The sequence below is a fragment of the Sander vitreus genome, chromosome 23, assembly GCF_031162955.1.
Source record: "Sander vitreus isolate 19-12246 chromosome 23, sanVit1, whole genome shotgun sequence".
NCBI lineage: Eukaryota > Metazoa > Chordata > Actinopteri > Perciformes > Percidae > Sander > Sander vitreus.
In genome coordinates, this window is record NC_135877.1 from 15,311,150 (window position 1) to 15,382,995 (window position 71,846).

General features: G+C 40.6%; 4 protein-coding genes and 1 long non-coding RNA gene across 10 annotated transcripts in view; 3 read left to right on the top strand and 2 right to left on the bottom strand.

Moving 5' to 3' along the window:
- The window catches only part of LOC144512281 (transmembrane protein 53-A-like), a 4,115-nt gene extending 3,763 nt beyond the window's left edge, over positions 1-352 (bottom strand). The window contains exon 1 of the mRNA XM_078242934.1: positions 136-352. Coding sequence (XP_078099060.1) covers positions 136-161 — 26 coding nt within the window. The 5' untranslated portion in view covers positions 162-352. The remainder of the gene's footprint in view (positions 1-135) is intronic.
- Positions 353-9,559: 9,207 nt separating this feature from the next.
- prrt4b (proline rich transmembrane protein 4b) lies at positions 9,560-32,824 on the top strand. Of its 2 annotated transcripts, none has more exons than XM_078243062.1 (4): positions 9,560-9,765; positions 15,375-16,521; positions 22,630-22,764; positions 29,289-32,824. In XM_078243062.1, exons 2-4 carry the CDS (start codon positions 15,468-15,470, stop codon positions 31,346-31,348), a joined length of 3,249 nt encoding a protein of 1,082 aa, XP_078099188.1. In that variant the 5' UTR covers positions 9,560-9,765; positions 15,375-15,467; the 3' UTR covers positions 31,349-32,824. The 2 variants fall into 2 exon arrangements, with proteins under 2 accessions (XP_078099188.1, XP_078099190.1); XM_078243064.1 differs by having other exon boundaries at positions 9,560-9,761.
- Positions 32,825-32,838: 14 nt separating this feature from the next.
- Positions 32,839-46,639, bottom strand: impdh1b (IMP (inosine 5'-monophosphate) dehydrogenase 1b). Of its 5 annotated transcripts, none has more exons than XM_078243067.1 (16): positions 46,493-46,639; positions 44,690-44,788; positions 44,442-44,519; positions 41,061-41,109; positions 38,482-38,583; positions 38,289-38,363; positions 37,713-37,919; positions 37,501-37,588; positions 37,223-37,422; positions 36,598-36,688; positions 36,296-36,391; positions 35,574-35,717; positions 35,234-35,378; positions 34,992-35,135; positions 34,818-34,901; positions 32,839-34,293 (listed from the first exon to the last, which is right to left on the bottom strand). In XM_078243067.1, exons 2-16 carry the CDS (start codon positions 44,785-44,787, stop codon positions 34,272-34,274), a joined length of 1,623 nt encoding a protein of 540 aa, XP_078099193.1. In that variant the 5' UTR covers position 44,788; positions 46,493-46,639; the 3' UTR covers positions 32,839-34,271. The 5 variants fall into 5 exon arrangements, with proteins under 5 accessions (XP_078099193.1, XP_078099194.1, XP_078099191.1 ...); XM_078243068.1 differs by having other exon boundaries at positions 32,839-33,491; positions 44,442-44,522; XM_078243065.1 differs by having other exon boundaries at positions 44,442-44,522.
- Positions 46,640-54,848: 8,209 nt separating this feature from the next.
- Positions 54,849-56,777, top strand: LOC144512330 (uncharacterized). The gene is made up of 2 exons (XR_013500990.1): positions 54,849-55,276; positions 56,094-56,777. It is a non-coding gene; the product is annotated as an uncharacterized LOC144512330 (long non-coding RNA).
- A 6,387-nt stretch (positions 56,778-63,164) lies between these two features.
- LOC144537746 (sortilin) overlaps positions 63,165-71,846 on the top strand; it is a 12,978-nt gene continuing 4,296 nt past the window's right edge. The window contains exons 1-16 of the mRNA XM_078281600.1: positions 63,165-63,536; positions 63,959-64,021; positions 64,387-64,463; positions 64,562-64,658; positions 65,414-65,581; positions 65,772-65,845; positions 66,106-66,152; positions 66,391-66,527; positions 66,653-66,736; positions 67,981-68,041; positions 68,973-69,125; positions 69,241-69,338; positions 69,450-69,549; positions 69,692-69,866; positions 69,984-70,177; positions 71,590-71,782. Of these exons, the coding sequence (XP_078137726.1) occupies positions 63,279-63,536; positions 63,959-64,021; positions 64,387-64,463; positions 64,562-64,658; positions 65,414-65,581; positions 65,772-65,845; positions 66,106-66,152; positions 66,391-66,527; positions 66,653-66,736; positions 67,981-68,041; positions 68,973-69,125; positions 69,241-69,338; positions 69,450-69,549; positions 69,692-69,866; positions 69,984-70,177; positions 71,590-71,782 (1,979 nt within the window). The 5' untranslated portion in view covers positions 63,165-63,278. The remainder of the gene's footprint in view (positions 63,537-63,958; positions 64,022-64,386; positions 64,464-64,561; positions 64,659-65,413; positions 65,582-65,771; positions 65,846-66,105; positions 66,153-66,390; positions 66,528-66,652; positions 66,737-67,980; positions 68,042-68,972; positions 69,126-69,240; positions 69,339-69,449; positions 69,550-69,691; positions 69,867-69,983; positions 70,178-71,589; positions 71,783-71,846) is intronic.

Consider the following 71,846-nt stretch of genomic DNA (forward strand, 5'->3'; position numbering starts at 1 on the left):
GTATGCTAGTCCCGCAAGACAGGTCACACACACACACACACACACACACACACACACACACACACACACACACACACACACACACACACACACACACACACAATATGTTATCACAGCAACATATCATTCTCTTACCCGATGGCGAGCAGCAGATTTCCCATTCTATGAGGCTAGAATGTGCGGGAGCGCCCTGGTCCTCCTGGTTCACTGTAAAATGACTTCGGGTAGCTCGTTCCGATCTGCCGCGGTGGCGGTGTCGGTGCCTGGTCACGGATGTATTAAGAGAAGGTGCTCGGTGCCTAGGATGGCGAAGGCATGACCCGCCTCTGATTGGTTAGTACTCGTTGCCTTCGTTGTTTGGATTGGTTAGGTTTAGGCATGAGGCGCCGGCTCAGCGACGTCAACGTAGCAACTTCTCCTTTTTGGGTTTTTGTCTTTTTGGGCGGTTGGCAAACAAGGAAGTGATGCATGACAGCCACCAATATCCCTCTATTAGCTATCACAAACAGCAAGTTTATCTAACATTTCTAGTGAAAGCCAAGCATTGTAAAGGGTTACTGTTATATTATAATATATTTATTATAAATTCTATGCGTCCTCTTTTCCAAAACATAGCAATAAAGAGTTATTGATGGTAGATATTGCAGTTTAAACAGAGCTTATCTCTAGATCTGTTAGGCTATTGATAGTTCAAAGGACCTCGTGGCCAGAACAAGCTGCCTGACCACGAGGCAATAAGGTCACATTGACCCGTAAATCTAAATAGGGAAACATTAGAAGGACATGAAGTAGGCTTATATTTGTTCTGACCTACTAATCAAATAACTGCAAAACTTGTTAATGCCACGAGATGGAGCCAGAGGCTAACACAGAAAGAATAGAATTCGACTACTTCAGTATGTGGAGCACTTTGACGAATGTGTATAATTAAACTTGTATTGATTCAGTTGTAAAAGTGGTAGATATGTCATTTCTATGAATTTCTGTGGATTTGATGTCTTGTAAAGTGACCTGGGCCTCATGGTGTTCATGATTCTAAGTTTAAATCCACGCCTGGAGAAATGTTTATAATTAGATAAAGTCGTTTAGCAAAATGTAATACATTTCAGCAAATTATTATAGTCATGATTGTCATTATAATTATCTTTTTTTCAGCTGCCCACTTTCTTCAAACCACTCAGATGCATCTAAGCAGCAACATTTCTAAGCAAACCATTTCCAGAAAATGTAATCCCTCCAAAACTGCCTCCATGACATTCATACGTGGATGTCTCAGAATTTCCTCCGAATCAATAGTGACAAGATACCTTATTCTCAAATTATAGGAACACTGTCTCATTCTGTAACCCCATTGTAGGAATCCTGCTATCACCTTTGACAGCAGTTAACATAAACACATCCTGTTTACTAACTGTATATTTCAAAGATTAGGCAATTTCTATCTACCAAGTATTGCTATTTAAATAAACTTGACTTGCTCTACCAGATACCTGGAAACTATTATTGCCACCTTCATCCAGTAGTGGAAGAAGTATTCACATCTTTTACTTAAGTAAATGTAGATATTCCACAATTAAAAATAAATAAATAAATAGATAAATGTAGTGGAGTAAAAAGTACCATATTTTCATATAAAGTAGCGTAAAATTACAATACTCGGTTAAAGTAGGCTACCTCAGAATTGTACGTAAGTACAGTGTTTAAGTAAATGTACCTTACACCTTGTCCAAATAGCTTTTTATTAGGTGTAATGTATTTAACTAACATATCTAAATCATGTATCTGTGTTTATTTTTCATTTCTCTTATGGTAAAGCACATAACTGTTTTTGTGCTATATAAATAAAGTTGATTACATCATTATATATTAAAATGCCTTGTCTTTTTCCATTTCAGTTATTTACATCAAACTTGCCATTTGAGCCTGAGATGCTGACCGCAAAATCTGATGTTTGCAGTTGTTTTAGATCATTTTAACCAGGAAAATCCATCTTAGCTGCTGGAACACTGTCTACGTCTAGATTTAGATGGTTCAGTGGGAAAAAGGAATATCTTCCACCAAACCATGCATACTGGCACAGAAACACAAGGTACATCATCTTTTATAAGAGTGTATTTTATCCCTGGTGTATCCTTTAACTCTTCTAACCTCTAGTTTTCCTCTTTGAAATCCCCTTAAGTAGCTTTAAAGTGCCCATATTATGAAAAAAACACATTTTCTGGGATTTGGGGTGTTCTTTTGTGTCTCTGGTGCTTCCACACGCATACCAACTTTGAAAAAAATCCATCCATGCTGTTCTGAGTGAGATACGGTTTCTGAATGTGTCCTGCCTTCAGTCTCTGGGTGAGCTGTTCAAAATCGGCACGGCTTGTGACATCACAAGCCGAAACGTGCTGCTAACCGCAACCGTTAGCTCGTAGCGTTAGCACGCTAACGCTAGCATGCTACCTCGTTCTCAATAGCAAAGCACTGCTACAACACACACAAGTTCACCATAATCTACAAAAGAACTACTTACATGTGCGCCCTCATTTAGAAGTCTCCCAGCTAATCCTGCCTTGTAACTGACTGAAGTTGTAGAAACAGCCTCTTTTACTGTCTATGGAGCTAGCTAGCTGACATGATCTACATCTGAGCTACTGCGCATGTGCGAGTGCAATCAAAGATAGTACAGAAGAAGAAAAGAGGTCTCACTCTGTAGCTAAAACAGAGACCAGCTGAAAAGAGGATCTGCAGCAGTGAGAGAGAGCTGTGCAGTACAACAAAAATATGGTGTTTTTTGAAAATTAAACCATGTAAACCTATTCTGGTACAACCTTAAAATACAATTATGAACCTGAAAATGAGCATAATATGGGCGCTTTAAGATTCTAAAAATCATCCTATTGCACTCTTAACAGCATCTGCTGCCAACAGCATCACACACTTATTATTTATTTGCTTGTTTTAACTCTTTATTCGAGTTACAGTGTTTACACTGAGTGAGATATTCAAACCTACATTTTTTTTATGGCTGCACCATTCCATTAAATAGAAAAATATTCTTGTGCATAATTGTATACACATCCCCGTAATTCAGCCTGATGCATTTGGTATTATTACAAACTTTGAGATTTCCACTCAAATTTAAAATAAAAGTATAAGGTTTTGAATGGAGCCTGGCTGCACAGCACAAGTTTACAGATTTATGTTTTTTGCATTAAGCTTAGAAGTGCGTTAGATTTTTCATTGTGGCTATAAAAAACACACACACACACACACACACACACACACACACACACACACACACACACACACACACACACACACACACACACACACACAAAAACCCATTGCTGACATCACCGTCAGGGTTGTCATGACAGTGTTTTGTGTGTAGGTGACTTTAAAATGGCTGTCACAGTTGTGATCAGGTCTTTCCATTCTTTCACATAGAGGCAGCAGAGGCAGTTTTAGGTCAACACATTCACTCACTTTCTCTTTTTTTTCTCTTTTCCTGGATCTATTTTACGCACGCACGCACGCATGCACATTACCTTATATTTTCCAGTACTCCAGTATAGTATTAGAATACATTTTTGGGTTTGTTTCTATTTACAAGCATATTAATATCCCAGTTGTGACTGGTTTTATGGTATCCTGGTTATGTGTTGCACATGTAAATATAATATCCTTGTTTCAGAATCCTGTATAAGCATCTAACCTGGTTTGGTTCTGGCTGTACTCTGTTAAACTAGGACACTGGCATGACAACACCTCATCCAGGTTTCTGATCTGGTCTCCTATCATCAATTAAACAAAATATTCAATAATAAGCAATGCAATGAGGAGCTTTTGCTTAACTGCTCTATGTTTACACATCGTCATTTAATCAACTGTAAATATACAAATCTTTATTAGTCCAGCTTTAATTTCAAAGGTGTGGCTACCAATTTTATTTTGTGTGCAAACCTGTGTGTGCGACAGAAAAAGCCAGAGCTTTTCTTTGCCTGGCTCAGCATGATCACTTTCAGGCTCAGTCAGGCAGAAAAATGTTTAAATCCCACAAAAACACAACCCTCAGCCTGGAGGCCATGCGACTGTGTTACCCTCAGCTCTAGTGACCCCTCTCTACCCTATATCCTCCCAACCTCTTAAACAACCCCCCTTATCCCTGCTGATTCTCTATACATTCCCCTCATCAAAACTCTCTCTCCCAGGAAAATAAAGCCTCAATCACTCTCTCGCTCTCTCTCTCTCTCCCCCCATAAAGCTCCAAGGCCCTCTCACTCGTCTTCCCCTCTCAGCACCTCAGACCACCCCCATATTGCTGCCTTAGAAACCCCCTGCCTTTCCTTTTTGCATTGTTTTACCATGGCCCCTATTGTCTGAGCAAAGAGAGAAAGTTGGGAGAGAAGAAAAAGAGGGGAGGAGGGGAGAATGTGCCCTCTCTGTTCTCTGGGCAGGAGGGGTCCACCCACATCAGGGTGTGGAAATTCTGTTGCCGCTTCCTGCTTTTTCTCCCAGTCTTTCCCTTTTAATCCACTCACTCATCTCCGTCAGATTTCCTCCTGGCATCATGTGCCTTCCTAACTCTTCACGCATAGGATGAAATTTCCCCAAGCATGTTTGAGGCATTAAGTTTGAGGTGGTTTTACACACAATGCCAATTGAGGCTAAATGACCACAGCAAAACCATCTAAAATACAGGTATTGATATGTTGTTTTTTTTAACTCAAACTACAGCGTAAGGAGTGGAGAATATACTGTAACTGTTACTCATGCTCGGAAGGCGTAGCAAATCATTATCCAGCAGTTTTTTTTTTCTTCTTGTTCTTCAATGGTTTTAACATCTGACGTTTATGGTAAAGAGCACAACTCCATCATGTTCAGCTCAAGTCTAAATAGTGGAATCAAATGTGTTTTGGGCTCATCCTGAACATGAAAACTGTAAACCGTAAAGCTAAATAGAAGTCTGTCTGACTTTTGGTTACAATACCTGACTTGCTAATAACTGTACATTGTAAAACTTGATGATGCATTCATTTAGAGCCATATGTGTCTGGCAACTTGGTGAATCTAAGCCCAATATCCACTCTGCTTCTAGCTCTAGTTTGGTCTCCACCATCTCCTTTAGCTCTCTAGTTGCTAATTTTGTTTGCTGTTTGATGCGGTGCAGGTAATGTACAGTGGTGTAGAGCTTTTTTACTAAAAACACATGGTTACTTAATCCATTGTTGATATAAAATATAAATAACAGCTGCTTTATATATATATATATATATATATATACATTTTCCTCAAAACCTCCCAAAGGAAGCAGCGTTAATTCTCACATAGCACTGGGCATGTTCATCCACCATTTCTTTATTTCTGTCGTCTTTTCCATCATTATCTACCTTCTAGTCATCTCCATCCATCTTTCACCCTTCTCCATGTGAGGGTTGTGATTTGCATTCATGACATGCTTTAGAAGCTGTTGTAGTTAATGTACGACACCTGTCGTCTGAGGGAGGAGCTTTTCTTTATCCCATCAATCTTCCTTGTTGGTATGGAAACCATGTTAAATCCCCAGTAGGTGCACTGAGCTGATGTATTAAACATACAGTCATTGATTACAGATGGCAAGCCCACATCTTACTAGACCCACATGCACCAATATCCCATTTGGAAGCTCTAGCTGTCACTTTGTGTTTTAAACAATCTGCTATATTGTTAATTTGGGTGCACCATGGGCACGGAGAGTACTTGTTTCTGATGGCAGGCATCAGGTAAAATTCCATAACAGGGCATGCAAGTCTTGCAAGATATATGAGACTGCAGGTATCAGTACTTCTGCTTCATGACACAGCTTTAAACTTAATCTCATGGTTCAGTCTTTTGGCTCTCATCAGTTTACTTTTTTCTTAAATGCATCTTTAAATTGAGCTCTCGCAGTAACAATTGCTTCATAAAAGGCATGTACTTTAGTATCGTGAGTAGTCTATGGTGATAGCAAATTGATGATGGCACATTATTTATCCCAGAGGATTGTCTCCGTATCGCTTAAGGAAATACAGATGATTTGTCCATCAAGGTCATCTCTGATCCTCATCTAACAGCCGTATCAAATCTGCAGGGAAAGCTGTCTGAGAACACATTCATAAAAACACATGAGAACTTACTCTCACACACGCACGCACACACGCACGGGCACACACACACACACACACACACACACACATACACATACACACACACACACACACACACACACACACACACACACACACACACACACACACACACACACACACACACACACACACACACACACATACTTTGTTGAGCTTAAAGCAACGGACCAGCAGGAGTGAGGCTTAAAACACACATGGACTTTGTGTGTTACCAAGTGTGTGTATTGGATTTCTCCCCCAGTCAGATTGTCTGCATGGATTTCTTTCAAAAGTCACATTTATATCGTTACTGCTGCCGTTCCATATATTACTAAGACCTAGATTAATGACACGCCTCAGTCTGTTTTTACTTCACTGAATTATCAGTTTATAAAACGTGAAACATCATTAACAAATATTCACAGATGGTGGCTCAAAGACATGCTTTTTTAATGAAAGCAGAAGTTAAAAAAACCTTTTTACTAAAGTTTTGGGGAGATTTGGCGTCATGACCTTGCTGTCACTATAAAAAGATAGCAGAAGGGCTCTAGGCAGGGTCCGTATAGATGGCAGAGCCAATAAACCATTGATAGAGTCCATTGTTTTGTTTTATCAAGACAAAGAAACTTTCTTTGACCTCACAATCAGCCATTGTCTGGCACTTTCCGTTTGCTGGAGCTAGTGGACTGTACAACGAGAGGATGTCAGTCACACACACACACACACACACACACACACACACACACACACACACACACACACACACACATGGAATTCTTAGTATTCTATGGGGGACGGCGATCTGCTTCACTGTGTCCTCAAGATGCCGGCCAGACCTGAGAAAGCATGACCCTTTAACACACTGAGTCCACTGCCATTAGTCACACTGATAACACAGGAATATGTGTAAAAGTGCATGATACGGTCCACAGAGGTTATCTTCTATTAGAAGTGGACGTTTTCTCAGTATTACAGTGGGATACTGGAGCTTCTTTGAGTAGAAGCTAAATAACCTCACAGCAGGGGAAAAGCAGTTGAAATAAATAATCTATTGTCAATTAGAGCTGCAACAATTATTTCCTTGATTATTTTCTCTACTAATTGGATAAAATGTCACAGAACGGTGAGAAATTCTCATCACAATTCCCAAAGATATTCAATTGCACTGATATGAAAAAAGAAAAAAAAAGTAGCAAATGCTCATATTTAGGAGGCTGGGACCAGGAAATGTTTGGCATTTTTAGTGGAAAAACTGGACTCAAACGATTAATCGATCATCTTACTTGATCAATACTTGATGAATAAGTTTCTGTGGATCAACTAATCTGATTTTATCAGCTCGTATTACCATATGACTGTTTTTCGGGCAGTATTCCTATTTGTTACAAGGACAAGTTACATTTGAGGAGTCATTTGACGCACTTGTGAAGAAATGCATATATACACACTAATATATCACGTATTTAAGATAATCTTTTAAATCATTTTATTATCTTCCAGTCAAGGTCTACCAAGTATTGTGATGTTTAATATTAAATATTTGTTAAGTTGTCTGCCCTCAGTCATTTCTTATATTTGTGTTACTGCAAAGGGAACATTTTAAATTTAAAGAATAAAAACAAGACAAGAACACTTTAAGGGTTGTAAATAAAGACTGAGCTGGCACTAGACTAAAGATCCTTAATTAGAACACACATACTTGTTTCATCTGTTGTTAGAGCTTGTCCTCGGGCACAGTTTAAAGATCAGCTTATCCTGTCCTAAATTCATAACTTCATAAGAAATACTTCAATCTGTCCTGAGATCAGAATGGGAGTTCATTTCACCTTTCATATCTCTCACTGCTTTTAAGCAAAACCTGCAGGCTGGAAAGAAGCGCTTGTCTACAGTTATTACAGAAATGATTTGATTTCTTCTAGGGCATGAAACCAGGCTTTAAACAAACCTTGTGCGATATCTACTGTCTCTAAAAAAGGTGTGCTCCTACCACAAAACAGTTTATTCTTTATAATGAAGTATCAAAAGCCTAAAAGACTGGCTTTGTCCCTCCTTTATATAGCATATATCGTAGCTTTTGAAGAATACGGTGTGTATTTCAGGTTTTGAGGATATATGTGTGTCCAATCTAACTCCAATTATTCAATTTAAAAACATGACAATACATTGACTTAAAAATAGAAGAAGCAGCAGCTGTGTAGCAAGGAAACTAGTCTTTTATCTCACCGGGGTAAAAGTAAAGGTGGTAATAATAGTAAGGAGAGTCAAGGTGAAATATGTTATTAAGGCGATGTTGCCTGCGCCGGCGGGACTGAGCTGAGCTGGAAAGGGGATCTCATCATAGGCAGGACCGCTCAGGAAATTATGTTTCCTTGGGCTGATAGTTCACTGATTGTTTCTATATTTAGGAAATTCCTAGGGATCATAGAAGCAAAGATCTGGGGAATGTTGTGCCAAAGTTGGTGCACAACAATGACTCCTTCAATTGATTGGACATCAGTCAGGTACTGTGTTAAACTGTGTCAAAGGTGAGTCTCTGCGACCTTGTGTAAACTTTGTAGCAGATTGGACATGACGTGAGTCGTTCTGTGCTTCAGAGAGCTGGGATGAAAACTAATAAAACTGATGCTTTAAAGGAGAACTTGGGGCTTATTTTGTAGTTTTGGCAGCCCAGTATCTGTACCTCACAGATTTATGTCCAATGCCAACATTTAGTGCCAACACAGGAAGTTATTGTGTAAGATATGTAGGATGGTGGAAAGTTAGGGTTTGAAGATCGGGACGGTAGATGGGTGTATAGCTACTTTCATGCAGTAACCAGAGTTCACCTCCAGTCAGACCTGCATTGAACTTTTGCATGTATATTAACAGTAAACTAACCTTAACCATACCTTAACTAAAGTGCATTTGCCATAACCACAATTTGTATTGTTATAAGATATAGCAGAAAAAGACAATTTTAAAACTATTGCCATTGAACATAATTCTGGGATTTACACAATATTCCAATATTGATGTTCTTGTCTGGTGATGGGGTTGGACTTTATCATAAGCAAACGGAATGATGCCAAAACTACCAAAACAAGACCCAAGTTGTAAAATATTGGAATTCACTGTTAAAGTTCGACTTAATAGGAAGATCATTTTTCTGTGGAGTAGTGGGTGATTTGTTTGCAAAGCCAGAATGCCAACATCAGCACACTAGTTATAGTAGGTCTAAATATAGTGCTTGAAAACAGCTGCATTCAGATTTGACCAGCTTACAGCTTGAGTGTGTGTGCACATGCAGCTATGTAAAAGCTGCACATGTGATATTCAGCATGTGTGTTTGCACAACTCCCATTCCTAGTGTCAGCGGCACTGGGTGATCTCCGCTAATGAACAATTTGCTCGGTGAGGTGTGACCACAGGCATTGTGATGGGAGCCACACAGTGGACTACTGATGCAGTGAGCGAGAGAGATCGAGACAAATAGAGAGAGAGAGAGAGAGAGAGAGAGAGAGAGAGAGAGAGAGAGAGACTGGAACTCAATTCCACACAGTCAAACCTACACTGGCTCAGAAAGACGGTCTCTCCTGCAGCAGAACACACACTGCTGGCTGTGGATTCTCCATCTTATTCCATACATCTGTAGGTAAGACATGTTTTCATCTCTCTGTTTACATAGCCGTACCTCTCTCCCTACATGTGTATGTATGTTAATCAGCTGCTCTGCATCAAGGAATAGGGATGTGTGGGTCTGACTCCAATATGCATGCTGTTACACGCTGAGAGACGCACTCAGTAAACACACAAACATATTTCCTTTAACATGTAAGAGGGCTTGTGTTAATTACAATCAGGATTAAGAAGGAGTCATTTAGTGATAAATCTATAGGCAAACATGGAATGTGTGTGTTGGTAGGTGTATTTAAGGAGAGTGTGTGTGTGTCTGTGAGTGTGTCATCTGGATAAACCTGATATGTAAAGATTAACATATGCAATTTTTATTAATATCTGGCTTAGATTATGCAATCATATGTGTGTGTGTGTGTGTGTGTGTGTGTGAGAGTGTGTGGGTTTTGATGTTAGAAAACCAGCAAAGCATGGATTGTTTGTGTGTGTGCCTGCGTGTGTGTGTGTGTGTGTGTGTGTGTGTGTGTGTGTGTGTGTGTGTGTGTGTGTGTGTGTGCATTTGCATGTGAGTGCAGCACACTCCAAAAAGCGGAACAGCAGAGTCCAAAAGGTGCTCAAATCCCGACGATTAGCAAGACGTCTTTGGCTTCAGCTGTCACCATGGCAAAGGCAGCCGGTGGAACGCCTGTGTTTGAGAGCTTCCTTTGTAATCGGCAGTTTCACGACATTCATAAGCTCTAGGGCTAACACAAGCATTAGCCCGGCACAATTAATGTCATTCTCAAGCATGGGGAATATGTGTCATGAGTGGTCAAAGTGGGGATTTAAAGAGGCGTAGTATAAGGAGGCATGGAAGATGTTCGGAGAGCCAAACTAAAGAAAAAAAGGAAAGATTGAGTGAATCAACAAGTTTTCACAGAGAAATTAAAGGTTGAAGATATTATTAACGGTACTGCTAACGTTCTGATAGGACTTCTGCATGTGGAAAATGGATTTGTAAGCTGGCATGTCAAATAATCATCGGAGGAAACCCCACAGATTAGAATAGCAAGGCATTCATCTTGTTTGTAAATAGCATGACTCAGGATGTTGTTTGGTTGTAAAGCCTCCAGGAGGACATTTGTAACCTGTTAGGACTCCTGCCAGTGATGCTGCTCATTTGACAAGCGGTTTGTCTATTGTCGGACATGAGAGTAGCTGTCACTATGGTCAATAATGTCCAGGGAATCAGAGAATCTACTTGGAAAAAGATGTCAAACAAGGAATTATACAGTTAACTTAGACAGGGACTGATAAAACACAAATAGCAGTAAAATCACAGGCAAAGAATCTGTGTATTTATTTATTTTTTTAATTGGCATGCGCTTAAGTGAAATTGCAATTGTCCACTTAAAAGTTTGACATTTTGGGATGCTTATTTCCTATCTGGCTTAGAGTTAGATGAGGAGATCAATACCACTCTCAGCTAGGAGAGTGGTACGGAGCTCCTCATCTATCTATCTATCTATCGGCAGGAACGCGAATAAATCTATTTACCAAAATGCTGAACTATTCCTTTAAAATTAGTATGCACTGAAAAGGACAACAGTCTGTCTTTGTTTATAGTCAACTAGTAGTGGCAATGTTACTGCATACAATATGCCGGCAATGAAAACACGATACTCTAGAGCTGATTTGGTATGTACTATCTAATCAATCTCTATTGATATAAATATTGTAGTGTTGTCCGTAACGATGAAATAAACCAATCGTAAAATGAATCTTAAACAGTGGACAGTTGTTATTTTTAGTGAAATGAGGACATTAGATGGATACAATAGATGGATAGTCAGACACTTGGGCACCAGTTAAGCTCTGTAACACTTTATAAAGCCCTTCAAATGTACTGCTTTATGCAGAATAAATCCCTGCTGGCTTAAAGCGGCCAGTCAGATTGAATCTGTGCAGTATTGACATCCCTGCATAGCACCAAAGTCAGGAGAGGACAACAGGAAAACACCATATGTTTACTCCTTAGATGGGAGATAGAGCCCTGTGATGTTAAAGTGCTGCAATCTGACCCAAAAGCATGTGGGAGGATGCACATGTTAATACAATCGCACCTACATATAACCATGGAAATAACACTAGAGTGAGAACTAGTGCTTGTAAATATGCACGCCCACACAGCAGATTCAGAAAACTGTCACCCATAACAGTAGCTATTTGCAGGGAGGTAACTTACTCCATTGTCCTGGACTGTGTCATTGATCCACAGACCTTACCGTGCTTATAGCAAGTTTGTTAAATAGTAATGACATGGGCCACAGTCAATCGGTCTCCATTTGTGACTCCCCTTAGCATAGAGCCTCTCCATTTCAATCACTCAGGAGTGACACACCTTTAATTCAGTCACTGTGTTGGACTCCTCTCTTCATCTTTCTCTCTGTCGTTAGCTTTACTACAGAGGCCTTAATATGTTCAAAGAGGGGCTTGTAATGATATAATACTCAGAATAGAGCATTTTCCATAGAGAAATATGTTACAGCAGGTTGAAGGCGGATTGAGATCAAGATGGCTGATGGTCCTGGGAGAAGTGAGAGAGTGGGGGGCTTCTCATGGATACACACACCGACTAAATTGAAAGACAGGAGTCTGTTTGCAGAGTTAATAAAGGAGTCACTGGCAATAAACTAAAATGAGCATTAGGGAGACTGCAGCAGAGTTTACTCTCCTGGACTACGACTGCCACAACTGAATGTCAATATGGTGTTTTTGTCTCTCTCTCTCTCTCTCTCTCTCTCTCTCTCTCTCTCTCTCTCTCTCTCTCTCTCACATCTATTGCCCTTGTCTTTTGCTCTCTGCCCTTCTCTTCTTCCGTCTCCGCTCCATTGAGCACACTACAGTGGAAGGCCCCGTCTTTGTTAGGAGTGGCGAGACAAAAACACCAGCAAAATAATAGAGGGGACTTGTAAATTCCCCACAGACACTTTTTATAGTTCCTTTCCACTTGCTCTGTTGCCTGTCAAAGCAGACAATGCCTTCACTACCAGGCACGTATTTGATGTGGTGGCAAGTGGCCCAATCTGGAATCAGAGTACAAGCCCAAGCTGTGGTGTGTTTTTTGATTCATTAGTGGCTAGCACTGTAGATAATGTGTTAGCTTGATTGCTAGTTTGTTTTAAAAACAAAATGTGTTTACATGTTTAAGCTGCTATTAGCAATATTCTTGTTTTATTAATCTCCAAACTTTGCAGTTACCCTCGGCTCTATGGAGCATTTAAGTATCTTTCAGCTCATTGTTTTGTTTTATGGCCCGCAACTTTAATGTTTTGATTAGCAAGAAGCTCTGATTAACCCACTCTACATTACAGCACCAAACTCTACACAGACAAAGTTAGTGACTAGCTGTTGAACAAAGTGGAGCAATGAGCTGCTAAAGAGTCCGATATTTCCCTCAGGAGTTGTTGGGGGTGACCAGAAACACGACTCCAAATAAAGGCTAATAATGCTAATGCTAATAAGTATCTGCTGGGTGTGTAAATATGCTACTGTTTGCTGATAAGTTTACCATATCAACTTAAAAGGTGATAATATGGTTGTGTTGTGTTTACAGTTCGATCCCACCCACAGTGGCCAAAATAATTAATTATTGCAGGTTTGACAAAAGTGGAGCGACATTACAGTGTATCGGGAAATAAAGTGGGATCTAGGAATATAGCTTATGTTAAAAAACCATTACTTTGAAAAGGGTATGTGTATTTTCCAATGATTGCTCACCTAAATTAAATCCTTTATTGGGTCATTACAATTGCAATATTATCATCAAAAGTTGAAGTGAATTCTAACTTCAACCAGTTTTCTGTAGGTGGAAGACTCAAAAATAATCTATCTTTAAGAAAAGGTGTTATCATGTGTGCAATGACAAGATGAGTCAGCCATCAACAAAATCGCATCTGGTATGTTACCAGAGTCAAAGAACTTGAGGAGAAGAACGGGATTGTGTACCCTCAATTCTACCCAAAACTGCTCCTGTGGTGTCTTTTTGATTGATTGATTCTACAAAATACATTCACTTAAAAAACATGCTGGAAGATTATACTGTAAAGTAAAGTTAGCGTTTTGCGCGCTACATGAGTTTTCTTTTACCACACTAGGTGATACTGAGCTAAAGTGATGCTGAAGTGAAACGTGAGAGTGTTAAAAAATGAGTGCCAAAATAAATTATACATATACCCCACTGGCTAAATATTTGATCAGTTATCCATCAAATCAACAAAAAGGCAATCAAGCATAGAATATAATTTGCCCTATGCTTTAAAACTAATTAAAATGTTTCTCTACATAATAAAATACAGTTGGTTCCTAAATAATACAGCTTTCCCTTTCTCTTTAAAAGCTGCATTTAATAGTTAATTTGGCTTTCTCTAAGCATTTAGAAATAGCTGGCAAAATGTCTTGAAGAAGCCAACAAAGTATGCATGCATGGGTGTGTGTACCTACAGAACAGTACATGTGGGCGAACAAGTACACAATTCAGTCAGATGATAATTCATCTACAATCATATCTCTGCACGCATGAAATGTGACTGTGTGTGGGTTTGTTGGTTCAAGCTTGAGATCACAGGCATCTAAAAACAACCTCACCTCGAGGTTTCATTGGAAACCTTTCAAAATGCTAAAACTAAGGAGTGTGTGGGAAGCTTTATGTTTGACCCCTAACCAGTAGTCAGTCTTCATATCTCCGTACATGACTGTATATACAGGCTGGGTTAGGGAAGGGAGGGGAAGATGGCCGGCAAAGTCTCTGCTCCGCAGATCAGTGAGAGCAAGCCTGAGACTCTTATAGTAGTGGCTGATTGATCTTGTAGATGCATATTATGTTTTTGTTTTGTTTTCTCTCCCATGCAAACAGATCTTTCTCCCTCTGCTTTAAAGAACAAATACGTTGGAGATTGAAAGAGAGCAAGGCCAAAGCTGGGGGAGAGTTGAAGAACAGCTAAAGCATACAGGTTGTTGTTCTCACGGGGGAAATTCTTTGGTGCTCCAGTCTTTTCACTGAGGCAACAGGCTAGTGACTTTGAACCACTCTGCGCCCCACAAAAGAAAAAGAGGTCCCTCTATTCTTATGTTGGCAACCCGGACCCTAATTCTTCACTAACCTCCCCCAACCCTACTCACATACACATTATTTGTTGACCAATCCTCACTGAATAGAATACATATGGATGGAAGTTCTTTAAGTTCAAGTCCTCTAATTGGTCAGTCCATGTAGCAGCCCAACCACTGTTACACAGCATGCATGTGAGCAACAGCCCGACATAAATACTGACCACCACATCTAACGGGACACCACTAATTGTGGGGTGTTCATAATACTTAAGCTCTTGTTGTGATTTGTGGCGGGTGACTTTTTTTTTTTAGCCTGCTAACTTCAGCAAGCTCTTGTAACGGATGGCATAGTTTCTATACTTGATTTCCTTCACAGTCTGGAAAAACAGCTGAAAAGCAGGTCACACTCGAAAATGTTCAAAGAAAAGAAAAACGAACAGATGCAAATTCTATCAAGTTTTCCTCAACTTAAATTTAGCCGACCAAGAGTGGATGAAAAGTGTGTCACTCAGTGTCCTGTGTGTTCTTGTCTTTTAGGCCATTTTGCCGGAGAATTAGACAAACCCGCCTCAGGGAGCAGAGGAGAATGGAGAACAACATGTGACCGATCTGTGCACCACTGTCGACAGCATGCTTCGCCTCCTCCGGACCTTGGCTTTCTGCTTCTGGTGTTTTTTGCTACTTCACAGGCAGGCTGTGGCTGATGAAGAAGCCCTCTGGGGACCAACGCCATCAAGAGAAAGACCATCTGAAAAGAAACAAAGCTCTTCCTGGTTGACCCCATATCTGCAAAAGCTCCCTGCCATACCCTTCCGTATCCCCTTTTATGGGAGCTCAAACAGCAACAACGAGGATGCTGCGTTGACCACAACCGCCAAAGGGCTGACAGAACCAATCGATCACCTGCAAGACCACTCAGGTTCAGGGGAAGGGAGCATTTCTGAAGCCTCTGAATCAACCACCACTTCGACTCAGAGGCTCCTAACCAGCGTGACAAAGATAAGAACAGAATCACTTCCCACAGGGACATCAGATTCTCCACACAGCAGCATAGCACAGAGCGACAATGACACTCTTGTTTCAGACTCCTACTCTCCCACAAGCAGTTTTATCAGAAACACTCTGTTCACCAACAGTCCCACCAGCACAAGCACCCCTGAACTAAATGCAAAACATACCAACCCACCGAGGGGCACGGCACGAGCGGCCGGACCCAGCATTGGCACCCCTACACAACACCTCCCAGGGGAACACACTGATAAAAAGGAGGCTGAAGATTTCACAGAAAAGACCTCTTTGACGATAGCACCAAAAACTACAGTTCCCACTGCCTTGACATGGGCAGCAGCCCAAATCACAACAACCCCAGGACTTGTGGAGGCCACACTGACCAGCAGACACCCTCTGGGGCCTGTAACTCCACCTACGTCCTCAGAAACCATGTTTGTCAGAAAACCACAACACTCTACTGTCAGTGTTATCCTCTATGCTGGAGAGGCCACAATGACGGAAACTCACCCCACTCAGAGTAAGGCTGACCTGGGCTTCTCTGAGGCCAGGTCAATGCCCGGGGAGGAACAGCCAGGGGTAATCACCACTGCCATGGGGATCAATCACAAACTAGTGACGGAATCCATAACTAGCACAACTCAGAGCCAAAGGGTTAACTTCTCAATAGCAGGAGGTAAGCAAAGTTAAACCAATCAATGGTGGCTGGATTGACTTTATAGATGTGATCAATCATGGGCAGGCAGGTCTTAAGTGTTCAATAGCTGGTTGTCAAAAGGCTACAAACAGTTCGGCTTGATCGATGACATATCTGACATGGTGAATAGTCAAATGTCCGACATTAGCATAAATCCAGATGTTGTTGAAACCCTGTCGAACACTCATTAGGTACAAGTCTGGAATCTACATTTACAATGATTACAATGATGGGTTATGTGTTGAAATTTCTGTTCACCTTGAGACCAAATATAATCAGTTGTCCTGTCCTTCCCATGCAGTATTCCCGTAAGCACTCCCCATCCTGCACGTACACCTCAGTTATACAACAAGATCAGTTCATGGGTTATTTAGCAAAGAAATAAGATTTCATTCTAGGACATGAGATAACACAAATGTCAAGACATGAAATAAAACAAAAGTCAACAGTGTCTCTGTGGTGGTTTTAATGTCTCAGGCTATATTGCGATAACATGACAGCTTTCAGAAATGAGAGTTGCACAATACAGCAATCAAAACCATCTACAACAGCATGAAACATATTTATTGTATTTCCAATACCACAGACTTTGAGCTATTCAATAAAATAGTTCCATGGCACAGAGTAGACAGAACTTAGAATAAAGCATCAAAGTGTGTTGTGCAATCTGTTGTGGATAGTTAAAAAGCTTTTTGTAAGTGATGTGTTGTTGGCTAAGTTGATTTTGCATTTTACAATTGTCGCCAGTGAGTCATTCGTACCATCCTATTTCTTTTTTTTAAAGAAAATCGCATATTGCATAAGCCATTACCTCAGTGAATGAAAGGAAAGAGGATTTGATTGAAGTCTGCTCAATGGGGATTTTGTTTCTCACAGATAATCAAAATGGAAAGATGATGAGCTAAAACAGCTACTGGTAGCCAGTAGGTTCCAGGGGACTTTAACATGACATTGAGGCAACACCTCCTTCTTCAAGGCCCATCCCCCAACACTGGTGGTAGTCTGGTGTCTGTATGCTTAATGAGCCTTCAGAGGAAGGTCCTCCTCCTGGTACAGACGCATTTATCATGTAGGGTCAAAGGTTGGGCCAGAAAATGATGAGTCGATTATTCTCAGCCGGAGAGGTTCGGTGTCCACCTGATAAACCCGTGATTGTTTGATGGATGTATACACACTGTAGTGTCTGCAATATGTACATAATAATATTCTGCGGGTGCATATTGATTAACGTCTATAATTTAATGCTGGCATCCCACCAAATGTCCATTAATATCAGTCAATGATAAATATTTTTTTAATAATACAATTTTAATTAATTGTAGTCCCTATATAATTACACAAATCATTAGCCAAAACAGAATGAAGCAATTAAATGGTAATACATGAACAAAATGATTACCCCTTTTACAATACATAACCCTTTTTCTCTTAAAAATGCAGATTTCTCTCAAATCCTCTAGGCTTCTCTTGTTATTCCAAACAGCTTTTAGCTTATTGCTTGAAAAAAAATCTCATGTTAAGGTTAGTAGCTGTTCTGGAGCTTTCAATCATATTTAACAGTTATCATAGGATTTCTATTTTTCTGAGCACTTTAAGGACTTCATTTTCATGTGTGATACAGTGAAAAGCTTGAGAATAGCTACTAAATGGACCTTGAAATCAGATTGTTTTGTCAACTGCTGTTTCCAAGGTCAGAAATGGACTTTGAGACGCTCCTGGATACTTACAGATAGCAATGTATTCCGCTCAATATCAAATAGAGATTTAGAGGGAATGTTTTCTCGCAGTGTTGGAATGCAATTATTCCAAAACTTGCATCTCCCATACCTTTACACAGCTTGTACTGAAACTGGTGGTGTTATGTTTTGTCTACAGCGCCCGGTGTTATGTCTACACTTGTTTTCGGTTATGCATCGTTTGGCGGCATGCAGAAAAGATAGGGGGATCGGCCCGGGTGTGGAGGGCTGTTGTTGCTGTGTATCAGTATTCCAAGCGCACACTCAGCGAAACCACCTCGTCTCCAGTGGGACCATCCGCTCGCCAGTCGCTGTTCACGGATGCTGAACATGCTTCTCGCCATTTAGTCTACTCCCTCCCTTCCTCCCTCCCAGCTCCCCTCCGCCTTTTGCAATCTTTTTAACAAACACAAATCCCTGTCACTTTGTTCCATGGACATACATGTCAGCTATGACTGCTTTAAAATGGTAAAAATGTCCTGTCAGGGATCAGAGAAGCTTTTAGTCATCCATGGAGAAATAAAAAAAAAAATCAATAAAAAATGTGGTACTCTTATGCACCCTAGTAGTCTGCTTGGTGTGGTATTGCAGTGTTTAAATAAGCACACCTTGCTAAAGGACGCAGGGAGAGACTTATATGAAAATGAAAGCACGACACCCCTGCATTATCATACATTATCCCAGTGTGAACATTCTGGCCGCGTGTTGTAAAGTATTTTAAGCTACACAGGGTGAATCACTTCCCTACTGGAGGTATGGAACATCTTCACCACACAAACGGGTGGGTTTTCATCGATTGAGTGTTTGCTATGTGGCGTTGCCCTTGAGAAGGCTGTCAGGTGTAAAAAATAAAAAAAATAAAAACAGCAATGATCTGCATCTGTGTCAAATCCTCTACTAAGGGACACTCCAACATCTGACAGCAAGGGCAATTATGAGAAGAGAGAGCTAAAAAAAGGGAGTGGAGGGGGGAGGGGGTTGAGGCTGATGAGATGTGGAGGTTGAAAATGTAGGATTTCTAAAGCCTCTCAGATAGCCACTGCTGTTCATTTTCTTACAATAAGCTTTCCTTTATCCTGCTCCTTCTTTCCTCTCCTCCTACCTTTTCCATTATTGTATGCTGTATTAAAAGGCAGAGACTAGACCCTTAACATACTCCATTAATACCTGCAAGGATATATTGTCTAATGCCCCAGTATATTTACGTACATGGAAAAAGGGTTTTAATGCAAATCGAAAACTGCGGTGACTTTAATATTATGTTAATCTTCTCATAATGACTCCCTTAGCGAGACAGAATCCATGAGTTTTAGAAAACTGAATGGGTTAGGCCTGTTTGTTTTTAGGATTTGACCCACAGCTCTCAGGTTGAATAAAGCTGACTAATGCAAATACGCAATTGTAGAACAACCTGGAATAATTCTCACCTTTATATGGACAGATTTTTAAGTAAGAGTAAGTGTAATGAAGTTTGAAAATGCCATGAATCCCTTAGTAACTATCTTAAAATGGAACCAAATTAGCAACAACCTGATGCAACTGTGTGCAAGTACATTTGAGATGAGGTATCTCAGTCATAATATCCCATTTTTATGGATCTGATTATGCACATCTGACTCTCTGCTGCACTGCTATCCAACGTATTCCGTTTCTGTCTTATCACTCTAAGCTCAGTGTGTTTGTTACAAAGCAATGTATGCTTTCACAAACTCACTTACGGAATTAAAGGAGAGTTTAATGGAGTCCAAGATCATCTTTTGTTTATTATTTCTGGAAGCCGGAGATAATGAGGAGCCTCTGAAACACTATACACTGTGAAGAACTACCACGCCAAAATGGCCATCATTTCCTCAAAGATTTTGCCCACTGTAGGTGCAACTTTAAATTCAATTTAGGCTGCATCTCTGGATGAAACCTAAAAGAGAAATATCCATTCACAGTCTGAGGCGGAAGGAAGGAATTTTTTGAGAAACAATTGATACAACATCATACTTTAAGTTCATGAAGGCTAAATGAAATGATGTATGTATTAATTAGGTAAACAGTAAAATATCTTTTGTATCTTTTTGTTTTTATTTTGCTCTGTCAGCAGTCTGTAAATAGCCAGTCATCAGTCATTTTGCTTGTGCTCAAGAGATAAGTTCCACTTGTACTGAGTGAGTGAGTGATATGATATTTATATCTTATTTGTAGCAGATCTTGTTAGGTTGCAATTTAATCTGCAGTGCAGGCACATCCGAGCATCTGTACTGCAGATCTGAGATGCTGCAGTGATCTGGCTGTGGTGTACAGTCTCTCTTTCCAATTCACTTGACACGATCAACAAACAATTTTCAATTTATATACTCTTTTTTATTGAAATTACAATTGTTTCACTCTGTTGTTAGAACACACTATACAGATAGGCCTGAAATACACACACACATGCTCATGTCCTATAAATGCACAAATGGAGAGATGTTAGAGTGAGGGGGCTGCGACTGCTGGACAGGCGCCGCAGTTAGGGGGATTTGGCGCCTTGCTCATGAGCACCTTGGCATGATAACAAAAAAGTTGTGACGAGAAAAAAAAGTTTGAGGAAACAAATATACAAATATTTCTGCCAACTAGTCATCTTGTTCAGATAACTGTAACGACTCACTCAAATGTAAACTGTGCAGACTCAAACTTAACCTGTGGAGTTTTTTTGTAAACAAACATTTTCATTCACATTCAGTGTTCCTCACCAAACAATCTCTGGACCCATCGGCAATGGCCAAAAGTTCGGGGGGTTCCGGTGTAGCCAGCGAATATCAGGCCAAGAATTCCTCTTTCGTGTGCTGGTCACAGTCTTATCCTTTAGCAACCAGATGACAGGTACAGACGACATTCTGGCAAATCTCTATAAACAGATATCTGCATATCAATGCAGAAATCTGTTTAAAAATCAGACGATAGCCGATAGGTTCCGATATTGCCATTCGGCAAACGCGTTGACCTCTTTTGCTCTCCAAGCGGACTGTTTCCCTGCATGCGACCAAAGGCATTGTTGAGGTCTAACAAACGTGTCAAATACAATTATCTTCCTCATAAAACATTTGCAAAGATGATTTTTTTGAAAATGTTTAGTCCTGCATTAATGTTTACTAGCTTGAAGTCTTCCTCTTCATTGCCTTTTGCCGCGTTGCTACGTTTTGTTGAAAATAACCGTCTTCCAACTATCGATCAGCTAAATAGCGTGACAACTGGCGACTGTGTGTTGTGATGCGAGTTCTTGTGTGCAGACAACTGACTGCAGACTGGGACTTGGTCGTAAAAACATTTCTGCTCCTACTGGTCATAACCTCCATGGGGTACCTTTAAAATCTCAAGTTTTGAACAAAATGCGCCGCACAAACCCAGAAATCTAACTTACAATTGTTATATTTGTATATGTAGCTCAAAATATAACTAACTAGATTTATAGTGGAATAAATATCTATCGTATGTGCAGGTAGGTCGTATGTGTCAGTATTTGTTTCTCAGCGATCTCCCTCTCTTTTGGTGTGGACAGATCTCCAGCTCCAAAAGCAGAGTTTGCTTTGGAGACTTTTAAAAGTTAACTCGGGTGCTGTGAGCATGACCTAGATCATACTGTACGATAGTGGCTTGCATTGCCTCGTCGCTGTTTTTTTTCTAACTCATTATTCCTCCAGCTAGCCCTATGCCTCGGTGTCTTTTATTAATATTAATACTGAAGTTATAAACTAGCACTGTACCTGCTGCTATCCCTGGCTTCATCACAGTCAGCGCATTGTTCCAAATCTTATCTGGTCCATCATTCATTTATAACTGCTGCACAGTGTTGTAAAACACACAAATGCTGTGCAGAGGGCTGACTGTGAACACATATTTTGTGCGTGAACCAAAAGGGAAAATAGAGTGATGTGGCTCTTTCTCATTCTGTGTCTCTTTCTTTCTTTCTTTCTTTCTTTTTCTGTTCTCTTAATAAAACAGGCCTGGGGTCTGGATTTGTAATGGATCAGGATGTGCACACACTCTCAAACATGCACACACATATCAGGATGTCAATGTAATTAGACTACAGAGGGCCAGACTACTGTGCTATGGATGACTGGCTTCAACTAAGTGGGCGATGGGCCAATACATTTGACAGAACTGGGTTAAGAAATATTGTCCTTCCATGTTGTGCATTGTGAAGCTCAGACATACTGGGAGAACACAGAGGGTTAAATCTTTTCTATTGGCAGGCTCCAGATTTGCTAATCTGTTTTTTTCTCAGACTTCTTGGAGCTACTATGTCGCGTTCTTTAAATTGCAGTCCTGATCGCTTTGAGATCGCTCAGAGGTTAAATTGCATGTGTCTTCCCAGAGCCACCAGGCAAAGAGGATAAGGAGAATGAGGAAGGTGTGGTTCCTTCAGCTGACTGGGATGGTGACACCAGGTTGGCGGACAATTCCACACCATCCGCTAAGCTGCTAACAACGTCCACACCACAGAGCACAGGTGAGCAAACAAATCCCTTGAGATGTGAACAAAAACTAATTTTAAAATCCCATCCATTTAAGCATGCGTTTGCACTAGCATGCTGTGAGGTGGACTACTAAAAGGACTGCAGGCTGTTTGTTTCAAAAGCCGTCCTGTAGCTGTTCCAATATCTGTTTCTTCCAGTCCTTTGACAGATTGACTATTACCCTGCATTCTTTGCCTGAAGCTAATAATTGCTTCCAACGGGAGGAGAAAACTGCTTAGTCAAGCTGCGATTTTGGAGAACTCCTGAGAACAGAAGAGATAGGGAACAATGCCTACCCCGATAAACAAATATGTCTCTCAGTTAAGTAATCATTGATCTGGTGACAATAGCTGCCTTTAAAAAAACTGAAAATACACACAAGTAATTCAGTGCTGGCCAATGACATCAGAGTACTTTAAAATAAACACTTTTTTTTTTCTACTAATAAAATATAATTTATTCAGTTTGGGAATCTATTCATTAATGCAGGGTGTCAAACTGCTCATATTATAGATGTGTGATTTAATACCAAGTTAGAGATCAAACACAAAAAAACATTAGGTGCAAATACTGTACATAATAATCGACTAAATTAAGGCTGGCAATGTTCTGTATTGTTGTTATTAAGTGCGTTTCCATCGACCTGTTAAATCTTCTATGCAACGAATCCCAAGAAAAAACTAAAACTGATAATTTGACCATCTTTCAATACTTCCAACAAACCTATATATCCTGTTTGTGACTCTCAGCACTAAGCTCATTGGCTCTTACTGATGACGCAAATCTTTAAAAACTGCTTACAAATACATAGTTTCTTTTTTACAAAAGGCTTAGTAATTTCCTCAAAGAAATATACTGGGCATAGTAGTTTTTAGCAAACATCACTCAAACAGGAGTAAACAGGGCATTTGTGGGGGGACTATTTTCAGCGGCGGATTAATACACAGTTGGTGCTGTAGGGAGTTCATGGCAACAGGGCAGTGTATGCAGGATTGACTCAAAATAAACAGAGCCTATGTTCATGGAAATGAATTGGTTCATCATTGATGTGTTTTTAATAGTTTTGGGGCAACAATGGAGGTCTATTGCACAGAACAATGAGCTATATTAGGCTTTTCTACACAGACAATATTAGCAGAAACAATTCATTATTGGCGTTTGGTCTTTTCATGGGAGTTTTTGACAGTAAAAAAATATATTATATATCAATAGCTTCAGTAATCAAAAAAGATTCTCATCATCCACTGTAAAATCTGGTGTAATCTCAATGTACACATATACAAGTCTATCATATACTATATTATTCCATCATCATGAACTTGACTTCTGGTAAAATATGTTTATTGAAAGATTCACTTTTAGCCCAGTTCACAGCAGCAGATGTAACCCACATTACCTCGCCCAGAATAGCAGATGTTGTCGGGTGATTTTCAAAAACAGACCTGTCAAATGTGCCACTTTCTGATGATATGGGCGCTACGAGGCTTTCTATCTTGGTGTGCCACGAGTGAGTGAGTGAAACAATAATGTTGGTCGTCTGTCTGCCTGCCATTTAAATGTGTACTGCCTAAAGCAAAAATCTGTTGTTGGTAATATCTGCTGCACTTTAACAACTTTCAAGTTATCATACAAGCTATCCCATTTGTTTTAAGGGACCCAGATAAGGTGCTTTAGCATTAAGTGCAAGTGTTGAGGAAGCAGATAAACCCTCAGCCTCACACACGCAACTGGCTCCTGCTCAGTATGCATGATCTAACTTCTCCATGAGCTCCCACTAAATTGTTTTTTTCTGAGGTGATCCTAATTGAAAATGAAAGCAATCAGATAAAAACGACATGAAGCTCTCAGTTTCACGATGCAGAATCAACACGCAGCCAATTAAGATTTGTGTGGGGTTGTTGCCCATTTAACATCAGTAGAATCATTCACCTTTATTACCTAGGCTGGTCTGCAGATTACGGTGCCTTAGGTGAGACCTTTTAGGATTTACAAGCAAAACCCAAAGAAGTTAAGACATAAATAAAGCCCCTGTGCACTAATAGTGTTTCAACTGAGACCTAAATGAAACCACTCCTCACAAGAAATCTGAAGCCTTGTAATGTGGATTTGCTGATTTTCAGAAAGTTAGTGTTCATTTATCTTTTAGACTGTGTGCTATCGGTCCGTATTAATAATTAAATGAATTGTCTTAAGACAGATCTAAGTTCTTTCAATTTATACTGAATGTAACATCAAATATTCACAGAAATCGTCACTCATTAGCTGCAGGCATTGTGAAAGAAGGGCTAAACACTTATGTTTTCCAGAGGATGAATCCTACTTACTTGGGTGAACCTATGGCATTTCCCCTAGCTAGCGCCATCATCAGTTCAAAATGTTATCTTGTCCATTACTTTGGTTTAAGACCAAATACCTACAAATGACTAATGACATTCCTATCATTCTCAGCTGTGATTGTGTTTTGTGCTCATTTGCAAATATTAGCATGCTAACACGCAAAACTAAGGTGCTGAACATGGTAAACATTATACCTGCGTCACATCAGCCTGTTAGTAATGCATACCCATCTAGCTAATAACACAGGAATTTGTGTGAGGGCAACTTGGGGTTGAGTATCATTTCAGTGTCTTGCTCAAGGACAGTTCGATATGCGGACAGGAGGAGCCAGGAATCGCACCGTCAACTTTGTGATTATAAGTCGACCCACTCCTGAGCCACAGCCGGCCCTTTAGCGGCTAAATGCTGCAATATGTAACTAGCACCAGCTAGTCGCTGTGTCTGTCTGCTGCGGAGCAGGTAGTGTAGTCAGTGGAAATTCCAGGTCTTTAAAAGATTACATTTTTGACTTTTTTATTAGTTAAAATGACCTCTCAGTTTTGTGTCCACAGTCACTTTGCTTTCAGGCTGTCTACTGCAGATATGTCTACTGCCCCTAGCATGGGAGACTTGTTCCCACAGGAATGTGTCAGATGACCGAGCAGCATGCAGTGGAACGTAACGCTCTGATCCTTGTACTGTAGCCATTACATACCAAACCCCGTCCAGGCCGCTCGGCCGATCCGGCAACTCAGATGTGACATTTATCGACATGAGCGAGGCCACAAAACATGGCACTGATTCAATATCTGTCACGTTTTCCAGTCAGCTTGACTGGCAGCCAAATCACCACCATCGCCCTGGAAAGTAAACAGTTAGATGGATGAGTCATAACACTGTACTGAACACCACCGACTTTATCAGTGACCCACACATTTACAATGCCTGCAGCTGTGTGTTTGTTTTACACTCCAGCCACATTTCCCACACCGCTACTGTCTGTTGTGATAGGACTTTGTCAGTGCAGTTATACAGTGCTGGTTTATTAGAACACTGACATAGTTAATGCCCTCATTAAAAGCTGCTAACATCACTTTAAACCAGATTAAATATACCTCCTCATTTTCTCAACATGACCCGGGGTATCAATGACATAGCTTTCATGCATTCTGCACTGATTTAATATGGAGTGGTCACAAGTAATGATTGTTGTCATCATTGATTAATCTGTTGATTATAAGCCACGCTAGCAGCACAGCAATCAGTCTGTCAATCAGTCGGTCCATCACTTTGGTCCAGACTGAAATATCTCAAATACTACTGGATGGATTACTGTGAAATTTGTTGCAGACATTCGTGGTTCCCAGAGGATCAATCCTAATGACTTCAGTGATCCCAACTTCTCTCCTAGTGCTACCATGACGTTAAAATGTGTGGTTTTGAGTGAAAAGTCTGTCTGACCAGCAGATTAAAACTAAAAAGGTACTCAATTTTACAGCGATATATATAAAACAAAGAAAAGTGTTAATTTGTGATCTAGAACCAACAAATATTTGGTATTTAACTTCATAAATTACTTAAGCGATTAATTTACTGTCATTTGCCTAATTTAAGTTTTTTTTACGTAATAAGAGTTCCAGACACCTCAGGAAGCTGCGGTTATTCTAGATCAATAACTGTGTTTATAATTCAGTCATTCTTTCCTGGCAAATTAAACGTCAATATGAAACAGAATGTTTAGTCCAGTTGCTAAACTGAGTTAATGGCTGTACTGCTTGTACTTTCCTGGCAGAACGCACAATGCGTGGCACATCTGAATGTACTGACTAATGTTCACACATCTGGCTAATTCTCTTCCCTGCCATATTTCCTCTTAATATAGTCCAGTATGATGCTGAAGGATCATTATTAGAACAATGCACAAGGGAGCCATCTCAACAGCATTTCACTTTTTGCTCAGATTCAGCAGGGTTTAATTAAAAAACAGTCCATCAGTGCAAAAACAAAGCCTTTCAAAAATTCATCCATCCTTGTTTTTCCTGCTGTTGAGGACGTGATTAAGCTTCAAAAGAGAGCTCAGGATGTCTGAAGTAAATCTGCTTTGTCGAGCTACAGTAATAGATGCACCAGCATCTGGCAGTGCGGTCCTATTTCCTCGATCTTGACGTTTTCATCACAACCAGGGACAGTGATTCAGCTCTGAGGTCAGGAGACAAATGAGGAAAAATTATTAAGACTTTGTCAACAACAGGCAGACAGTAGAGCAGTGCTAAAGGTAAAGCACTTGTAAAAATCCTCTGCCACTCTTGAGGATCTGACGCAGGGAAAGAGCAAGGCTTTGTTCAGCAGAGCTACTGGAGTACAGCAAGTGTCAACAGTACAAATAAATGCAAATGCACCGGTACACACTCCAATATGAGCACACATAGACACAAATTGTACAGGAAGCCCACTAACATTAATCCAAGTGAACATGCTTTAGGCTGTTTGCATCGCCTTGGTAATGCTAAAGTGCTATAAGCAGACACACACTGTCAACCATTTCACTCTCCCTCAAAGAGCTGCAGACCTACACATGATGACCTAAACATAATGAAAACAGCAGCTGCCATGCATTGGATCCATACAATTGGGGGGGGGCAGCAGAAGCAGAAAACACAAAGCATGGGAAGAGACTTTTAAAAAATCTGGGCAGTCAAGAAGAACAGAACAGAAAACTGTCCTAGTTCAAAAATAACAAACCCACCTATGTGAATTTCCTCTTTTTGAAGGCAGATGTTGAAGGGAAATCATAAACAAAAGAGTGAATTAGGGGACCAGGACAGAGTGGGGTGGTGGAAACACAAGAATACAACCCATAAAAGTATATTAAAAGACATGAGAGAGACTTAAAACAAAAATGCTAAACCACATAGATCAATGAATGAATGAATGAATTAGACAATCTATACGTAAAGATTTGGGGGTTTTGTGGTGCTGATGTCTGCACATTTAAGTTCTTAAACTGGCACATAACATAACCAACCCACATAATGTATTCCCCAGGCTTCGCTGGACATATTTAACCCCCCCTTTTCACTATATTAGACAATGCTTTTTGGCTGTATTAGAACATTTTTACACAAATAAGTCTCTAATATCACATAGAAATTACAGCAAAATATATTTGAGTGTACACTCCACTAAACCTACCTGATGTGTGATTTAATGTGCTGTCAGTTTATCAAGTTCATTTGTCCTCATCCCTGTGGTCCATTATAGCATCTGGCTCTTTATGGAGGAGTGATTGTCTCTGATCTGCAGCAAAATGACTGATGAGCTTGTGTGTGCAAATGACAGAGATGCAGTTAGTAGCTGCTTTTCTAATAGGGCAAGGGTTTTAAGCTGCCTTTATTAGAGTGAAGGTCTCAATGTGTTCTTTTTTTGTGGTGAAAAGATAGTATGTGCATGGTGATGGTTATGTTTTATGAAAAAGAACAAGGTCCATTAAGCTGTGAAGCTCATGTTTGTCTTTTTGCCCATCTGTGAGGCATTATGCTGTGTAAAACGTCTTGTGCTATTTAAGTCACCCTCCAGTAACTGAACAACATAAACATACGCGCAGATGAGCTTTGCAGGCGTCTTTGTAGTGTTCACACAAACACATATATATATATATATATATATACATATACATACATGGTTACCCCTTAATTTCCAAAGCAAAACCATTTCCTTTGCAGTGCTAAAACATGTCTAACACGATCATGATTAACTGTACTCGCATGGAAACTCCAGATGGCTTACGTAATGCAAGAGAAACTAGCTCTGTGGTTCTGAGTGGGCTGTTCTCTAAAACACACACACACGCACATAGCCTCTGATTTGGGCCCAGCTCAGTTTAAAGTTGCCTTCCAACAAGCTTTTAAACAGGATTAGCACATTAGGAGGAAAGCGCGTTTTTACCATCCTGGACCTGAGCCAATTTGTTCTCTGGCTCAGATAGTTTGAACCTTGATTAAATGCTTCTGTGTATTCTCATGAGTAAGTGAATAAGTATGCATTAAATTGAATTAAAATTATAAGTTTACAGCTGTTGCCTTTTCCAAGTTTTGGATTTTTCTTGTCTTCAATTACTCATTAAAATATGAATCTTGTTTATTCTACCACAGCTATTTAAAGCAGATTTGATCAAACTGAATTTCTACTTGGCATCCCCCAGAAACTCCCCATATTCCTCTGTACACTGAAGACTGGATGTCCAACCTGGTGGACAGCAACGCCACCTTCCTTCCAGACTGCAATAAAGAGCGCTCCGGGATCTGCAACTTCTCCGACACCTGGGACGCAACAACCTCCTCTGACGTCAAGCACACACAAAATATCACTGCCACGAACCAATCAGTCAACCCCCTCCTGATCCCAGCTCCACTCATGTTGGTGCCGCTGTACACCGACTGGAACAGCGCCATGGCAGCTTGGGGACTGGCCTGGGAGGCGCATGTATACGGTGCTGGTTGTGTTTTTGCGATGCTCACGCTAGCATCAGCGCTTAATCTGCTCTGCTTGCCACTACGATGCCCATCCGGATGTGGATACTTTGCCCTGGTCAGCCTGTTTCTACTAGCTGCTGGTTGCACCAGATCTTTCTCCCTCCTGTATGATGCCTACGGCCACCAGGACCGCTTGCCCTCCACAGAGGCCTCACTGATACTCTACGAAGCACCGTTTCCCTGCTTGACTGCAGCTTTCGGCCTGGTTTTCCTACTCCTCTCAATGCGCTCAAGAATGCAGCTCTCCTACTCAGCTTTCCAGAGACCCTGTTTCCTGGCCTGCCTGGTTGTCCTGCACTTTGGTGCCGCATTCGGACCGGTGACATTACTGAAGTTCTACCAGCAAAAGCCTCCCCTTTGCCTCTTTCTTTCACTCATCTCCCGTGGAGCCTTTGTAGCACTGGCCACATTTCTGTCTGTTGCCTATTTTGTGTTCTACATCTATGTGCGGGCAGATTCGAAGCACATTTACCACCTGAATAACACGTCTCCAACACCTGCTGAGCGCTATAACCGATGCCCCTTTGCTGAGAGCCGGGACTGGAACCGTGCAGCTGTAACCGTCTGTATTTCAGCATTGTTTTGTTTAGCATGTGCAGGACTGCAGTTATATGCAATGCTCAATGCTATGGGTGTTGCAGGTGGAGAGGAGGTCTTCCACCCTTGGCCCTGGTGGGCTTTTCAGTTTAGCTGCAGACTGTGTGAGCTCGGGGTTTGTCTCACCTTAGCCTTGGTGGTCGCACAACCAGTCTACTGTTCTGACCACCTACCCGCTGCAGGGAGCTGCTGGACTGAACTGTTGGCATCCAAGTCACCCATCCTGCCAGGGAGCTACCAGTGGTCCCTGAGCCAGCAGGAGAAGCTTGCAATTGTTGATACCATTGGGCTTGGAGAGACAGAGAGCCTTCCTCTTTACACTCTGGTGGATGACAGGCTTGGCAGCAGTCTGAATGGCCTGGACCTCCTCTACCACAGCAACCGGGCCTTGGCATACAGAGACCTGGACTTGGATTTGGACCTACATGGTTCAGGAATTCTTGAGGATGGAGGAGCCAGAGAGCCCTCAGGTGGATCCTCGTTTACCAGTGACTCCACCACAGACCTGCGGCCACCTTCGCCCATCAACCTGCGTCGCAGCATAGATGAAGCACTCTTCAGTGAGGCACTCTTTCCCATGAGCCTCTTTAGCCCTGCCAGGCCTTTTCGCTGCAGCGATCTATCCATTAACAACCACTGTGCATTTCCAAGCAACGGCCTCTGTGATCCTCTCTCAATGGACCCTAGCCTTTATCGTACCTCTTCCTGCGTGGAGATGGCCTCTCAACCCGAGCTGTCTTGTGCCCAAACCCAGGGAGACACTATTGTAGGTGCCCCACCATCTCCCTCCCTGTCCTCTTCCTCCAGCTGTTCATCTCGTGAACGTTGGAGGGGCAGCTCTTCCTCCTGTTCCCTCTACCGAGAATCTTTCGGAGGCTCGTCACTGGTCCTCTGCCTGAGCCCAGAGAGGCATGCGCAGCAGCTTCTCCAGCAAGGGGGTATGGGCCATGTTGCATCCTCTGGCCACCAGGGCCATGCTGACCCACAGAGGCAGTATCAAACACTGGGCGCAGCCTCACAGGAGAGCCTGGACATGTCGTCTGAGGCAGACCGATCCGTGCAGGAGGAGTTCATCAGTGTTTGCAGACAAATCGATGCTTTGAGCATCTGCAGCGAGACTATTGATTTATAAAAGGGCAGTCTGGTCAAACAAGGGTTACACAGAGGACTTATTAAGAAGGATGTTAGAAGGGGGACTATCAAGGATTTGTACAGCCTATTTGATAGTGCATTGTAGCTTTTGCATACACCATGAAAGACATAGCTGCCCAAATAGTTTTTGGAGCTTTGTTATGTGGTCACTAGTGAATGTCTATGAGGGTCTATGTGCCAAGAATGTCAAAAGCCAAATGGTAATTTGTAACTTTTACATGTTTGATAAAGGCTGGTGAAGTTTGATATAGTCAAAAGAATAGTAACATTTTACTGAGTGGAGATGACAAGAATTTGTACAAATGTTTTTATTGCATTCCAACATTCCAATAGATAGTACTGTGACTAAAGTTAAGCACTTATTAAATACTACTGAGGTCTTATGCTTTCAAATTCAGCAGAATATCAGTCATTAAATCTCATGTTGAATAAATGAGATTAAAATTAAGTTTGTCAAACTATAAACTCACCATACCAATATGCAACACATCTTACTTGCAGTTCTGGTGCAAAAGTGCCCTCTACTGCTAAAACGCACACTATGTTGAATTATCCTCCTACATTTATCACCAATGAACTGTGCTTCTACATACACTGACAGCATCTTCTATAACCGGTCTATTTATTTATGTTCAAAAATAACTGTGCTCAACATATTGTTTAATAAAGTTTGTTTTATAACATTTGGCTTGTTTTACTTAAGGTTCAAAGTGACATCTGGCAAGGTGAGTTTGCAGCTCATGTTAAAAAAAACAACACAATAGTCCATACACAGTTTTATTTTTATTTATTTTTTACCCTACTGAAAGCAAAAGCAACTTTCCCCTGTTGAGCGTTTTACTGTAAACATGTTTCGAAGTGATATTCTTAAAAAAAAACCAAAAAAAAAAAAACTAATGGATTTATGAATACCGAGTCTTTTCCATCCATCTTAAAAGCACATGCTTATTGTTTTGGCTGTTGGTTGGAGAAGTGACCACTATGTCCTGGCAACTGTAGCTTTGCAATATACTTCAGACTGAAAACAACAAATAACTCACTATTCCCTAGATTTGTGCTTTTTAGATGGACTAACAGACAGGACTCAGTACTTTACAAAAATACATTTTATAAACCTGAATTCTCTCTTTAGATGGGAAACTGAAAACAAGCAGCAGTCACTTGCAACTGGATATAGGTAGCTATATATTTCTTCATATATTTCCATGTACACTTATTTTGCTATTTACTCCAATTGCAAGGCTTTTGTTAGTCAAGTGAACCCTGTGCAGGGTCAAGTACATAGTATGATAGAGAAAGCAACTTAACTATTATAATCTGGGACATTTTATTTAAAGAAAAGAAAAAAAACATTACATCTGGCCAAAAGGACATCCAGTATGAACATGTTGGCAAAGCCTACTCCTACATAAGCTAATAACGAACACAGCGATTCTGTTTTAAAGTACAAAAAGAAGAGGCGAGAGGGTGTGTAGCTTTATGCTTTTGCACTGAGCTGTCACGCAGCTTTTATTCATCCCCGTTTCAAGGCATATCTCTGGTAAAAAGAAACAAATAAATCAGAACTAAAATACACCTATGGTAACAGAGAACCTTTGCCACAATGATAATGCAGGAATGAACAACCGACAAGGTAACAAGTGACTTCTTGCGCCAATTTTGGTTTTGAAATTACAAAAGAAAAGTGTCAGAGGAAGTTTGAAGACACATGGCAGTATGTATGCAATTACAATAAAGCAGAATATAAATACAGCCATGTTTGGCTTAGTGAAAAAACAAACATGCATATCAAAAACACTTCATGCTCAATTCAAAGCCCCCCCAAGACAATACAGGTTTAATATAAAGTTGTTGTTTTTTTTATCTAAAAGTATTCAAATTAAAGTTAGAGAAACAGTCCTTTGTCCTCATTGCGAACCATTTTTGATTGATTTGATACGTTTTAGTTTTTTTTCTTTCAAACATTCCTGATCTTCAGCTTTTGGTCCCTTCCGTGCTCAACATATGAACACTATGCACTAAGATGGGATACTGATTATTTGTCAAGATATCGTTGAAGGGAAAATTAATGTCCACAGTAGTCAAGACTGGGTCTGGGTGCCGTCTATTGATTGTAGGGGACACTGGAGGATACAGAGTGGAAAGGATAATCGTCACGACCAATATCTTGTACCTCGGAATCCACAATATAGGAAGTAAACAATATGCGCTGAAATATAAGCAGCTACTGTTCATCGAGTAACTTATAGCTGTGATGACAAAAAAAAATTAAGGTAAGATTGCCATGAAACACCGACACACTGCACATAAAAATGTTTTGTCTTGTTTTCTGCACATACTAGTGTGTTTAAGAGCTGGGATGTAAGAGACTTGAGATGAGGAGCGGGCTGGTAAGTGTGGATCCTAAAAAAGCCAGATAGGATGCTGATGTGATCTGCACCATGGCTATTTTAGACTCACTAATATTAACACACTCGCCCAAGACACATTTTAAACTATATCACAGAGTTGGACACACACTACCCTTAATTCACCAAACAGGCACGCAGTTCATTCTCTCACTACTCTCAAGCCACAAGCTAAATTGGGAATCGGCTGCATACTCAAGATACAGGTGCGTATGTCGTTCCGAAATCCCTGATGCGCCACTTCTTGAGTGCAAAAATCACAGGTGTTCAGAGAGTCGGGTGTCAGTTTGGAGATTCTCACTTTGCTACTTTGCCTCTTTCCTCCAAAAGCAGCTGGCTGGGACCAGAGAGAGAGTAACGGTGGATACGACGGAGGATGGGGCAAAAGGGTGTAGAGAGTGGTGCGTATTTTAGCAGAAGTGGCGACTTAACATTTGGTCACTGTTAGATTGGGTGTGTCACGTGCAACGATGATCTGCACTCCATCCCCCCCGCTCAGTAAAGCCGCTTCTCGTAACTGTGGAGGCAGAGAAGAATCGGAGAGAAATCAGCGCATGCTCGAATATAAATGACTTCAGCTGCTACAAGTACGCTAACTGCAACTCACTTTAATTCAGCAAATTGCATCTACCCTTTACATGTTTACTGAATGCATTTGGCAGAAAACTGCTAAATTGCATTTGTACAAGAGTCAGTGTGGGACATGCAATACAGCCTGTCCAGTCCTTTTTGATAAAGCTTGCTGCTAGTCAAGTTAAAAGTTAATGTCCCTTCTTTTGTGCAACTATAGACCAGGTTTATTTCCCATTGCTGCGTTTGCTAATGCCAACACATAACAGGAAGTAGAGTAATATTAGAGCCAAGCTGTTTCTTGGCAATGTCATGATGAAAATCATCGACAGGTATGAGAGTTGACAAAGAAACCACAGTTCAGAGTTCCATGTCTGCTTCTGGGACTGACAGATGACATAACCTGCTCTCAGTGCAGAAACTGCCTCAACTCTAATTCAGTCCAACTTTCAGTCCAGTTTTTGTACTTACGAGTGAAGTCCATGAACTCCTCCCTCCACCTGTGCAGACATGGTCCTCTTTTCAAACTTCAGCTCTCCAGAGTACATCATGGAACTAAAAAAAAGATAGAAAGATGGTCAAATATAAGGCACATCAAAGTTAATATCTGCATTATAACCAGTAATTCACCCACATGCTACTCACCGGAGAACAGAAAGACTCTTTGCCCCGATGTCCTGGCAGCCATGCTGGATACCAGCTATCAGGTAAGGTACAAACTTGTGGATGGAGCCCTTGTCCTGGACTGAGCCTGACACACCCTGGGCTACCTTCACATTGTCGCCCTCACTGTGGAAAGACATCAATCACATTTTCCCCACTGGAATCACGCCTTGTGATCACTGCTCTGGAATTTTGGCCTTCACTACTTTTAGCCTCCCACATACCTAAAATAGCGTTTCTGGCTGCTCGTGCTCTTCTCCATGGCGTCTAGGGAGCCCATACCACGGTACTTTTTCAGCCGCACACCATCTGAGAAGAAGTACTCCCCTGGAGCCTCAGTGGTTGCCGCTAGCAACGAGCCCATCATAACTGGAGTGGGAGACAGGAAGGAGAGAATTATCTGTTGTTTTATTACCCAATCTAACATCATCGCTGCTGTGATAAACACGATTGCTATGAAGACTGAATTTTTCTAAGATTAAAAAGCTGTATGAAAAATGACTGTTCGACAACGCCTTCTTCTCACAACGTTCCACCCGTGTGTCATAATCTTTGAAATCTCACCAGTCGATGCTCCAAGAGACAGCGCCTTCACCACATGGCCCACAGTCTGAATGCCGCCATCAGCGATGACTGGCACACCGAAGCGCCTGGCGTACTCTGCTACCTTGTACACAGAGGTCCCCTGGGGCCGCCCACATGCCATGACTAGAAGGTAGAAAGCACAGCAACATGACTGCCATGGAAACCAATCAGGTTAAAAAATAAAATAAAAAAAAAAGTCAGATCAGACTTTTGAACAAACAGAAACCAGCTTATATAATAAGAAGCAGTATCTATTTCACTGGTGACTAATAGTTATTTTAGGTTCATGGCTCTTTGCTGCAACATGTCTCTTCTGTTCTTCTTGGCGATCGTGACTCTGAGCACGAGAGGCCGGTCCCCATGGCAACCCAGAATGGGGCCTTGGCAGATCACCATGACAACTAGGAGGATCTCAGGGTATTTTTTTACCGTTGGCAACCAAGCCTTTTCTTCTCACTGTAGTTTATAGCCAGATTAAGAACAGGTACAGCAAGCACTCAGGTGCTGCAGTTTAATATATATCTGCTTCTGTGTCCCAATTTATTCTTTTATATGGCCAGTTATATGATCACAACATTATCTTTTGTTTTAACGTGGTGCTATACATTAACCATTTATCTCAAATGAAATTCCATTTCTGCTAGGGAAAAAAATATATAATCTTTTTTTGTGTTTAGGAGATTAAAAACAAGGGTGAGTACCTTCCTGAGTGATGCAGATGGAGCCGCAGCCCATGCCGACTCTCAGAGCATCGACACCAGCATCGATCAGATTCTTGGCCTGGGCAGCTGTAACCACTGTAGGTAAAAAGAATAAAAATGTGTCAGCAAATGTGTGCAAACCATTATATTTTGGTGACATTTTAAGAAAGCTACCAAAAAAAAAAAAGCAGGCAGTGCTATGTGAACAAAATCAAAGTTGCTTGACTAACAGTATTTCCAATAACATGTATATTAACTGAGGCAACAGCAGCAACAAGTGTTTCTTTTTTCAACAAACTTACCATTTCCTCCCACCACCTGCAATTCTGGATACTTCTGTTTAATATAATTGATCATGTTGATTTGATACACCGAGTTGCCTTGTGAAGAGTCCTGGAGATCCAAAAACATTCATGGTTTAAGTACACTGGCGTTGGACCTGAGGATTCAGTAGTCTTAACAGATAATACAGGCTAAGGAATGCAGACAGTGTGTGTATTATACAGACATATTTCACACACAGAGAACACACATTCTGCACACTTACTGTACATTTAGACAATACTTTACCTTTAGCACCTAAGGTCAATTTCCAGATTAATGATATATAAAAAAAAAAGTAAGTTCCCAGTAAGTTATAGTATATTGAGTCATGGAACTCCACCATATTTGATTTATGGTTCTATTAATTTACACTGTCCACAAGTATAGTAGTATATAGTAGTAGTTAATGCACTGTCCTACTGGTCTTGCACAACAGCACACGTCCTCTTCATCAGTGGAAGTCATCTAAAACAGTATGGATTTTTGGGCAACCTCTCAAATAATGACCCAACTTTGGTCCAAGCATTCTCACACATTTATTACAGACTGGCACCAGCGATAGGATATACATAAGCCATAATTCAACCATTAAAAAGCTCCCACCAGTACAACAACATCCACTCCAGCCTGCACCAACAGGTCCAGTCTGTATTTGTCATCCTCCCTGGTGCCGATGGCGGCGCCACACAGCAGCTGTTTGCGCGAGTCTTTGGAGGCCAGCGGGTAGTCCCTGTTCTTCTTCAGATCCGTCCTGGCAATAATGGCCACCAGCTCGTCGTTATTATTTACAATGGGAAGCTTGCCTGGTTACGGAGAAAGTGAGGTTATTAAATTGCATGAGAGTGCTCAAAATCCAACTAGAAAAAGCTGCTTGTATTCACCTTTTTTACTGCGCTGCAGAATATCATTGGCTTCTTTCAGCGTAACACCGGCTGGAGCCACTACCAACTCCTCCCTTTTTGTCATGGCCTTGGAGATGATGTAAGCATCATTTCAATGTTAGAACAATTAAATGAGTGATCCCAAAACAAACATTTTTTTTTCCAACTGATGGATAAACAGTTTCTTAAAAAAAAAGCATAAAAATACACACCTCCTCAAGAGGTTTGCCACGGTCTTTCTCAGAAAGGAAGTCAATATCTCGGGAGGTGACGATGCCCACCAGTTTGCTGCCCATTTTGCCTGTCTCTGTGACAGGAATACCAGAGAAGCCATGTCTTACTTTGGCCTCAAACACATCCCCAACCGTCTGGCGCGGACTCATCACAACTGGGTCTGTGATAAAACCCTGCTCAAACCTCTGGAAACCAAACAAAAGGATTGCCGTTTGTTTTTCTCTTTGTTTGTGTAAAGCAGCGCAAAACATCACACAGCAAGAAACACACATTAATATGCCAATACAAGAAAACAGTAACACACAACACACAAAAACACACACACTTGGAAGACAATTACCAGAACCTATATAGGGACAAAACGGTACAAGAGGAGAAGACAGGTCAAGGTGAGATTTTAGTCCTTTTGATGTATTTTGTTTTGTACAGATACACATGCAAGTGTGTAATGGTGATGACAACAAGACTTAACTACGAAAATGCTAAGATGGTGTGACATAAAACACAAATTTTGAAAATGTCCTTTGTAAACATGAAGGATAATCATCGTTTACCTTAACCTTGCGGACCTCATTGGCTTGGAATTCTGGTGTGCAGTTGTGGTGGATGATACCAATGCCTCCCATTAGCTACCAAAATACAAAAAGAAAAAGAAAAAAAGAAATAAGATTCCAAAATAAAAATTAAGCAATACATGAAAAATTGGTTTCTTAACATATCATCAGTTTTGCCAAAGCAGTGTCTTACAGCCATAGCAATTGCCATTGCCGACTCTGTGACAGTATCCATGGGGGAGGAGATGAGAGGGGTCTTCAATGTGATCTTCCTGGTCAGCGCTGATGTCAAGTCCTAAGAGACAAAAAGGAGGGGGATGCACATTTTAATGGCTTCACAAGGAGGAGCTTGTTATTTTGCACATGAACCACCAGGGGGCAGACTAAACTTAGCAGATTCAATATACTGTACAATTGTGTCTTCAAGTGGTTTTACCTTTAAAGTGCTCATATTATGCTCATTTTCAGGTTCATAACTGTATTTAGAGTAGAGGTGTGAATCTTCACTGATCTCCCGATTACGATTATCATGTCAGCGATTCGATTCCATATCTTGATGCGTCAAATACATTTTTCTATTAAAGCCATATAGGATATTTAATTCATAGCTTTTCAAGCTTCAAAAACAAAACATTCTGCAGTGCTCTAATACTAAATAAATTGGATACATAAACCTACAGCACTGAGCACATGGCACTTCCTGAATGTGCAAAACAAACAGAATATGTAAACAGAAATGTTGTTAGGCCTGCATTAAATTGTAAACAGAAATGATCGATTATGGCCCGGTCGATTATCGATGCAGCATCGTCCATGTCCATGATTCGATGCATCGATTATTTGATTCATTTCAACACCTCTAATTTAGAGGTTGTACCAGAATAGGTTTACGTGGTTTAATTTTCAGAAAACATATTAACATATTTTTGTTGTACTGCACATTGCTGCAGCTCCTCTTTTCACCCTGTGTGTTGAGCTCTCTGTTTTAGCTACAGAGTGAGACATCTCACTTCTGTTCCATCTTTGTTGGGAGTCGCACCTGCGCAGTAGCTAGGTGAGGACTACTAGCCAGTCAGAAGCAGAGTATGAGGGCGTGCCACGCTGGCCGAGTATTATAACGTGTCTTACAAAGTGACGCACGTTTGTCATGGAAGTAAAGGCTGGACTACAATAGAGCAGTTTGTGAACAGTGTTTTCTGTTGGAGATGGTAAGTCCCTTTGGGCTTTTTCACTTTGTAAACCTATAACATGCACACAAAAGATATATAACACAATAAAGGAAAGGGAAAAAGCATAATATGAGCACTTTAAATCTGTTTAAATGACACTGAAGAACATGGAGGCCAATTAGCAGACTTATTAAAAACCGAGGTACGTGACATGAGCTCCTCTTAAGTAAAAGTGTACATCATTTAAACTTTTGTGCATCATTTTGTGTTCATCTGTGATATGAGATCTCTGCAAACAAAATAAACGGCACGGTCCATCAAAAACACATTTCGTCCTCTCTGGGACAGAAGCCTGACGCTGTCTGGAAAAATGGAAATGAGCCATACCACTGTGTCTCCAAATTTCACATTTAACTTCAATATCTGACTGATTCCCACGACAGCCAACACCAGCTTCTGCTATCGTCAGCTGTGCGTGTGAAAATAATGACATTCCTTGCACATGGGAAACCAGCGAATGAGTTCTATGGTGTCCAAGCTTTTACTCCTTATCTGTGACAGACATAAACTATGGAGGCTTTTCTCAGGACTTCACGGTCAAGGCAGGAGAAGTCAACTAACACCCCTTCTCCATTTAGAAAGCACAACTGCACTAACCTGCTAAATTCAACTGAGAGTTAGGTAAACATGTCGAGAATATCACGACCCCGAAGAAATTCTCACAACAGCTCCACGCACATGTGGCCCCTCTTCGTGTTTCCAACACCATACAAAAGCTAGAAAGTATATTACAAATGTCAGTCCGATCTACCGAGTCCCTGTGTGAACATAACCTACTCCATTCAAATTAGTGACTGAGGCCAAATGTGGAAGCATTTGTGTTATTCAAGCTTGAAATGACTCACTATCCTGTGGAAAAACTAGGGCAAGACAAAGACTCTGTTGAGACAGCCAGTCCATGACAACGTGGCGAGGCAGACAAGCATCTCACACACAGCAACGAGGGCTCTCTGTAACTCTGAAGGAAACGGGGAGAGATTAGAGATATCAATTAAATTACAATCCGCTGAGATGGACGAAGCAGAAGTGAGGGGATTACATCTAAAGCCCCGAGATTAACTCCCTTCATCTCCCGAGAGGTGGATTGAGCAACGGACCAGACACAAATGTAAACACAAGGGTGAGGGAGCAGCCAGTGGGTGACCACATCGGGCAAAAATAGCAGGGAGAGAAGACGTGACGCAGACGGTTTTAAATGGGCAAAAAACGAGAGCTGCCATTTTAAACGTGGTTGAGGTCTGGAGTACAGAGGTTTGTTTAAAACGTTTTTTTTTTTTTTTTTTTTTAAAAAGAGACTCCACTGTAATAAGTCTGATGGTTTAGGAAGTGGCTCTGCCAAGAATGGTCTGTCTGCTGACACTGCCACATTATCATCATGAGGGGTGTAGAAGAAACTGAAGAAATGATTGGCTTGTCTTTAAAATACCCAGGCAAGTCTCTTCTCAGATGTGACGGATACTTGCAACAATCTTCTGAAACAACAACCGACCTCGCATGCCCTTTTGTATTCTCAAATATGTCCTTCACACATAGGTGTACTCACCACTTCGTCTGAGGTAAAGTCGATGAAGCCAGGTAATATCAGGAAGTCACTGAAAGACATAAACAAAATGTAAAGTTAAGGGGCTGATGCAACTACGCATGGCTGTGAGGTTCAAAAGTATCCATTAAAATAGTAGCAGCTAAAGAGTTCATGTTTAAACCAACATGGAAACACTATCTGCATAAAATCAGCAAAATATCTCCAAACAGAGAACTGAAAATGTTTGTCTACATTATAAAGGTGCTCACAGGGTGACTTGAAAAGCAATCAAATGGTGAGTACTATTGAACAAGATTGTGTTTAAAATAAAAAATGTAGGTAAACACAGATGAGATAGGTCAACAAAAAAAAGAAAGACTTTGAATGCCAAACAACTTCAATGAACATTTAAATTATACATAGATATTTAATTAGTTTGTCATTACCTGATCTCTTTCTACTCATTTCCTTCTGTATAAGAATTTCAACTAGGACAACGTCAGTTTAGAGCCTGCAACCTATTGTTGGATACTCTTTTAGGGGTCCCCATGGTTCCCAGACTATTACTAAGTTACATAGTGGCTGAGAACAGACAGAGTGTAGCTGGGTGCATTCTGTACTTGGTAAAAAGCTACAGTTGATCTGTATCAGTGTGTTTGTTTTTAAACCACAGCCTGTATTTATTTATTTTTTTGCATATGTGGGTGTAATAAACAGGGCAGTGGGCCAAAGGAAAGATGCAGGAATAAGGAAAGCTTTGTATGCCATGTGGATGGATGTTGGAGGAAACTGGAGGGGAAACTACAGAGCGAGGGTATGTGAAACAGGTAGATGGTGAGCGGTACAGGACAGGTGGACATAACAGAGTCTAAATGAGAATGGGAGTTGAGAGTGAAGGTAGAGAGCTGACCCGCTAATAGATCTCTGCTGCTTCTTTTGCTGAAATAGTCGCCAAAGATGGGACACTACAAGGGAGGAGTCCTGTTTGTTTCCCTCACTTTGGAGCTAAAAAACAGCCACAAACATAAATGTGGGGACAAGCAGAAGTCCAGCACACATCTGCTACCATTTAGCAGCAGCCGCAAACCTCAGCTGTGACACAGGCTGCACCTACTGACTCAGGGTCAGCGCTACGTCGGAGCTCATTTGAATTCTAAAGAAAACACTGGCTTGGTGTTGCCTTATTATGGTTTTCATTTGAGTGGTAAGTTTAGACGAATGCATGATGCTAAGCGGGAGTGTTTCAAATACAATCGGAGGCCATAAATTGATCTTCCCCTGCTTGTACCGACACCGGTCCTTGCCTGGGCATGAAGGAGAAACACCCCACCCAAAAAACATAAATTCAGCTGAAAGCATGACACCCAGTTTTCTGTACTTCTAGCAGCAAGTTGAACAGGGTGAACTCGGAATGAGTAACACCTGCATGTCTGACTAACTGGTTTGTGTGACGAGGATGCTGACAGAGGACCATTATTACACTACTGTTAGCAGCAGGAATTTATTTGCTACAGTAGTTCTGTCAGAAGTGTAACAACAATCAGAAAGATGTGCCATTATGCCAGCCCTACGTTCGAGGTAATCAACTGCTTCATATTCAACTATGATTTAATAGGAGTTGGTTTCTGTTTGCAAAGTAACTTGGCCATAAGGCTGTAAATGTTCAGTCAATGATCAGTGAACGCTCCACCAGACCACAGATTGAATAACACAGTATGTAGTTGTGTAGTATAGTGTAAATGATATGGTTTAGTTGAAGTACTTTTGTGTCTAGTCTTGTGTGAATGGCAGTGACCCAGTATTTAACAAGCCTGGAGCTTGAGAAAGTGGCATAAGAGGCATGTGATTACATGGATTGTTTGTACATTTATTTTACAGTGTATACACGTTTACAAGCTTTATACTACAGTTCATCACCTTAGCTCACAATGTAAAGCTAACAGGTAAGAACTCTTCACCCATCTTGGTCTATGATGAGGCAAAAACACTGGGGCACCTTAACTTTCTAGGCTGTTTCAGCAGCGTTGACAGAACAATAGAGTTCAAAAGTAGCATTGATTGAAAGAGCATGTTCACAATCATGCCCACCTTGCTGTGTCTCTGTCTCACTTTCTCTAGGTGGCTTACTTCCTTTTTCTCTAACTAATAACCTAAAATTAAACTAAAAAAAGAAACTAAAAAAGATAAATTAGCAATATCTTGCTTGATTGTATTCTTAGATACAGTACCTGTGACAGGAGTGTATATGTGTTGATCAAGTCATTGGGCATATACAGTACAGGGAAAGTGGACATACATTTTAAATCTTGCAACAGAAGTTGAAACACTACCACTATATCTGCATTTGTCACACTGGAGTTATAAAGGGGTCAGACAGAGGACAAATGGCTTGAAAAGAGTGATGCAGATACTTTCAGCCCCATCCACCCCAATTCCTCCTGCATTACACAGGTCAATTCAGGCCATCATGTGCGCAACCCTTCCTTCGGTCGTGATGCACTTCATTACAGTGTGGAGAGGTTGTTCAATCACATGCGGACACACTCAAACATCATCACGTTTTCTATTCAATTAGCTTCTGTAGAGCAGAAGCAGCATGATTAGAGCAAATAACTGGTGGATTTTAGGTTGATAAAACCTTCCAACTAAACTTAAATCGAAATGCAGTCTTTTTTTGTGTGCAGACGATGATGCGGTAATACATTAACTAATGGTCTTTCAGGGAACGCTGAGAGGGCATCTGAAGTATTGATTGAAGAGGTTGTTGGAACCTGTGGCAAACATGTTCAAAAGGTTAAGCACTGCGATGGATTTAGGACAACGTTTTATAAGAGAAATGGCATGCTTCTCAGTGTACAACACCCGCGACAATTAAGTTGCACAACACTTGGCTTCATGTTATTCAGGATTAGGAAAATAAAAGTGTGTTTACAAGGATTAACAAAGAAAAAAAATTCAGTCAAGTAAGTCTAAGCCTAATAAGTGCAAATACAACGCATTTCTTGTTTATCACCAGAATGCTTACCAGAGCTGAGTGAGGTCAAGTAAGAAAACAATTAAGATAGTACTTAATTATTACTTTTAGGTAAAGCAAAGTGATTATAAGAAAGTGCATGAGCTGTTCTGGCATGCATGTTGCATTCACAGGACAGGTCATGCACTTTGATGGGTAGTTGAAGTTAATGTTATGTGCACTGGAAGCAAATTTGATCCCCATGATTAAGATCACGTTGAGCATTCCATTAAGCCCAACATTTATCTTCTCCATTCATGCACTTTCATGGCACCAGATTGCTTTGGAGGGACTGTCATTTGCTTCCTCTTTATGGATTCACTATTTGGACAGACAAAGGATTTTTAACAGCACAGTTTCAAAACGGTTTGAAGATGACTGTTACTCACTTGTAAGTCAACCCATCTCCTTTAGAGCATAGCTCTTCAGCCGTATGACCATCGGAGCCAACGCACTGTTGGTCAGATCTGCTGGTTCAAAATGTGTTGGCCATTACAAAGCACTCCTGCGTACACGTCACCCACCATTGCACGCAGGTGAGGTTTTAAAATCAGGAGACCTTACTTTGAATGAATTTCATTACTTTACTGAGATTTTCGGAAAATCAAATCAAAGTTTGTGATGCAGGGAAACTTACTTGTATGTTAGGCCATCTCCAATCGAGAAGAGCTGCTGAGCTGAGAGTCCATCTTCAGGGACATAGCCTGTACCACCGCTGATTAAGTAATCCGCCATGCTGCCAAATGATAAGAAGAGCCAATTTCAATCAACCGTGCAGCCCAGACACTCAGATAAAGATATGTATCTGAAGACAGTAAAAGGATGCGCTGCAAGAACACATCCACTTTGCAGGCAGAGCTTTAGTGACCTTTTCACAGAAAGACATAACCATAGCAACATCAACATCCCTTAGCCAGCTGCAGGTTAGTGCGCCTGCGTGGCAACAGCTTCATCTGCTTGCAAAAACAAGCTACTAATAATTCGGTAATACACTTGTAACAATGTTGCACACACTAAATAGAAGCATAGTTTTTATAACTGCTGCGGAGACATCACGGGAGAAGACGTTACTTAATTTTAGATCACACAAAGTACCACAAACGCATATGTCAGTGTAGAAATTCAACTAAAGCAAAATATGGCCGGGTGACTTACTAACATTTAACTGAACCACGCACTACACTATGTTAAAAGGTAATGGTAAACCCATATTCACCGAAAAGCTGTCCAAAGAAGAACACGACAAAGTGTCGTTTTTCTCTAGTTAGCTACTGGCCTGGTGACCTGCATTGCATTATCAGGAGCTAGCAGACATTAACGTTAGCTATCTCCTTGCACATTCGTATGCTGCTATAATCTGCGTTATATTACCCATGCTTGTATCCATTTTAGCCCGCCACATATCTCACCTCAGAAGTACCTGGTTAACCATAGCACTGTTGGAAATTGACATTATGCACAAAGCAGCACTTTTTAGAGTAAATCAAATGTCTGGTTTACATTTTTAGTCACCAACAATTACGGTCTAGCAAACATTGCAAAACCTTTTTTGAGTTTAATGCATGCCGAATTAAAGAGTGGCTCTTTTTTTATACTATAGCATCTAAAATCTTTTTGTACCTAACAATACGCATTTTCTAGCACAGAGGAAACACTATTTTGGCATTGTTTTGGATTAAATATTGGTGCTGCGTTCAGGCGTAATTCGGGCTTCATGCCAATGTACTGTGTGTAGCTACATGAAGGGTGATAAGACGTTATATCTAGCTAGCGTTAACATTTTAGAAATACGAAGCAGAGGTGATGTAACGTTACTTTAACGGAAAATAATCTGCAATAGTAACGTTAACGTTACCATTAAAGTTAACGTTAGATGGAACAAATACTTTCACAGCACTGAACACTAGCTAACGTTACACAAATATCTGTTTACAGTCAACACCACAACAACTAATGTTAACTGTTAGCTAGCTAGCTAACATTACTACTATACAATTGTCCCAACTGGTGTAACGTTAGATGTGTTGAAATAGTCTACTAATGTAGCTAGCTACATGCAACTGAACTTTTGGCAGACCAGACATGAGCCGAGTCCACACTACGTTAAACTTACAGACATGTGGGAGCAGCCGTTAGCATTTAGCTAGCATTAGCGGCTTGGTTATTTTGGCTTGCACTACAGAAAACGATCCCGAGACTTTAAATCAAGCTTTTCTACCGTTGGATAGATAAGCTACCAAGTGGCTTAAACTACGTAGCTTGTTAGCTATCGTGCAATAACGTTACAGCATATTTTCCTAGACGAAGTTACGTTAGCTAACGTTATAGCTAACCTTTTGGAGCTGATGCCCACGTTGACTAAGGGAAAGCAACTTTCCAGCTGTGAATCTACAGAAGTCGGGCTAAGAAATGCGATGATAGACACAGTAATTTCTTCTACCTTGAAGAACAATCTTGAAGAAAAAAACAGGCTGTTCGTGGCTCCAAGATGTAAAAGTACTGGTTGGCAGTAAAGTGATTCAGAAGTGATTGCCTGCCTGTCGCTGCAGACAGTACGTGTTGGTGTTATGTACTAGCAGCAGCAGCAGCGTCACATCCCCTCTCCTCCTCACAGAGGCGTGTTTAACATCTGCATTTTTGCTGCTGTATACAGTCTGTGTCATCCATGGTTTGTGTAATCAAGTTACACTGGTTAACGGTGGAACGAAAAAGGTTAAGTTTAAGTGTATGTTTAAGTTTATTTATTTCAAAAAGGGACAGTGCATATTAATGAACATTTCAAAGAATGTAACTATACAGGATTATAGCCAAAGTCAAATTTCCATCCTTAGTCCCTGACAGGTTGATGGTTCCAATAGAGCTCAACAGTGACCGCCCACTTTCTTTCGGCTCTGTCTCCGGAAGTGTTTTTCCCCATTCAATTGTTTCATTGACGTTTCAAAAATTGCTTATATAGAGAGTTTTAAGTCTGGAACCAAGCCAACCAGCTACGAGATGAATAGTGAGCATAACACATTTGATTCGGCGCAAAAAAACATTTTGAAAACGGCAAAAAAGGCAAATTTACAAGACCAACTATTATAGACTTCAATGGTAGAAGCTCGCTCTAGCCGTTCACGGTTTCGCGGGTACGGTAAACGTTTGTCAGATGGATGTAGTGGAGTAAAAGTACAATATTTTTCTCTGAAATGTAGCGGAGTAGAAGTAGAAAGTGGCATGAAAAGAAAAGACTCAAGTAAAGTACAAGTACCTCACATTTGTACTTAAGTACAGTACTTGAGTAAATGTACTTAGTTACATTCCACCTTTGCTATGCACATTTACTTTGGGCAGTTTTGAGGTACTTTACTTACATTCTTCCATAATGCTTCTTTATCCTACCAATAGCCAACATTTTAAAAGGATATTGGTCTTTTTACTCAACTACACGTATAGCCTTCTTTTCAGATTAACAATTTACCTACCAATTGTATTGCCATGTTATAAAATACTATGCATTGGCATAGATTCAACTTTACAACAGTATGTGTAGTTAAAATAAGTCCAGACTGCAGCAATATTAAAATGCTGCTAATATTGCTTACATTACATACTGCAGCTTCATGGAGCAGATCAGAGTGACATGTTTCACTACCAATACAGTTTTTGTTCTATCTGCTGCTAAAAAATAAGGGACATTATTTTTTACACTTTCTGTGACAACAGGCAATTAGGTAACTTGAGTACTATATTTGGGGCTGGCATTTCCGATATATTGATTATTTCTTGCAGGGATGTTTCACTGATTACATTTCAGATATTGAATGCAATAGAGAACCACATGGTATTCTCTGTTACCCAATATAATTCAAAGTCCTCTTGTTCTATATTAATCATAGGTGATGGTTGGATCTGTTTCCCACTCTGTGTTTGTGTCAAATTAAATGTGGGTCATTGCAGATATGGGTCAATGGTTCCTGTATGCACTGTAGCTATTTTGAGCAGTTGATTCAGCCTTGTTTATCCCCCCTGCAGCATGCTGCTCACTCTTTCCTTGATGGTGCATCACTGAATTGTCTGTGTGCAGAAACAACTTCTCACAACAACAACAACAAAGTCATTTTTTTGTTGTTTAAGCATCTGCTCATAAGCCATAAATATTATCTACATGGCCTTCAAACAACTCAGAAATGAAGTGTGCCATCCAAAGCAAGGGCTTTCGCCTCAAGGGCATTTGCAATCTGATTCAAATGCAAGTGTGTGTGGACACGTAAACTGACCCGACGGTATGAAGTTAATTTACATGTGCAGCCTTATGAAGGCACAGGCAGTGAAAGTAAAGCATGAAAGCCAGAGGACTTACATCACATTGTCTTTTGATTTCACATTAGATATTGGCATTGAGGGTTGATATTGTTGTGGCATTTTCCCATTTCATTTTAAGTCTTGCTTTTGCTTTTGCACTTGAACATGCATCATTTTAGAATCAAGATTAGCTGTGAATTCTGGGAGGAAAAGTTTGACCTTTTACAAATGTTTTTGCAGAACTCACACTTCCTGGTAAGAAATTAAACTTGCAGCAGGCAACTTTGCAATTACAAATAGCTACAAAAAGCTTTCATATCCTGTGAAAATAATAAAACAAACAGATGTATTTTAACCTAAATATTGTTTGAGTTGTGGCTCATTCTCCATATACTTTCTCAGCAACTCACCTCTCTGGGCCTAGACCAGCCTGGATGCGTGTGGCGCTGTATCGCTGGGCTGCAGTTTCATGTCCATGGCCATGTGAGGTTTGCCGGACATAATGTTGCCCTTCCTGGGATGAAACGTCGGTATGTGGGGGCTGAGTGTCTCCTACGATTCTTCGATAATCCACATGCTGGCTCTCCCTCGCTGCATCTGCACCAAAGTGCTCATAACCATACCCCTCCATCTTCCGTCCAAGGTCAGTCCCAGGATCCAGTGGCCCTTTCGCTTTGCTGTGCAGCTTGCTTGCTTTAAATTAAATTTACAAAGTCAGTGAAAATATCCAACAGCTGAAGATTACATGTGTAACGGAAGACTTCTTGAAACCCTGATTTCATATGAACTTCATAACCCAAGTTTGGAGGAGTGACAATTTGCAAAACAAATGCAAACTCTCCATTTGTTTCTAAATATTCTTATCTGAATTCCTTTGTCTGCTCTATTTACTCTGCCTTCCAGACCAGATATGGAGCTGCATTGGTGTTCCCACACAGAGGAAAAAAAAGACCTGTGTCAGGCTACTCCGTCTGCCCCTGCACAGGATGCACCTGCCTACAAAAAGGCACCAGCCACCTCTAGGCGTGTCGATAAAGGGCGTCACCTAGGAGATTCTCCCACTGAGAGGGTGTCACCGTGGAAATGATGACAGCAGCAGAGCGTTGTTGTAGAGAGGCTGTTGTGGTGATGTCTTCGAAATCTTGGAGAAGATTTTCTGTCATATAGGCAGAGGGTAATGGAGAGGGTAGATGAGCCCTGTACTGTACTTATATGTAGGATAAAGCACTCATTGCCCTGAGCGTTTCCTTTACACGTTGAATGGAGTGAGTGCTACTGTCCTGCTGAGTGCTCTACCAAGCTCTCTATGTCCTGCTCCCTCTCCATGTATGGGTTAATCCTGCTTTCTATCGGTGGCACCACGTCACTTTCACAAAGAGGATTTCAGAATTAAAATATACAGGACTAGAGATGAGCTTTGCAGAAAAAGCAGCACATTTTTGCAGCGCAAACAGCAAGATCATCACTATGGTGTTCTTTTTATTTGTCTCGCTGGGCTCCACTAAAACCAAATACATACAAGACATATCATTTCTGGAAATATTTGGCACCAAGGAGCGTTTTTCTTTTTTTTTTAACGACTCCGGACTTGAATGATAAATTTAGCTTCTCACACCAGGACCGATGGGTATTTTTTGTAATGCTTCTTATGCTTAAGTCCAGGCCTCGTGGAAAATGTGGGTTTCCAATCCATTGCTAAGTGAAACTGGGGCTATACAAAATGATTCTGTATATGAATAAGCTCTGGTGTAACCACTCCACCTCCTAAAAAAAGGCAGAGGTTAGACTCACAAGCTGACACAACATGTACTTGTACCTTGATTCTGCCGAGTGAAGCTTGCACCAAAGTGCCAGTGTTACATAATGTGTTTTCAAAAGAATGCACCCTATAGTCTGCAAGCATGTTTTTTACATGCAGCGCCATCAGTTCACATCAGTTCACACAAATTAATTGTTTCTGACATCAGAAAAGGGTGTTAACTCATGCCTTTGGTGGGATGTGCATATAGTATGCAATGTACCGAATGTATGTGTTGTGTTATCCGTTGTTTGTTTTTTTGCTAAACTTGTGTAGAAATTTAGCAAGGGGAAATGTTTCCCCTCCACACAGACACACAAGTGGGCCGTTACTCTTCTCAAAGGGATCACCTCCAGGTGACTGACTGTTTGTGACAGTTGGTGAGACGTTAAGATGGAAAATCCTCTTAAGCCCGTCCTCTGAGGTTCCCCACTTACAACTCGCATTTATCTTTAACACATGGTAACGGAAACCCCATCCCCCAACACAATGAAGATAACAAATTAGAAAACTGACTATTAGTATCAAAGATACATTCTGAATATATACATTTGTATAATCTACTGTAAATTGATTGACAAAATGCTGCTCCTCTGACTGTAGACCTTTGCTGCTGTTGTACCCTAAGATCAGGTTATCAATGTCATTAAAGGGTTAGTGTCTCATGCACTAAAAGGGATGGGAGCACACTCTTAATTTCACATGTGCATGTCCTTAAGTTGTTAACTCCACTCACTCATTCATTTACATTTATCATAATGAATGTCATGTGCACAGTGTGGATACTCATTGGCTGCCTCAGGCAAATCAGAGTCATACAATTTACCACAAGGTTAACCATTCCCAACAAAAGAGTACTCATTGTGTGTGAATGACTGGCCACTGAAGATATAATTTATCAGATGGATGGAAGTCAGGAAGAAGTTGTAATTAACTTCATGTTACATTACTCTGATGCAGCACAGGCCTCTTTTTAAGTAGAACTGCAGCTATAAGGGACTGGAAATAAAATTGTGTCTCCTTTTCTATTATGTGTTTTTTTTTAAAGACAGGTATAATGTCCTCTAAAACAGTCATTTCACTTCAAGTGCAAGTGAAATTGTGATACACTGTTATTCATGAGTTTTTATTTCACTGTAATTGCTGCAGTTATTTTTTTTTACCAAAGATAAGTGTCATCTCAGGAAGAGCAAGCAAACTGTATGTACAGAGTAGGCAGAAGTATCAGTATAGAGTTGTTAACAGAGGAACATATTAAGTAAAACTCGATTTTTCACATCAAGATCAATTTACTAGTCATGGAAAGTACTACGCAGCCTATAAAAACAGTTGTATAATGTATTCTGTGGCTGTGGTGAGGGATTAACGTCACAGAAAGTAACAGGGCAGCCTGAGTTACAAAAACCTCTGGGCAATATTCTGCAGTTGGTCCACTGCCACCTACCTACCACCTGTCACATACACATTCACAACATGGCAGCTTCATTGTATTCCCAGACACCAAACCACATGGCACCACACGCACCAAAGTGCGTGTGGTGCTTTGATTAAACACAACATACGTAAACTAAATATACAATACAAACAGCATTCTATTGAAATGCAGTAGTGCCAAATTCTACTCTCCAAGGCTGAAGCCTGTGCTCTGAGCTCTTAACTGTGCTACACTGACATCTAGTGGATACAATGTTTTATTACCCCAAACACCATTATACTTTCATGAGTAAAAGGGATTTCTTTAAAGGTCCAATGTGTAGGAATTTCTCACATCTAGCGTTGAGATCATATATCGCAATCAACTCTCTCGCGCCACGCAGCTCAAAGTACATATTACAGCTACGGTAGCCTTCACGCTTCAAAAAGCCAGTCTCTTGCTCTTTTCAATATAATTTTTCTTTTTCTGGGCGAAGAAGAAGTTTGAAATTTGGATTTTGAATACGTGTGGTCCTCCATGTTTCCTTCTTCAAACTTGCCGGGGCCAGCAAGCGACGATACCCATTAGCAGCATTAGCAGCACCTGTGAGTTTATCATGTGACAGCGAAAACGCGAAAGGCGGAGCAGTATGTCCTTTATGTCCCTTACCGGCTAACGTATTTCAAGATGGCGCATGAATATGGAGCGTCTACCCCAGTTCATGTGAATGCAAATGTAACATTTCAAGCCAAAAGGAATACTTGGAATTGATGGTGGAGGTAAATATTCATGAAAAAGGACAAGTTTGTGAACGGGCAACGCAGATTTTGATAATAAACAACTAAACACGTTACACACTGGACCTTTAACCCCTTGTGTTATCTTCCGTTCAACCATGCAACTTTTTGTTTTTCTTGGTCAAAACTTTTTCTTTTTTTTTTCAACGTTTTGGTCGTCTTTACGACCCTTTTCTTGCTTCCCCCGATGTTTTTGAAGCTTTCTTCAACATTTATGTCACTTTTTCGACCTTTTCTTTCACTTTTTCCAATGTTTTTGAAGCTTTTCCTGACATTTTTGTCCCTTTTTTCAACGCTCTCTTATCAATTTTTTTTTCTTCCAAATGCTATAAAATTGAATAAAACACAGACAATTCAATGAAAGTAGTGGACTCAGCATTTATTTTTCTTGTGAAAAGCATTGTATAGAACCATCCACGTTATTTCTTTTGACAATTTGGTTGAAAGAAACCCACATTTTTGAAAATGGGTCATATTTGAGTGCAGTTTAATCATTGTTCTGCACAGATTTACTGTACCATGTATCAAAAGGAAATCAGGATCTATTTCCTATCCTTGGATAGCAACTGTGAAATACTAAAAGTGACTACTACAATTTGTTCATAATGTGCTCATTTCTTCACTTTTAATGATCGCGCCAACAACATTTGGATGGATTTGGGGTCAAAAGAGGTTCCTCTGATATCATCTTGTGTTTTACTGGCTCTGCCAATCTTTCAGCAGTAGCCTATGATTCATACTAATATTTCTCATTGAGATTAACCTGTTTAAAGTTTAGTCAGTGAAATGAAAAACAAAAGAAATGAATGTCTGTGTGTAATCTGAACTATTGGCTGCCTGCCAATTTCTGGCAGTGAAAACCGCAGAGTAGTCTCTCAAAGCTGCTTACACTATTCCTACACAACTTTCTTTAAACCTCAGGGAATCATAACACATGATTCTCAACGCACAGAGGAAATGATTTGGAAGTAATGTCTAGCTATTCAGGCTTGTGTGAGAAAAAGTTTTTTTGACTCATATCAGTATCATAAACCATATTCAGCATTATTGCCTCGAAAGTTTAGACCATGCCATGTTTTAAATTAAGAATGTGTAAACCATGAGGTAGCACTGACAAATCATATACTGTCATATCAAATGCTTGGTGTTGATTTAAGAGTTAGCCCAACATTTGCTATTATGCTTCCAGTGAACTGTGGTGGCCGTCTAGGCTGGAGTTTCCTCAAAAACTGTGCCAAGCCTCAGGGGAAGTGAAATCATGACTGTTAAATAACTGTTAATGAAAACGATAGAACAGCGCTGCTATTTCGTTCAGCTCATTCTGCTGAATGGGGAATTTTCCAAATAACAAATCTGGAATTTTCCACTCTGGCATGTGAATAAACCAAGATTGTATTTATTTATTTATTTGGATAAAAGATAACAGGTTTTCTAACAAGTTCATACAGAGCGGATCCTGGTGTTGGACAGGTCTGAGCGAGCCCATAAATGTATGTGCATGTGTGTGTGTGTGTGTGTGCGCGTGTGTGTGTGTGTGTGTGTGTGTGTGTCTGTGAATTCAATAGGTGTCTCTCTGAATGCTTACTCACTTTGGCTGTGAGTGACTAAGAACATACGTCAAATACATTGCTCAACAGTCAGCGTTTTCCTTTTGTCTTTAAATGTCAACCTAACTGTTCAAACAAATACCTTACTGTTTTATGACCAGATCTGAAATGAGGAAGTTAAAACTCTCAGATATCATCTCGTTCTTAATCCTCTTGTTTGCAAATGGGTGGGATATGGTATTTCTATCATAAGACAGACATACCATGCCATAAGTCTCTAAAACACTAAAACTAAACTAAAAGTCTGTCCATCACTTTGTCCATCACTTTGGTCCAGACTGAAATATCTCATTCATTGTCCCCAGAGGATGAATCCTATCCCTCTAGCACTACCATGTGGTTGACATTTCTTCCTATAGTCTCACATTGCCAGACCTATCTCCACAGCTCTTTGGAGTTGGGTCTGGCTACACCACAAATACATTCTAGGGTAGGAAAAAAAAACGCTCTGTATTACACGATGCAACTTTACTTTAAAGCAACGCTAGTGTTGCTTTAAAACTTGCCACTTTCTGCGTGTAGCTTGCTAGCTCGAAGTTTGTTGTTGTTTCCCGAAGCGAAGGGATTTTGACAAAGGCAAACACACAGGGAGAGTAAGGTGATGTCCGCATTTATCCTGGAAATGTACTTGCGTTGATCCAGACTATTCCAATTTTAACTTAAAATAGGAAGCTTCTGTAATATGGCCCCTGGAGTGTTTACATTCTACAATTTACATTTTTTTTAGCATAGGCCTACAGGGTAGGTATTTTATAGGCAATATAATTACAACTGACAGGAAACAGGCTTTTGGGAAATACAATCTACAGGAAATATCTAGGCTAATTGAACATAAATGAATAAATAATATATACCTTAGTGAGTCTTATCTTTTTCCTATTTGTCCTCATCTATGACAGTGATACAGTTTAAAAAATGAGCACGATCAAAGAACTGACGAGACAAATGAAACACATTGAAACCTATGACTATATCAAAATATGAAGCATAACAACCTCGTGGAAACTCCTCAACTCTCCTCAATTCAACTACTTTAATCATGAATCAGGAAGTTGTCTACTTACAACGTGATGTCACTGGCAGGATACGCGTTATAATTGAGCACTGTTTGACATAAGGTAATACTGCTCACAGACAGCAGCGGAGACAGACAGAGAGCAGCTGGGTGATTTCAGCTTCAGCGGTGGAAGAAAAAACTCGTTTTTGACCAACAAATATCAGCGGATTTCTCTTGGGCTGCCCTGTTTGTTGTTGGAAACAACCTCAACCTACACTGCTACGCGAGAGAAAGAAAGATAGACACTGCAAAACAGCCGAGCATCTGGTAAGTTATTACAACCAACGAAATAGTCTGTCCCAGTTTTAGTAGTGCTTAAAGGAAAAGATCCAAATTATTGTCGCTACGCGGTGTTGTGTTTTTTATTTTAATTTTTCGTTTCCAAAGCCATGTGCATTGGATGCTACCTTCATGTTCGTTTCTGAGCGTCTGCATTTGATTTTCAGTGAGGGTTTTAGTCGAATGTGTGTGCAGAACAAAACCGCAATAACTCTAATTACAAATGTGACGTTTAGTGGATGTAGAGTGGAGTCCTAGATTTTTTTTAAATCAAATGAAGATATATAGTCGCAAGCATCACTTACGGATAAATATTGAAATATTTCCTACGATAATTCCAACAGCCTTAAAATGCACCACTATATGATTCTTCCTGTGTGGTCTCTAGCTTCCTTGTATATACGCTTTCTCCATACACAAGTCCTTTCTACCCAATCCTTACCAGTTCACGCACAACATTTCTTTTGTGATGTGAGCCACATTAAGTGAAAAGTTGTCCTAGTTTGGAAATTTGAAGATGCCGTTTCAGCCTTCTTTTGGAACATTGTCCAAAATGTGTGTGCGTTTTACATTACATTTATTTGGCTCCAGCTTTTATGCAAAGCCACTCCCCCCCCAAAAAAAGTGCAAGAATCATGAAAGTACATTAACTTCATAAAATATGCAGATCTACTTTAACTGCTACAGGAGATTGTTTTTTTTGTTGTTGTTTTGTTTTACTTTATGGGCCAAGGTGCAGTCTGAACAAATGTAACTGACTAACTGTAACTAATCTTTAAAACTGATCGTTGTTTTTCTTTTGCAGCTAATCGTCGATTACCACGGGAGCCATGGTGGCAGCAGTCCTTAAGTTGTATTTAATTGGAACTGCGCTGAGCGTCCTTGCAGTCATTTTTGGAATAGTAGACTCCTTTGGTGGTTTGATGTACACCCAAGACCATCACTACATTTTGGACTTGGACCAACAGACACCGAGGCAGCTGTCCTCGAGCAACCACCGGAGAGGATCGCCTGTGACTAAAAACATTGGCTCATAGGGGAAACATCTGGCGTGATTTACAAGAAATGGCAGCTGGATGGGCATGCTGGCTACTGTGGCAATGGCTCAATAGACAGTGAGACTACGTTTCTAATCACTGGAGATAGCAATTATCCGGATTGTTCTATGGCTTAGTATGGACATCAGTGTAATGATCCAGGTTGTTCTATTGCTGAGTATGGACATTAATGTAATGTCTAACTTGCTATGCGTTCTGCGTTAGTTTGTTGATATGGATGCATAATCCCACAGCATGTGTTTGTGTTTGCTCTACTCTGTATACTTTTAAACAATGTATCAGCTAGGATGTGTTAAAGCAACTAAAAATTGGATGAGAACTGTAATATCACTACTGAAGAATAATTTGCACTAAAACCAGAATGTTTTGTCTTTGCGACGTGTGTATTTTGAGGTTTTTAGTATTCAAATAAAATGAATTTTTAAAAAAAACATTGAAGTGTTGCAATGAGTACAAACTGCTGCCTCTATTAGCTACAGAAAAAAAAAGTCAGGGGCTTCCTGTTTACTGAAGAGTTTATTGGAAGCCAGGCTGACTAAGTATAAAATGAAGTGGAAAATACTGACACAACTCAGTAATTCAGCGGTAATTTAGGACTAAAGTTTGAGCCTTGTATCATTGCTGATGTGCTGTGACATATAACATTTTTTTTAAAAGTGGCATAAGTTTATTGACTCAGTTAAAACATGGTGACCTACCACTAGTTGACTATCTGGCTTTTCAGCTAAGTGCATTGAGGACAATTGGCAAACAATGAGGCTAAGGTAAATACTCATGTCTATTAACTCTTTCCACCTGCACATGTATTTTGTTACTGTTTATTTTCCTCTGTCTGACCTTTCTTTTAAAATGTACACGTAAACATTAACATATTACTGATTCATTGTCTTTTTCATCTTAGCGCCGCGAGGAGAGCGAATGACGCAGACTACATCGCCTGAGGTTACAAGTAATTACTTACTGCTTTTTCCCCACACACCACCACCCCCCTCAACATCATCCCAACACTCCACAAGAATAAAACTGAACTAATAATTATGTGTTTTTCAGCCTTCAGATCTTTCCTTGACCTCATTACCTTTTTTTCATCAAGGTTGAGAAAAGGTGTTTAGGAATAGGACGTAATGACTATTTGACTGCATCCCCTGTCTATTTTGTCTGAATAGAATGAAGACATGCTACTTTTATACCAAATACTACTGTATAATTAAAAGCAAGTGTGCAGGACATATAGTGGTGAAATCAAGTTGAACTAACTAGTCAAGTCATGCCAAGTGTATTGATTCAACTGATTTCATATGCAATGTCTCATCGGTAAAGCCCACAAGAGCAACGTGTACCAACACGGCCTAAACTCTCCAGTGTACAAGAAAAAAAAACATAAGAAAGACAAATTGAAGAAACCGCAGAAGAGGCAATTGAAGAGAGATGGCTGGTTGCGCAACAGGAGCCCTGTGAGCACCGTCTAGATCATTGTGTCTTTGGTCTATGAGTATGTATTAACAATGAATCAAATGGATGCATCCGTGTAATGTAAAAGGGACTGCTCAAAGAGATGAAACCAGGGGGAATTATGAGTGATGTCTGGCCCTATGGAGCAATTCAGCCTCTTTTAGCTCATTGTTTTACTTTTATGGAAGAAGAAGACAGACTTTATTGATCTCCAAGGGTCACTTACATTACACACAGGCCCGAAATACACACACATGAACAAACAGGACCCATACACATGCATTCATGGAGAGATGTCAGAGCCAATGAACAGATGCCTTCCAATGAACAGGGGGTTTGGTATTTGGCTCAAGGGCACCTCAGTAGTGCCCAGCAGTACCTCTCCAGCTACCAGTCCACACTCTGTACTTGGTCTGTACAGGGACTCAAACTGACGACAGTCCGGTTCCCAAGACTGAGCTACCCCCAGTTGTGGTTCAGTCTCATTAATCCCATCAGACCCAGATCATTTTTTTCTCACGTTGAAATGGAAAGTGAATACTGCACTTTCATTACAGTCATCAGGTAAAACAAATAAGTACATGTTCAAACTAATATTTAACATAATCTTCAAGCTGTACTAATTCAATCACCATTGTCTCTGACTGAGTCACTAGGTTGTAGCAGTGAAGTTCCCCTCACTGGTGACTGAAAGCAACATTGTTAACTCAACCGTACAACGTGTCATTTCCTGGTTAAGAGCTCATTAAAAAAAACACAGAAACAAGCACTATGTGTACTCAACTGAATGTACTCCGAAACTGAAGACAGTTAGAAGCAGCACAAAGCATCACAGCTTTGGCTTAACAGCGATTCCCAACCTTTTTGGTCTGAGGTCCCCCCCACAGCCCTGTCAGATGAACTCACATACTGTTTCATCCATTCCCAATGTTTTTTCCAAATGTATAACACTATTCATTATATAAAAGTGGATATTTTTCATACTTGTTGAACATTCAATATTAAGGTTGGTTCAGTCAGCAATCATACTACTACTACTACTACTACTACTACTACTACAACTACTTGGAGTAAAGCTGAATGTTTCAACCATTTATCCATTCATTTTAGCTAACCATTTCAGCCGCTTATGCAATACTTTAAAGCTTCAGTGCGTAACTTCCATCATGTTTTTTAATCCTCCTGTCCTCCTTAGCTGCAAGCAACTGCATCGAGGAGGGTTGGGGGCGCGTGCACGATCACGTAAGGCTTGTATCACGTGGACGCGCTGACAGTGTTGTTGTCATTACTTAGAATTCCTCATGGGGAGGACAGAAACTATGCACTATACGTAGCTTTAAGCTAACCATTTCATATGTTATTCAATACTTTAAGTCAGGGGTGTCAAACTCAATTTCACTAAGGGCCACACTGGAAAAAGGGAATCACATCAAGGGCCAGACACGTATAGTTTATTGACAAAGTAAAATATCTTTGACTCAATTATTGCATGTCTCATATAGTCTTCTCACTTACAGTTTGGTCCACATAAAGCCATGAAAAAGTGAGCAAAAAAGTTCCAAAGCCATTCTAGAATTTAGCAAATCCAGCAAAACAATGATTACATTTTCTAAGTAGGCTACCACACAGCTGACTCACAACAACCTCTTTCACAGTCTGAATATGGTTCTGTGGGAATTTCTGAGTCTCAAAGTCGTCAAATTTGCCAAATTCTGCTTTGAGTGTCGCGTAATTGCGTTTCCCATGTTTTTGGTTTGGTGCACAACTAGGTGGGCCAAAATGTATTGTGAACCTAAATTGATATGCGGGCCGGATCAGAATGTGCGAGGGGCCGGATTTGGCCCGCGGGCCTTGAGTTTGACACATGTGCTTTAAGTGAATCACTTGAACTGTTTAGTCATTACTTTAAGCTATTTATTTCTACTATTTACTCCAAGTTTTAATCTAATTCTCTATATATACTCTTTGTCTGAAGCGACGTTCAAGCTCTTTAGTTTGACGGTAGAGGTCCACATTAGATCTGCAGAGCTGTCTGATTCGGTTGGAACTGGGACACTGGAAGATTGTTTTTGAGAGATATTGGAGGATGTGATTCACCATGGAGAAGACAGTTGCTATGCGTAGGCTTACGGTATAGGTCAGTTTTTAGGCTATTGTTTTCTTTAATCATCAGTTAATTTTATTTTCCTCAGATGACATAGTGAACTGCAGGTGTTTGTTGTTTGAGTTTATGAAGTTGTGGAATTCCTACAACATAGTGTCTGGCCTAGCTACATAAAGAAAACATCATCTAGATACCTCTTCCAGCTCAAGATATGCTGAATTAATGGCTTTGTGTGGTGATTAGAACACCTTGTTCTAGTAATGTATTAAGCCTATATGATGTGTTTTTTTGGCCTCTGAATTAGGCCAATGTACTTAGCTTAGACAAAAATAAAGAAACTGGTCTAGTCAGCGATTATGAATCTTTGGACTGAATGATTTAAATCGGCAAAAAGCTTGGTAATTTCCCACTCTATCATCACATGGCCCAAAGGAATGCTTCATATCTGCTCAGTGTGTTAATAGCAACATGTTTTCCTAACTATATGACATAAGCTGCTGTTTGTCGTTGCCTTCAATGGCAGTCCCTCTGCTGTTGGCCTGCAGGGCAGTAGTAGTCAGCAGGACCAGAACACTACACAGTAAAAGATATTCTGAAAGCCAGAAGAAACAGACACCGAAACAGGAGAAGACATATACTGTATATACACAGGGAAAGGAGGTTGGTACCGAGGGACAGGTGAAACACATCAGGGCAGGGTAGAGAATAACAAGAGGGCAAGAAGTAAAACAAGACATGACACATGAGAAGAACCTACAAAATAAAACAGGATACTAAACAAAACCCTGGATCATGATTATATAAGCATTTTCAAATCGAAAGTCCTTCTTGGCAGGATGACGGTGTTTGTCAGTGCATTCCAAAACTATTACACATGACCCGTACAAAAAAATATAGTTTTTGAAACTGTTACAAACTGAGGGTATTCAGCAGTTCATATAGCTTGACCCATTCAGGAAATATAATAATAACTTAAGTCACAAGGTGCTTCACAGCTACACAGAAAATGCAATAAAAACAGAGATTTTTAGAAGTGGCCAAACAATATATCAGGCTTTTTGGTTTGTAGGCTTGTTGTGGAGTTTCTTTTTTCAAAAAAACTAAACCAATCCATGGAGATTGTACAGTTAAGACTATTAAGCCTTCCGCAGTAGACATGTTTCTTTGTTCTGTTTTTCCTCTGCCCCAGGGTGAGGGAATGTACCAGATTGCTTTAAAGCTGTTTTCTCTATCAGGGGTTACATTGATGGCTACAGTGGTAAGATTCACACACCCACAAAGTCATCTAAGGTGAGTCATTACAAGGCCATTCAGTTTTATGCTTTGAAATATTGCACAAGTTCTCACAAAGTTTTATACTTGGCGGATTTTACCTCTTTCATTTTATGTGTGGTTCGACCTTCCCCTAAACAGCATGTAACCAATATAATCAATATAGTTATACTTATACCACTATACTTACCACCTACTTTTGTATTAACAACTCCACATTACGCTGAATCATTTCCCATGGTAGTAGGATGAAGTAAACTGTTTGTTCGTTTTTTACTTCCAGGCATTGATTTAAAAGATATTATAACTGTACTGTCAATTTTAATGAAAAACTTTGAAAAATTGATAAGGCCACATATTTTAAGGATAACTGAACATGCATTGGATCCCATGCAATTTTCCTACAGGCCACGCAGGGGTGTAGAAGACGCCACTCTCACTCTGCTTCATTTGCTCCTCAAACATCTTGAGGGAAGTGGGTCACATGCACAAATTCTTTTTATTGATTTTTCATCTGCTTTTAATACAATTCAACCATATATTTTAGCCAACCGTCTTGTTGAGCAATTTGATTTTTGTCCTAATCTTGTTGGTTGGATTCTGGATTTTTTTAACAAACAGGACACGGTGAATGGAGTTCTGTCTGGTCAGCTTTGCTCTTCTACAGGTTCACCACAGGGATGCGTACTTTCACCCCTTCTGTTCATTCTATATACAAACGTGTCAGAGCAAATATGTAAATAGGACCATTATTAAATATGCGGACGACTCCGTCATAGTGAGTTTGCTCCATAAAAATGATAGAGGTCATGGTCCAATAATTGAAGACTTTGTCCAATGGTGTGAGGAGTCACACCTTCAAATAAACATATCCAAAACAAAGGATATGTACATTGATTTTGGAAAAACTCCAGGATATGAGGCTATAACTATAAATGGTCAACTAGTGGATCAAGTACAATCCTATAGATACTTAGGGACAATTATTGACTCTAAATTAAATTTCCAGGAGAATTGTGAGGCTGTCTGTAAAAAAGGACAACAGCGTCTATACTGTTTGAGAAAAGTGTACCATTTTAATATAGATAAGACCATGTTGACATTATTCTATCATGCTTTTATCGAAACCATCATATCTTTCTCCCTAGTAGCATGGTTTGGGTGTGTTCCAGTCAAGCACAAGAATCGCCTAAACCAAAGTGTAAAATGGTCAAGTAAGCTGACTGGGTAGTTCCAGCTGCACACCCGTTTCCTGTATGCCAAACAATTACAGCGGATAGCTATGGCTATCAAAGAAGATAGCCTATAGAGTTCCTGGTTACAGAACTACAAGATTTAAACACAGTTTTGTACCAGCGGCAATTACTATGTTAAACAAACGGTAAAATGATTTGCACAAAACGCACAAGCACTTTGGTTATGTACTGTTTTCTATTCCTTTTTATCCGTTTTATTACCTGTTTTTATATGTTTTAATGTTTTGTGTGTTACATGTTATGTTTAAGGATGTCCCGCCTCTCTTAGACTGTATAACTAGGTATCAATAAAGTAACCCAACCCTAACCTAACCTAACTGCAGGAACAATCCTTTGTTGTGCGTAAAAGCGCAAACCCTATCTTGAGGCACCTGGCTGAGCTTCAGCCAGCTGCGTGAATACATGACGTCCTCTTGCGTTCAGTCGTGCCAACTACAAATACAACCAAGAAGAAAACTCTCTCTGTGATGCTGCATTTACGCCTCTGCTGTCAGAACTCGCAATAACTTCTCCTTTTACCACATTTACCTCTCACAAAGAGTCACACTGATTCCCACAATTTTCCTTTTATGCATTGGTTGCAAATGGCCACACGGTGCGTTCCCATCAAATACACTTGAAATGTAAATCCTCCACCAGCAGGTGTTTCTGTCACCTGGATGCGGGCATGCGGGCAGAAACACCTGCTGGTGGAGGACAGCACTTTTTATGTTAAGGACCCGGCCGTCCAAGCACGTCCCACCCCCACTTGCTTTTGAAGCGCAACACTAATAACCAAGTCAGTATCGCCAGGCATCGGTCTCTGGTACTCTTATTTGTAGTGAGATCACCTTACTTTAGCATCGGATATGATCTGGAGACTTGTGGTCCTCGGTGGGGTGTGCGTCCTTCTTCTGGGTGCTGAAGGCAGCAGCCGCGGGGGGGGGACGGTGACTTTCCACCGGCCTCAGCCGGATGAGAGCCAGGGCCAAGCGCGCGCACGACCCAGAAGGGATATGAGCAGCTCCTCCGGCAACCCCAGGCCTTTTCACGGTCCTCCCTTCACCTCCTGCCGGACCCCCCTCACCCCCGTCGAGCACAAGGTTCTGGATGACAATACGTATGAGGTGAGGTGTGTTTGAGTTATGAGACAAGATTTAGTAAAGCAATGTCCGTCAGTCACGTCATCTATACATTTGCAGCTTTAAGTTTTATTAAGCATGAAAAATGCATTTCAGAACACAGATAAAGTTGTTTCTAGGACAGGTAGTGATATTTGTCTTGCGTATCTGCTTTTTCGGGATATTTAAGGTAAGATTTGTCTTAGGTGAAATTGTAATAGAAATAAGTGGAACTATGACACCAAAAATAATTGTAAGCATGATACTAAATGCAAACTATGCAAACTGATGATCTATCAGTCCAATTAACCTTTTGGCAAGCACAGGAAATGAACATTGCGTATTATAGGATTTAGTTTTGTTGTTTAGTACTTACTTTAGAGGTAATTCTGTCATATGTGTGAGTATCTCTTCTCTCTTTCTCCTAGACAGGGTTTAACGGTGATGATGGCTCCCATGTAATTCTCACATGGGTGGGCGATGGTACAGGGGTGAGCATCTTAGTATTACAGTACCACAATGTCAGATCACTCTCATTAACACAACATGCTGTAATCATGTCTCTTTTGAGATACAGAAACATTGGACTTCATACTGTTCATCTAATCTGTGGCACTGCATGCAGTTTCTTTATTCCACAATATTTTATTTATTTGTTTTTTTAACCTACCATTATCTGAAAAAAAAAAGAGTCTAAAATATATATTTTCAACAATCTATCTGAAGCGCCCTCATGCTTAGAAATTTAAAAAAGTAGGTCATACTCCAATTTAAATGATAACTTAATACGTCTTCATAATGATCTAGATTTTCTTTTTTTTGGTCAAACTTTTAACCACATTGCTGCATTCCCTAGGTTGTCCTGGTGCTGTCAACATTTAGTGCTCCAATAGATACTTTCCTAGTAGGCGGCTCCTCAAGACTTTATCGAAGGTGAGTTAGTATCTGATATAATACAGGAACTAACATGAGCAGCACACCCTAAAAATAACTTAAACACACAGTAAAATCTGATCTTTCTTTCCTCTCAGCACGGATTATGCAAAATCCTTCCATGACATTTCCCATCGGATCAACAACACCTTCATAAGGGAGGAGTTTGGAGTCAGTGTTGGACCAGGGAGCTCTGTAAGTCAACAGTAGGGCACCCACTGTGTGTAGCATTGTGTAGTGAATGAGCAGTTTAGAGTTTCAGTTGGGGAACTGTGTTGCCACTCGGGGAGAAGTACGTGATGTTGCCTCACAAAAAGTGTGAAGACATCTTGCACGCTGTCTAATCATTTTGTGCCACAGCTTCACTGTCAAACCACTGTTTTTGCTCTTGTCCTCACAGGGTTGTGGGCTGACATCAAATGTTCAAAAATACACCCACAGAAATGCATTGATGCGTAGACATTTGGGCCCCAGCAGCACCGTCATTAAACTAAATCTTGTAACAGAGCTGAGCAGAGCAAGATCAAGCTCAGGATAAGCAGGGGACATATTCACAATTTGTATGTTTTAGCTTTTTATACATAATTACAACTTGCTCATGACAAGTGACAACAATTTGAAGTTGGAAAAAAGGTAATAAATTGCAATATATCGCAGAATATTGCAATATATATTTACTAGGGGTGACCAGTTATATGATCTAAAGGACTCATTTATGACTTAAAAGTGTTCACCTTGCAAGACAAACATTCAGAGAAATCTGACGTTAAAGTGCAATCAAATCAATATATCGCAGAATATTGCAATATGTTTAAAATCACAATAATATCGTATCGTGACATAAGTCTCGTGATGATATCGTATTGTGAGGCCCCTGGTGATTCCCACCCCTAGTAAACGCTCATCAACTTTGCATCTCAGGTCAGCTTTTAATTTATTAATATTGACAGGTGATACTGACAGCAGACCTACCGGTGGTAGACAACCCAGGCGGGGTCATCTTCACCTCCACGGACGCCGGTGCAACCTTTAAGTTCATCCAACTGCCCTTCCACCTGGCTGAGCCAATCACGTACCACTTCCTCAACCCTGACTACCTTGTGGCCCTCAGCATTGATGTGAGTCGCACTGCTTTAAATGTTGTTTCTATTACTTTTTTATTTGAATTCACAAGCTCACAGTGGTCTCCCTTACTCTGTTTAATATTCTTGGATAAAACGTACACACATTCCCACACATAATATGTAGCGTAATGCCATCAAGCACAAACCTTGAAAGTAAAGGTAAACATTCCTTCCTGACTTGCAGGGCAGTCTGTGGCTCTCTCTGGACTTTGGCGCTAAGTGGACAAAAGTTCATGATGGAGTGCATTCTTTCTCATGGTGAGAATAAACAGGAAACAAAACCACACACCGAGTGTCTAAAAGAAATCACATATTAGATGAACCATGTATTGTGTGAAGCTGTCTGCCAGTATATTTACAATTGGTATTTCAATGTTTTGAATGCATGCATATGACATAATATGCAGTGTGTGTTTTTCTGGAGAAGAAACGTATTCTGTGAAAACAGTTCTTATAGAAGTTGTTGTGACATTTTCTTTTGGTGTTTGTGACATTTTTCAACTTCCTCTTTCCATTAGGGGGGCCGGCATTAATTTGTTTTTTAGCTACAGTCGAACAGACACAGGTAAGAAGCTATATGAAATGCACTTACCGTACATGATACCAAAAGCTTAAAAAAGTTGAGACCAGTTATATGATCTGAAGGACTCAGTTATACGCTAAAATGTGTGTGTGTGTGTGTGTGTGTGTGTGTGTGTGTGGGGGGGGGGGCTTAATTGAATTAAAGCAAAGGGAAAACCAATAAATAAGAGTCCTGAGTATCTCATATTCCTGTCACCAAGTCTTGCTTCTTGTCGCCACAGTTGATGCAGATGAGAGGGGGGATTTACTGCTGAAGAGGACAAAGGATCTGGGGAAGACCTTCACCACAATCCACGAGGACATCTACAGTTTTGGCTACATCGGTGCCTTTCTCTTCTTCTCTGTGATGGAGGATTCGGTAAGATGTGTGAATACAAAGCATCTTCTTTGCACGCATGTAGTCAAATAACGTATGTTACACCAATGCATCGAAATGATAAAGCCAAGCAATAATAACACAGTGATGCATCATTCTGCTCCCAGAGATCCCCTCGTGTCATGTATTTTTCATCGGACCAAGGAGATACCTTCAGCCGAGCGCTGCTCCCCTCCGCCTCCACCGAGCAGGTGAGAAAGCTGTTTAACCCTTGTGTTGTCCTCGGGTCAAACTTGACCCGTTTTCTATGTTTTTTATATCAGAAATATGGGTTTATTTCAAACAAATTGCCCAAAAATAACATGGATGCATAGATGTACGTTGTATGGAACCCATACACCATTCTTCACAGGTAAAATGAATGATTACTTTCATTGCATTTGGGGTGTTGTATTCAATTGTATATATTATATATAAAAATGAATGGTTTCAAAACAGTATCCTGACTAAACTTTGACATAAACTAGTCTGCGATCCACTCAGCATCCTCTGATCTTAACTATTGGTCAAAATAATTCATAATTTCTGCTTTGTTTAAACTAAAAAAATAGTTATAATATCATATAAATGAGGTTTATTGACCATGAATTCAAATAAGTGTTGAAATAAGTGACAAAAACGTCAGAAAAAGCGCCAAAAAGCCTTTACTAAAGGGTTAAGTAAAGAATTTGGTTTACTACAACTCTGGTCTTATTTTTGTAGTTTTGTCCATCATTTCTATTGGTTATGGTAACAAAAATAAAAACGAAGTTGTAATCTTTTCATTTCCAAGCTCGGTTGTCTTATTTCGGGCTTGGTATCAAACCACACTGCTTGTTTGGTATTGATGAAGCACGCTGGCATTGCATTCCTGGTCAGATTCTTGTTTACTCCTTCTTTGATCAGATAGATCCTGATTTTTAATCAAAATGTTGCCAATTTTAGACTATTTTATTTAGGCAAGCTTCTTCTGCGGCTGCTATAAAGCATCTTTTATTATTTAACAACTCTTTGTTCTTTGGTACCTTTTGTATCGGCAGTAGTATCCAAATATTTCCAACAATAACCTGCCATAACACAGGATGGAAATGTTCAGATGTTTATGTAATTATGCCCTTTGTCACACGTTTCTCTCCCACTTTAAGTCTGACTTGGGTATTGGGAAAGTTTGAAACCCTTAGACAAACACATAGTTTTTATGCCTGGTTGTTTTTTTTGGTTTGCCTTAAGTTAAAATACTGATGGCAACATTTCCTATTTCTATACCAACTGAAGGCACTTCTTTTCTGGCGAAACACCAACCCACATACATACCTTGTTGACAGCACAAACACACACTCTCTCGCACGACGATTAAACATGGCAAAGATTAAATTAGTCATCGCATTTGTTTTAGTTTTATTGCAATTCCAGATTTTTTTCACCCACATCTCACTCAATATATGTGTGTTTGCAGTTCTACTCCATCCTGGATGGAGATGAAGATATGCTCTTCATGCATGTGGACAACCCAGGAGGTAACAGACAAAAATACACGCACAAACTCTCTGTCCATATTTTCTAATCAGAAGAAACACACACACACACACACACACACACACACACACACACACACACACACACACACACACACACACACATGTGAGAAAACTACCTTTAAAACATGCTTGACACATGTTCACAAATAGGCCCGTGTTGTGAAGACAGCATGACAGTATTCATAGGTCTCTCAGCCCTTTTTGCTGTGATGGAAAAGCTCAATGGTAAAAAAGGACGGACTGGTTTCACAAGTTCTTGGTGTTGCTGACAAATCATTCCATCATACTGAGAGTGCATGCAAGTCCAACTGCCCAGTCTTTCTTCCTTTCTCTTTCTCCCTCCCCCCTCTTTCTCATTCAGGTCTCTTTCTGTTTCCTCTCACGTTATTATTACTATTTTTTCTCCATGGCCAGTGCTCCAGTTAGTGCTGTAAGGTAACTTACACTGTAGGTGATGAGACTTTTGTACTGCTGAGATAAATAGGGGAGATATGGGGGTAGAGGGGCTTTATCTTTTTTTGGCTGGAGGGAGGGAGATTTAGTTTACACTGCAAAAGCTGACAAACATATCTTGGGATCAGGGTGTAACACAAGCGCACGCACACACACACACACACACACACACACACACACACACACACACACACACACACGCGCACGCACGCACGCACACACACACACGCGCACACGTGTGTGTGTGTGTGTGTGTGTGTGTGTGTGTGTGTGTGTGAGAGAGAGAGCTTCACACAGCAAAAATAAAATTGATGATGACTTTTTGTTATTATGCTGATGTTGAAAGGTTTGTGCCAGCGTGGCATAACTTGTCCCTAGGTGCTGAATCTCTTTGACGGTGATTCAAATCTTATTTATAAAATCACTAAATCGTCACCTTTCTTCTGTTTTAATACAGACACCTTCTTTGGAACAATGTACACATCAGATGACCGCGGCATCCTGTTCTCCAAATCACTGGAGCGCCACCTGTTTGACGGGCAGAGGAAGAGCGATTTCACCAACATAACGTCACTGAGAGGAGTCTACCTCACTAATAAACTAGACAAGGGTAGGGTTCTTGTGTGTTATTTGAGCACTTTGGGCTAATTTTCTACCAAATTTGTTTACCTTTTCAGTTTGATAAAATACTGTAAGTATGACTCTAATGACGCGTTTTGTTGCAGATGGCCGTATAAGATCCGTCATTTCCTTTAATAGAGGTGGGGCGTGGAGGCAACTAAACAAACCTGACAATGTGGAATGTGGCGAGCAAGTGAAGAATGTATGTTATATGTAGAAAAATCTCATCCCAGTCTGCATGTGCATATTAACATTATACTCTACAAGGTAGTCAGTGTTAACTAATACTTCATACGTGTGTGTTTTTAAACAGTGCAACCTTCATATTCATGGAGAGCACAGTCGCAAAAACAGCATCATTCCCATGCTGGCTCTGTCTGAGCCAACTGCAATTGGTCTGGTTATCGCTCACGGTAAGTGAACAGCAATGTACCCATATCTACTTTTGATACACAGAACAAATGATGTCAAAGTTGGGATATATACTGTACTGTACTTAAATCTAATGTAATGATGATTTAAAGATGTATCTAGATGATCTCCTCTCTTCTCCAGGTACTGTGGGTGACTCTCTGTCATCGTCGCAGCACCCAGATGTGTTTGTCTCCTCGGACGGGGGTTATAACTGGAGGGGGACACTGAGGGGTCCTCACCACTACAGCATATTGGACTCTGGGGGTCTCATTGTGGCTGTGGAGGCCCAGCGTGAAGGACAAGTCAAGACTATCAAGTACTGAGCAGATATTTTGACTTCATGCACGATTGAACAATAATAGTATTTGGCAATGGAGGGCAGAATGTTCTTATATTATTCTACTCTACTTTTGCTCCCATTTCTCATCACCAGGTTCTCTACAGATGAAGGCCAGTGCTGGAAGTCCTACAACTTCACCGTGCAGCCTTTCTTCTTTGCAGGCCTGGCATCCGAGCCGGGGACCAAGGCCATGAACGTCAGCGTGTGGGGCTTCAGGCCTGAGGAGGACGGCCAGCCCATGTGGGTGGCTGTCACCATTGATTTCCAGAGCCTCATTACAAGAGAGTGTGAGTCAAGATGCTACAATATAATGCCGTCTACTACCATGTGTATTCTTCCCCAGGCTCACCACGCTTTCAATTCAATTCAATTCAATTTTATTTTATTTATCAAATCACAACGAGAGTTATCTTAGGACCCTTTACAGAAAGAGTAGGTCTAGACCACACTATAATTTACAAAGACCCAACAATCCCCCACCAAGAGTAAGCATTTGGTGCGACAGTGGCGAGGAATAACTTCCTTTAAACAGGCAGAAGCCTCGGACAGACCCTGACTCTTGGTGGGCGGCCATCTGCCGCTGCCAGTTGGGACACAGAGACACTGATACGGATTTACAGATATAGAGATATAGAGATATAGGATTTATAATAATTGGAGCAGTTGGTATGATGAACAGTTGCAATTATAGTAACAATAAACATAATAGAACTATGACTACAAATAATAGTTGTAGCATTGCAGGGCATAGCAGGGCATCGAGCAGGACCCCGGCAGCAGCTGCAACCACGATTTAGGTGCCACCCCAATCCAAGGAAAACTGTGAGGCGAGAAAACTCCAGGGAATAAGCTCTCCGGAGCTAAGTTAGTAATAAACATTACTGGGACATAAATGTACACAGCTTTATGGGGCGTTTACCAGTGAGGTGGAGCCTTACTGCAGTTTCCCATTACAGAAACCTAACAACCCATGACCTGGGACTTTCCTTAACCTAAACTATCCAATCATATCATAATTGTTTTGTAATTCTGGGTCTGAGTGATGGGAGCCTACAGGAACACACAATTTTGTAAACTGAAGAGAACAGGCGTGTCAGAACAGGAGGAGACCACAGAAGGAGATGAAGAAATAGGTGAAGGAGAAGAGGGAAAGGAAGAATTGACTGTGAGGGATCAAGAGGAGGCTGCAGATTCAGAGAGAGGGATAGAGGCAGGATGTGATCAGGAGGAGGAGGCAGATGAAGCTGACAGGGAGGAAGAGGGTAGGCCTGCAATGCCCCCTGGACCACATGGTATGTTTTAATTCTCCTTCCATATAAATTGCAGTACAGTAGCATAACATGTCATGTCACTCAGTAAAAAACATGCTTTCAGTTATTGGCTGTTTTCTGTTGTGTAGGGTTTAGTTGTGAAAACAAATGCTATGATAGAGAAAAAACTGTAAAACTGCATTAGATAATTCTATTTGACACTCATATGGGGACCGCATTCCCATGCCACCCTGCCAAGACCTCTTGCCACCCGTTTATCACCCTGTGTAACATTTTCTAGATCCGCCACTGATTGGTGAACCGATTGGAAAACCACTCGAGGTGTTTCCTGGTCACATACAACTTGATATTTATCAACTTTTTTCATTTTAACCGGCAAATTTGAAATGATTGTCCGTGACAGTTGTAATGTTCATCTAATTTATCAGGTAATGACCAGGACTATGAAGAGTGGTTGGCCCATGCTACAGATGGAGGGGACTTGGAGAGAGATGGCTGTCTCTTGGGTGTCAGAGAGACATACAGGAGGCTAAAGAAACAATCTTTGTGCAGAAACGGGCGAGGCTTTGTGGTGAGCAAGAAGCAAACCCCCTGCCTGTGCACCAGAGAAGATTACTTATGGTACGTTGAACACTGAATCCTAAATTGTAAAACCTGACTTTTGAGACCATTTGATCAGAACTTA

Coding starts and splice junctions, on each gene's coding strand:
- prrt4b (XM_078243062.1), top strand. CDS start 15,468: ATGCTTCGCCTCCTCCGGACCTTGGCTTTCTGCTTCTGGTGTTTTTTG. Junction 16,522..22,629: donor TAACTTCTCAATAGCAGGAG/GTAAGCAAAGTT, acceptor GTGTCTTCCCAG/AGCCACCAGGCAAAGAGGAT. Junction 22,765..29,288: donor GTCCACACCACAGAGCACAG/GTGAGCAAACAA, acceptor GGCATCCCCCAG/AAACTCCCCATATTCCTCTG.
- impdh1b (XM_078243065.1), bottom strand. CDS start 44,787: ATGGCGGATTACTTAATCAGCGGTGGTACAGGCTATGTCCCTGAAGAT. Junction 37,920..38,288: donor ATGAGGTCCGCAAGGTTAAG/GTAAACGATGAT, acceptor TTTGGTTTCCAG/AGGTTTGAGCAGGGTTTTAT. Junction 35,718..36,295: donor CATCTGCATCACTCAGGAAG/GTACTCACCCTT, acceptor TCTACCTTCTAG/TCATGGCATGTGGGCGGCCC.